A 60948-nucleotide genomic window follows, 5' to 3' on the forward strand; every position below is an offset into this window, starting at 1 on the left:
TAACAGACAGACAGACAGAGTTACTTTCGCATTTATAATATTAGTATGGATATGAGAAAGTAATGGCACTAGACGATCCCTTACCAACCTTTTCCAAAGGCGGACCCCTAGCGCCATCTTATCATGATCCGCGGACCCCCAAAAAACGTATTCGCGTAAGTCGATCTATATTATTTAAAAAAATTATTGATTTCTTTTAGTGTTTTTGTATGATATTTCAGATTTTCAGGCTTTCGTAAGTTTCTTGATTTGTCTGCGGTCCTCAGCCCCCCTAGACAAGTGGGTTTCTATTAGCGTAAAGTTGAATAGAATAGATTATGAACGTATGAGATTGACGTTTGATTACGACGACGACGACGATTGATTACGTCAATCTCATACATTCATAATCTATTCTATTGAACTTTACGCTAATAGAAAGCCACTTGTCTAGGGGGGCTGGTTGGGAAACGCTGCACTAGACGATCTATATAGCGCTGTCATGTTTCCATACTGGAAACAATGCTGCAGTAATGACTAATGACTACATGGTTACGGGTTACCCCAAGTTTTAAAAGTAAATATTATGTATTTTACTTCAAACATTGTGTGATTTTCTTATCAGCGATACATTTTATATGTAGGTATATTGGTATCTCATAGAAACAATTGAACATCTAGGTAATGAAAAAAAATGAAAAATGTTTGCTTATAAAAGGTCCATAGAATAAAAATTACTAGATACGCTAACCTTCAGTTATGTTTCATCGCACTAAGCGATGCTAAAATGATGATTAGGAATTCACGATTTTTCTTAGATTAGATACCTACTAAGCTTTTAATTAATGTGGATAACAAAATTAATCAAAAAATGCTATGTCAAAGCCTAAACTTAAATTGTAGTGGTTTTTATGTAATGTGTGGGTACCAGAAAATATATAGAGTGTGGGAAAGTGTTTCATCCAGATTATGAAGCTGAAAAGTTTGTATGTTTGTTTGGTTAAACGCTCTAATCTGAGGAACTGGACCGATATCAAAAAGTCTTTTCCGTTCGAAATGTTAGTACGTGATTCTTAATATTATATTCCACTAGTGGTCCGCCCCGGCTTCGCCCGTGGTACATATTTCGCAATAAAAGGTAGCCTATGTACTTTCTCGGGTATCAAAATATCTCCATACCAAATTTCATGCAAATTGGTTCAGTAGTTTAGGCGTGATTGAGTAACAGACAGACAGACAGAGTTACTTTCGCATTTATAATATTAGTATGGATTATATTCTAGATCTATATATCCGTGTGGTCGTTTAGCACCTATAAGAACGATAATAAATAAATAAAAGTAATTTTCCTTATATACTTGCTTATATTATTTACTTTCCATATATTATTTTATCAAAGATGAGGAAAAGAAACTATTTTGTATCTTCGGAGCGATTTGTATATTATTTTGTCTACCACAATCGATGTAGAACTTTTTGAGGATGTAAATTTGTAATTATGTTATGATTTTAATAATAATTTTCCTGTTTTAATGCGCATTTCTTAAGAAAGCTACTATGTATTTCACATTACTACTGGATTATTTTTATATTTTAGTTTACCTTAAAAATTACACATTTAAACTGAGAGGGATACAGTCAAGAAAAGTAAATAGTAAATACATAGGTAGGTATTAGTAATTATATGAATTATTATACAAGTGTTTATTTAATTTTAATGCTACCTTATCTAAACATTCTACAAGGTGTTTACACTGGCCTATGTTTTCGCTATTTTGCGAAAAATATTTGTTTTTTCAATGTAAACATTTATGTATATCTCATAAGCCGTTGAACTGATTTTAACAAAACCTTCGCTTTACTGCGTCTTTTTATCATTAAAAAAATAGAATGTTACTTTTTTAAATCGTTCTAAAATCATTACAAAAAACTATTCATAAAATAAATAGTGTATAGTAATTTAGAAATCCATGTTAAATTAAAAATTGAATACTCGTACAAGAAAGTGATACGCTTTCCAAATAATGGCAAATTTTAAAAACGCATATTCGGCCGCCAGTGTTGCTAGCTCATACGTCATTTTGTCACCGAACAAGTCAATTTTAAAAGTGGTATACTATTTTTAAACGAGAACAAATCCTATTAATCTTGAAATGGTCATATCCTTACCGTTTTATACATATAACATAAGTCATTATGGTTTTGAATTAAATCACACGCAAAAGTAGTATACTATTTTTTGAACGCAGCTTCAAAACGTCGTAAAAGCCGTCAGTTCAATACAACTAACGTCGTTTTTGAAGTGAGTTGCTTTTTGTTATTGTAATTACGAATTCAAAGCGAGTGTTTGTATATAGGTGAACATGGTTTTAATACGTGATATGAGATTATTAGTGTTTAAGTGAGATGCTCTACCTTAAAAAAAATTGTAGCATTTCGACCTAAGACATCTTCTATCCCTGCAATGGGAACTAAATATTATCATAATTAACAACGGAAATAATGTTAATTATTTTGTATCATATTATAGAATAATTGTTTTCGATGACATGTGACATCCGCCAACCCGCACTTGACCTGCGTGGTGGATTATAGCCTGCAGTCTGCACCTTCCTAAAAGAAGTCTAATTGAAAAAAAATTGATTGTCTAATGTCTGTATTGGTTTACTGATGATAGTTGAACGAGACAACGTCCGATTGTGCTTCTTTTAGCTCGTTCCGCGCTCTCGCTCGCACTTCAAGCCTTAACGTGGAACGGCTCAGATGAGTCAGAGCGAGGTAACGCCGCATGAGTCATGTTTTTTCGTGCGTGCAGCCGGCTTCATCGAATTATAAGACGTTGTCACGTCAAAGATACATGTTTGAGTTTGAGTTTGACTGAACTTTATTTCCATCTAGACAATACTATTATTTTCAATGTTCTTTATAAATATTAAGTACTTACCTATGTATTAATTCAATATAGATAATATTCAAATGAATAAATAAGATTCGAAGTTATGAATTCTACAATTGAAAGTAAGTCGGAGCCAGCAGTCGTATTCACAAACGATTAACTGAGCTATGGGATTTCCGATATTATCGATATTTCCATCATCTATACTAATATTATAAAGCTGAAGAGTTTGTTTGTTTGAACCAAAGGTACCGATTTGAAAAATTCTTTCGATGTTAGATAGCCCATTCATCGAGGAAGGCTATAATACTTATATCATCAGTCATCACGCTAGGACCAACAGGAGTGGAGTTGAGATATCAGTTTGTACCTATCTAGGTCGATTGACATTAATTTAATTAATGGTTAGGGAGCCAGGTGCAAATTTGGTTAACTATTTCCTCTCAAGAGATAATTCGTCAGACGCATGAGAGTATAGTATTATAAAGCCTCGTGAACGTCAGCTGGCGCTCGGTTGGGGGGGTGAGCGGTTGTAGCCTTCCACGCACGTAGGAAAAAAAATACATTCATTCATTCATTTCCTCTCAGCTAAAAATTTGTCAAATTGTAGCTAACCCAATATCTCAACGAAAAAAAATAGTCAGCTGGTTACAACATGGTGTATTATACGTCAGCTGGTGTCTCGAAAATGAAAGTTAAATTTAAAGAAAAATTTATTTTCCGTTATTTCCTCTCAAACAAAAATTTACCTGATGATAGCTTATATGTAACTGTGGATAAATATATATGTCAGCTGGCTGTATCTTGGTGGAAAAACCGTCAGCTGATACGGGAGGCTACAACCGCTCTTCCCCCCAACCGAGCTCCAGCTGACGTTCACGAGGCTTCATAATACTATACTTTGATGCATTTTACTAATTACCGCTTGAGAGGAACTTGGTCATAAAATCTGCTGCTGGCTCCCGGACCATAATAATCGTACAATTTCCTTATGATTACATTAGCGTAGTTACTATTAAGTAGGTATTCTGTTATTACACTATATTTTTATACATTGTTTATGTACCTAGAAATGCAAATCAAATTACTGAAATACCCTGTGGGAAGGATATTATAATGACAAAACACGTTCTAGTATTTTTTCGTTACAACAAAATCCCAATAAGAGTAAGTGAACTTACGACCTTAAAAGGTCAAAACCTAAAATATGTACTGATAAAAAACAACGATCGGGAAAATCTTTCTATCAAAGTAATGTTATTCAAGATTGTACTAAATTGCCTTTATATTGCATTATTAATTTTATTATAATTATTATCTATAATAATTATTATTGTTCACAAATTAAATTGTAGGTATATAATTTAAAAAAATGTGTGCGTGTACTAGTGTACACACGTAAGAAGTAAAACTTCTATAAGACCTTATTTTTCAAAAAATAATTAACTTTATACAACTTTCATCGATCACGCGTGTAAAGGATAAAAACAAGATGGCGCGTAACGGAAAAATTTCACGCTTAACGAAAAAATGTTACACTAAATTTTTTTCCAACCCCGATAAAGAAGTTTCACTTCAAAAACAAAAACGAGGAAGTTCTACGATCTACATAGAATAAGCATAGGTCTTGCATGTGTATTTTTGTGGGTATTTTTTACTTATGAATATAATTTATACGAATAATTATATTATAAAGTTATAATATTATCTTCTTGCCATAACAAAAAAAAAATTGAGGGTCCTTGACACATGACAATAATTGACATTTGACAACTTTGAAATTTTGAACTAACCTCAAAATTGAAAGTCAAAACAAAAGTGACGTAAAAACGTAAACTTAAACAAATGCCTGAATAACAATCAAATATAGTAATTTTATTTATATTTAACCTAATACCATATATTCAAGTATATTTAAGTGGTAATAATAATAAATCCTCACCATTACATACTAAAATGTCAGACGTAGAAGTTGAAGTGCCTTCTACATTTAAAAAAAGGAATTTAAAAAATAGAGGCGGCAGGAAGAGGAAACCGTCTAGTTCTGAAGGTAATTAAACAATTAACATAACTTAGAACCTTTAATATCACTGTAAACTCCATAGTATAAAAACGCGGGAAAACGGAAGAAACTATTTCTTATGTTATTTACATATAAATAACAAACTTGGTTTCCATTCAATTATCCGTGTTTGTCGCGTTTTATTCTGATATATTTATAACTATAAGTATGTATTTATTGGTATTACGGAATCTGTGTGAAAAATTACTTATAAATAAATATTCTTGCACATTTTACATACAAATACAACCTCAATTGGTTTATGCTTCAGAAACTAAAGAGAAACCTTCAAATCATAAATCTCTTCTAGAATACTTACATTCAATTATGTTATGATTTCAAAACTCAAAACAACTGTTTTGAGATTTTGATGGGGGTTTTTTTTAATAGATAGAGAGATTCCAGAAACAGTTAGCTAGCAAGAGCAAGAAGCTAGTTAATATACATATTATAATATTATATATTTACTAGCTTTCCGCCCTGCGGCTTCACCCGCATTTTCAAAGAAAAACCCGTATAGTATTATTGTGGAATTTCCGGGATAAAACCTATCCTATGTGTTAATCCAAGTCTCTTTATGTGTGCTAAATTTCATTGTTATCGATTCAGTAGTTGCATGAAAGAGTAACAGACATACACATCCATCCTCACAAACTTTCGCATTTATAATATTTTATTTTTATTTTATTTTATTAAGGCTCATTAGCAGCAGTACATCGATTGTTTTACATAAAAAGTACACAAAAAATATAGGACATGATGTACAACTAATAAAAAATGAGCACTGCATGCACTACAAAAATTAATTACATTAAAAAAAAATAATAATAATATACACATTAAATACATTTTAACTAAATAAAATACATTTTAAAATAATCACTAGATAAAATTAAAATAACAGTATAATAATCAAAATGGAATAAAATTAATTGAAATTTAAACAAATAAAATTAAAAAGTTACTTTAAAAATGACTACATATATAACATTCAAATTAAATTAATATAAAATGCAGAATTAATTCATTTTCCAACATAAATAAACAAAAAAATCATGTATAAAAGAGAGGTACCTAGTATAATAATTAAACACTGACATGGTTGATCGCTTGCAACATCTGTTTAAATTTACCAATATTATCGAAATGTATATCTAGTGTATGATTTACTATTCGATTGTAATTTCTACATATTCGTGGTATGGGAGAGAAAGAACCCAAAGTGGTCCTCATGACAGGCACCGATAATAGTGGGATCGGTTTACGTGGGAATTTACTAGGCGTCCGGAATCCAATCAGAGAAAGCAATTGAGGGCAGTCAATATGATTTCTAATTAATTTGTATAAAAATAAAATATCAAAATTGTCGCGCCTTTTCTCTAAAGAAACCATTCTAAAATATTCCAAACGCTTAGAGTACGAAATCAGACTTTTACTAATGTTTTGACTATAAGCAAGGTGCCATATAAACCTTTTTTGCACGCGCTCTAATCGAAGTGAATGTGTAGCAAAGTGAGGGCGCCACACTACAGAGCAGTATTCTAAGACATTACGTACAAAGGTATTATAAAGGATAATTTTAGTCTTAGGACATTTGAATAATCTTGCGTTTCTGATTACGAACCCGAGCATCTGGTTGGCCTTCTTTACAACGTTTTCAATGTGGTCTAGAAAAGTAAATTTTGTATCAAAAGTAACGCCCAAATCTTTGATACTATCCACTCTCCCTAATTCTTGATTATTGGCATAATATTTTGAGTTAATGTTAACATGTTTACGTGAAAAACTTATATAAGAGCATTTTCCTATATTAAGCTTCATGCCATTTGATTTACACCAATTTACTAGGTTATTAAAGTCCTCTTGAAGAAGAAAATTGTCCTCAATACGAGTTATTACACGCATAAATTTCAGATCGTCCGCAAACAGGTATGGTGTGGAGTTACGGAAACAGCTAACAATGTCATTAATAAATATATTAAATAACACGGGGCCTAAGTGCGAGCCTTGTGGTACGCCAGATTTGATGCTATAATACGGAGAATCGAACCCATTTACTACCACGTAGAACGCACGTGAGTGCAAATAACTACCTAACCATTTCAAAAGCGACCCAGAAAAACCAATTGTAGCTAGTTTATGAATTAAAATATTATGAGGAACCATGTCAAACGCCTTTTTAAAATCGGTGTATATGACGTCGACTTGCTGTTTGCGGTCTATGGCAGAAATAATATTTTGAGAAAAATGAACTAGGTTAGTTACTGTGGAACGAGCTTTAGTGAATCCATGCTGACTGTCCGTTAAATATTTTTTAAAATGGTGTTGGATGAAAGGTAATGTGCAAATTTCAAAGACCTTGGAAAACGTCGATATAATTGAAATTGGTCTATAGTTACGAACTGAGCCACTATCCCCATTTTTAAAGATCGGAACAACCTTGGCAGATTTCCATTGAATAGGAAATTCTCCGGAAGTAAGGGATTCATTAAAAATTAACCACAGAGGCAATGAAAGGAGATCTGCACATTCAACTAAAAATATAGGAGGAATTCCATCAGGCCCAGCACCTTTTGACCTGTCTAACGATTTAAGAGCTTCCCTAATTCTTTTACGTTCAATAAACAAAGAACCAAGGTTGTCACAGGCATTTGTAGGGATTTGTTGTGTAAAAGAAATCGAGGTCTCTGCTTCATAAACTGAATGAAAATATTTTGCAAAAAGGTCGCAGATATCTGCACCGTTATCAGCTGTTTGAGCTTCATCGTGCATAACAGCCGGGTACGTTAATACATTTTTGCGTTTATTTTTAATGTAGCCCCAAAAAGCCTTACAGTTAGTTTTGATATTCTTTTCAACGCCAGCAATGTAATTCATGTAGTCAATTCTTGCAAGCCGATTACACCTACTGTTTAATAACTGCAATTCAATTCTATCCATGGGGTTTTTGTATTTATTATAGCGATGTTTGATTTTATATTTTTCTTTAAGTCCTTTCAGAAACGTCTGGCTTATCCAGGGATGACGCTGTTTAGATCTTCTTTTTAAAAGTGGGATGAAAAGTTGAATGGATCTTTCAAGAATTTCGTTAAAAATATCAACCATGTCAGTAACATCACCGCAGTCCTCAAATTTTTCTTGCCAGTTTATATTTGCCAGATAATCTCGTAATTCAACATAATTGCCTTTGTGATAGTTATATATTTTTCTGTTACTATTGGGCATCAAATTTGAGGAGCTGTGAAAATTAGTAGTGATTAAAAGTGGTGGGTGTAATGGATCAATTTTAGTTAAACAATTAAAACATTCAGTTACATTACAAGTATTAAAATCAGCTAAAACAAGATCTAGAAGTCTATTGTGAACATTTGGAACATTATTATACTGCATTAAATTATTAACGTTGCAAAAATCTCTTAACATGGAATCTAGAGGGTATACAGATGTTACATTAAATTGATGAGAATTAAAACACCAAAACGAATTCAAATTAAAATCTCCAACGATAAGAGTCGGGTACTCATGTAGTTCTGAAACTCTATTACAATTGTTTATAAATTTAGCTAAACAATTTTTATTTACAGGCGGTGGGAGGTAGGCTGCACATAATACTAGTTTTGAGATGGTACTTCCGAGGCTTATGTTAATAGATATCCACAGGTCTTCACCATCACTATCCCATTCAACTAAGCGAGTAGAGATAATATTTTTGTTGACTGCTACAAGAACACCACCACCATCTTTCTTAGCTGTCGCTCCAGATATGAATCGATCCTTCCTGTATACATTATAATTATTCCCAAAAAGCTCACCACTCAGCACAGTGTCATTTAACCATGTCTCAGTGAAGATGATTATGTCGTAATTGTAAATGCAAATATTCCTGTATACTTCATGTGTTTTGGTGCGAAGACCACGCGTATTTTGGTAGTAGATGTTAAGCATTTTTGCATTTAGGCTATATGATCATGCTATTAAGATAATAAATTTAAGATAGTTTATCAAGATAGGCTAAGTTCTTAATAATTTTTAAGTCAGCACCATCATTTTTTCTCATGAGAACTTTGCCATTTCTGACCCAAACATATTTGTATCCAATTTCTTTGGCCTTTATTCTAGACGCTGCATGAATGATTTTAGTTTGAGGAGATAGATGTTCAGCAATGTATATAGGTTTACGGTCATTACCTAGGCCAATGTGACTAGTATTAAGCTTATCTTCAATGTTTTTATTTCTATTAAAATTAATAGCTGCAGCTAGAAAACTATCACGCACTTTGGCGGTGGAAAACTGGGCTATAATCGACCGTGGCCGTGGATTAGAACGGTCTTGCTTTGCAGTTCGGGTACATCGAGATATCTTCTCATCCTGTATCTTACAACCAATAGCGTCTCCAATTCTTGACACAATATCAAATACATTTTCACTTCGTGACTCTGGAATGCATTGAAGTTCCAAATTACAAGCCCTTGTTTGATGTTCCAGTTGTTCAATTCGTTCGTTTAAATTTAGTACAGTCTTTTGTAATTTCGAGTTTTCAAGAATTAAGTTCGACACTGAATCTTTTTCAGCTTCCTTTATTTTTTGAAATGCTTCGTATTGGGCATTCATGAAGGTTATTGAATCTTTTATATCCTGAACTTCAGCCTTAAGTGACTTTACTTCAGCGTTAAAGGCAGAGGATAACGAAGACTTAAGCTGTTGAAGCATTTCACTGTTTTCCGCAAATATTAGTAGGATACTCTACAAATCTTATACAGGGAGACGTCAGACGCATTTTGACGGTAGCTTCTTCTTATGAAACTGATCAACTTTTGTTCTACAACTTTGCTGAATTCATAGAAAAAAATTTGGACTTTGTATGGAAATCGGTCAGCTGATTAGCGAAGTTTCCTTACAAAGTCCAATTTTTTTTTACGAATTCAGCAAAATTGTAGAACAAAAATTGTTCAGTTTCATGAGTAGAAGCTCCTGTCTAAATTCGTCTGACGTCTTACCTTTCACCTGGTATAATTACAGAGAAGAACAGTTCAGACTCAGAACCAGCAGTAGTGATACCATCAAAACGTCCACAGAAACTAAATCCCAACATACAGTCCACAGGCGGTGAAAGGAAACGAGTGGTGATTGAAAAGAGTGATGAGAGCAGTGATGATGATACAGTAAGTATTATTTGAATTGGGTGTTAATCCATACTAATATTATAAATGCCAAAGTAACTCTGTCTGTCTGTCTGTTACTCAATCATGCCTTAACTACTGAACCAATTTGCATGAAATTTGGTATAGAGATATTTTGATGCCCGAGAAAGGACATAGGATAGGTTTTATCCCGGAAATCCTACGGGAACGGGAACTATTCGGGTTTTTCTTTGACTGCGCGGGAGATGCCGCGGGTGGAAAGCTAGTTATCTATATAAGTATAAATTATATATATGTATGATAGCGCGTTTAATTTAACAATAAAATTATATGTTAAAAGTAAATCAAGTGATGAACTTATTAATTATTTTAATAATAATCAAATTGATAAAAGTCTTAATAATCATTTAATTATCAAATAATAATAATATTTCATGTCATATTCAAAATAACGATCAAAACAACACATATTTGCCCTGGGTAGGAACGACATCTGGCTTGGAAGGCAGGACCACTACCAAGTACCAACCTCTCTCAAATCATCTAAAAATCTCATCCCGAACATATTGATCCAAAATCCTTAAAAAAAGTTTTTATATATACATTTTTTATATAATTTTACTCGACGCGGTTGGTAAAGTAATTGCCTACTGAGCCGATCCCGGGTTCGATCCCCGGTCAGGGCAAATATTTGTGTGATGAACTCAATTATTTGTTCTTTGGTCTGGGTGTTATCTATATGTTATATGTATTTATTAAATATTATATTTATCGTCGCCTAGTACCCACAACACAAGCCTTAATTGAGCTTACTGTGGGACTAGGTCGATTTGTGTAATAATGTCCTATAATATTTATTATTTATTTATTTATTTATTTTTCCACAGCCAAAAACAACAACACTATCTGTTCAACAACAGAGAGAAAATGCGACAGCAACATACGAACTCGATACAGAGAGAGATAAAGATGCACAAGCTATTTTCGAGAAAGCGCAGAAAATTAATGAGGAATTAGAAGGACAGGCTGATGATAAGGTAATTATTTGTTTCATATATCCTAATAATATTAGTTATATAATATGTGAATTATTAGTTTGATTTTTTTTGATTTAGAGAGATTTGTTTGATAGAGTTGATAATATCTAGTGATCTAATTTATAATGGTATTTTTGTTTAATTTCATAATATAGTTCATATAAAAATACATATAAAACAACCACAATAAAAAAGCGATGTATTTTAAAATATAAATATTACAATACTAGCTGTGCCCCGCGGTTTCAACCGCATTACTCCGCACCTGTTGGTCTTAGGGTGATGATATATAGCATACTAGCGACCCGCCCCGGCTTCGCACGGGTGCAATGCTGATACTAAATACACTACAGAAAAACTGTGAACGTTGTAAATAAAAACATAGCGGCCCGGCCGGCCGGTACCGCCGCAAACGCTACGTCCCGCAATTTTTAAATCTGTATTATATCTTCGAAAATATTCACTTAAATCATACGGTGTAAAGGGCAAAATATTAAATGAACAATGTATTCAAGGTATTTAGTATTGGTTAAAATCGCTTCGAAAATTAGCCATTAACTATTTGTCGTTAAAATTAAAGGACAAAAAAAAGTTATTGTGGGTTATCCATAAGAGATAGACATATACCACCGCGGACTTTTCTGTAGACCTTTTCAATGTGTATAATACTTAGTACATTATTTTGATAAAACTTGTAGGGTTCAGCCTTCGTTTGCAATGTAAGCGGAAAAAATTTAATTTTTTACGACATCACATTAGAAACCTCAAAAATAACAGTACTTCTCCACTATTTAATGGATGTTATTAATACATATAAACCTTCCTCTTGAATCACTCTATCTATTAAAAAAAACCGCATCAAAATCCGTTGCGTAGTTTCAAAGATTTAAGCGTACAAAGGGACATAGGGACAGGGAAAGCGACTTTGTTTTATACTATGTAGTGATTACCTTCCTCGATAAATAGGGTATCTAACGCCGAAAGAATTTTTCAAATCGGACCAGTAGTTCCCGAGATTTGTGCGTTCAAACAAACAAACAAACAAACTCTTCAGCTTTATAATATTAGTATAGTATACAGATTTCGATAAAAAAAAATCTTATTTGTCCGGAAAATCGTGTTGCGACTTGCGAGTACGACTCGCACTTAACCAATTTTTTTTTCAAATATGATTGCAGATTGCACTAAACATTTCACTACTATTGTTGTTATATTTTTTATTTTAATTTATGATCGCTTTTATTTATTTTAATTTTGACTTATAATTTTTGTTTATACAATCTTCCTTAAAAATAAACATCTTTTAATTCCCTTACAGCTATACCGCGGTATAAATAACTACGCTCAATACTACAAAAAGAGGGACACAGCCGCGGGAAACGCTAGTTCAGGGTTCGTTAGAAAGGGCCCTATACGAGCTCCTGCTAATTTAAGAGCTACAGTACGGTAAGTTTCATTATTTTATATTTTTTTTCATCAAGGGTTATCAACGTCAACTGTCAACTGTCAACACGCGCAATTGTGCTGTTGGAGATTTATTTAATTCTATGTGTTTAAACTTTGATATTTTATGTGTGAACATTATTAAAAGTGACTCTTACCAGTGATAATCCTGTGACATTATTAGTAGTGCATAGTGTTCAGTGTTTATCGGCATTGAAGATCTTAATGAGCTCACAAAACTTATAAGTACAACTGTAAGTCGATCTGAGTTTAACTACAGAATAGTAAACAAAAACATCATTAGAGTAATGATGAATACTATAGAAAGCTACAAGAAAGTTATTTCGGTTATACGAGAAAACGGTTTAATCGGCCATACATTCACACCTAAAGATTCCAAATGTTACCGTTTTATCATCAAAAATCTTCACCACAGCACACCGCACGAAGCTATTCGAGAAGCAGTTGAAGGTTCCAACAACAAAATTGTAGGTGAAATTATTAATGCTCGCTATGGCCCAGAGAAATTACCAACGTCTACTTTCTTTGTGTGTGTTGAACAAAGTATAAATAATCGCGAAATCAAGAATATTCAATATATCTACAACCAAAAAGTTAAGATAGAAGATCCACGTAAATCTAATTCCATTGTGCAATGCCAGAGATGCCAACAATATGGACACTCCAAAAACAATTGTATGCGTCCGTACAGATGCGTCAAATGTGGTGAAGGACACAAAACCTCAGAATGTATGAAGAAAGATAGATCAACACCGGCTAAGTGCGCTTTATGTTCTTGTAATCACCCGGCCAACTACAAAGGATGTGAAGTATATAAAGAGATTTTAGCACGCCGTAATAAACCTCGGACTACAAGGACCAACCATAACAATATTACAGCTCCGCCCACTGCTAACCCCAATTATGAGCCAACCCCAAACGAAATGCATCAGAGAACTTATGCCTCAGTTGTTTCTGGAGAAAGATATAATAGTAATCAAGAGCTAAGGCAGGACACCCAGGAACAAAACAACAAGTTAGAACATATCCTAATAAAACAAAGTGAAAAGCTAGATATTCTCATTCAACAAATAGGCTCCCTGGTGAGTCTTATCTCTACCCTCATTTCAAAAATTACAAAATGACTTCTCTTACTATAGCTGCCTGGAACATCAACGGCATTACTCCCAACACAAATGAACTAGAAATATTTCTTAAAGAAAACAGGATTGACGTCTGTCTTATCTCTGAGTCACATACAACAGAAAGAAGTCAAATATGCATACCTGGTTTTTGTGTTTATTTTACTTCTCACCCCGATGGCGTTGCACATGGTGGTTCTGCAGTTGTCGTAAAAAATAGTGTAAAACATTGTCTATTGGAACCTTTTCCTGCAAAATACCTGCAGGCTACAACTGTAAGAGTAGAAGACCGTCTCGGTGCTATTAATATCTCTGCTGTCTACTGTCCGCCTAAACATAGGATTAGTGATGATATGTTCACCTCGTATTTTCGCACTCTTGGTAAAAGGTTTATATCAGGAGGAGACTGGAACGCGAAACACACACATTGGGGCTCTCGGCTTACGTTAACCAGGGGACGCGAACTTAAAAAATCTGTGGACATTAATCATCTAACAACATTGTCAACAGGAGAACCCACGTACTGGCCCACGGACAATAACAAAATTCCGGATCTTCTCGACTTCTTCATCATAAAAAATATCTGTCCAAAATACACTCAAATCGAATCCAGTCTTGACGGATCTTCAGACCACACTCCAATTATATTAAGACTTAGTATAGGTATTATAAATCGCATTCCAAATAACGACACACTTTTCAATCATAAAACAAATTGGTTGAACTTCAGACAATACCTTGAAGAAAATATCACACTAAAACTTCAAATGAAGTCGGCAGATGAAGTAGATAATGCTTGTCTTTATATTACAAACCTCATTCAAGTGGCTGCATGGATAAGTACTCCTGAACTAAAACACAAAGCATATAATACTCCTACTCCTATTGTAATTCGTGAAAAAATTGCTGAGAAGAGACGACTTCGGAGAGTCTGGCAGACATCCAGAAATAGAACAGATAAAAGTCGCTTAAATCGTGCTATTAAGGACCTTAAAAATCTCCTAAAAGAAGCCAGAGATAATTCTCTAAAAAGCAATCTCGAAAGGATGTCTCCTGAAGCTTATGGAGTCCACTCGCTCTGGAAAGCAACTAAAAATATTCCACAACCACAGAATTGTTCTCCACCCATTAGATCAAACGACTCATGGGCGCGCACTGATCAAGAGAAAGCTGATGTCTTCGCAAGCCACCTAGCTAACATCTTTAAACCAAATGAACCTAATACACCCGAGGATTCCGAAATAGACACCATCCTTAAGCAAGATGTTCAACTTTGTCCACCCCTGCGCCTAACAACGCCACGTGAGCTATCCAGACTTATCTCTACAATGGACTCCAAAAAAGCTCCAGGCTTCGATTTGATTAACGCTAAGATCCTAAAAGAACTCCCACGAAAAGCTATCGTCTTCCTCACTATTCTCATAAATAGCTCTCTTAAAATATCGTACGTTCCTGCTCTTTGGAAAATATCGCAAATTGTAATGGTTCCCAAACCTGGTAAACCAGCTAATGAAACACAATCTTATCGTCCTATCAGCCTTACTCCGATCTTATCCAAGCTATGGGAAAGAGTAGTCCTGCATAGATTGAAAACAGAACTACAGCAAGTTCAGTTGATTCCAGATCATCAATATGGATTCCGAGACCAGCACTCCACGGTAGAACAGGTTCATCGCGTTTACCAAATTATTAGGGAATGTCTTGAAAATAAGGAATACTGCTCGGCCGCCTTCCTCGATGTCCAGCAAGCTTTTGATCGAGTGTGGCACAGGGGTCTACTTTGCAAGATCAAACTGTTTTTACCTCACTCCTATTACTTACTTATTGAATCTTACCTCAGCGAAAGGATGTTCCAGGTAAAGGTTCATGATGCCAGATCATCTCTCTTCGCTTGCTTAGCTGGTGTCCCTCAAGGATCTGTACTAGGCCCGGTCTTATATAATATTTTCACTAGCGACCTTCCCCAACACCCAGGGGTATCTATAGCAACATTTGCCGATGACGCCGCATTTCTAGTATGCAATCCAGATCGAGAGAAAGCTAGCTATATTCTTCAAAATCAGCTAAATAAAACCCAAGATTGGCTAGATAAGTGGCGCATAAGAGCAAGTGCGCCTAAATCACATCACATCACATTTGCACTTAGACATGGTCTCTGCCCGCCTGTCCATTTGGGCCAAGATACTCTACCTCAGTCTAATTGCGTGAAGTACCTCGGCTTCTACTTGGATCGTAGGCTCACCTGGAAAGATCATATAAAGAAGAAGAAGACAGAAGTTAACTTCCGCTTCAAAAACTTACTTTGGCTCTTGGGTAGACAATCCACACTTTCTCTAAGCAATAAACTTAGAGTGTTCTGCGCAGTAATAAAACCTATTTGGACATATGGTATTCAACTCTGGGCCTCCGCTAGCGAATCCAACCTAATGTGCATGCAAAGGGTGCAAAACAAAATCCTAAGAGTGCTCACAGCAGCTCCATGGTTCACTCGCAACTCTGAAATTCATGAGTACTTAGAAATGCCTACAATTAAGGAGGAAGCTACAAAATACCTCAAGAAGCATAAGCAAAGACTTGTTATGCATCCTAATCCGCTCTCCCAGCAACTGCTGAAACTAAAGCCCAGGAAACGTCTGAAAAGAGCTAATGTTGATGTTGAGCTACGTTAGAAAGGGGAATTAGGGCACTGGTTCTGGTTCTCAAATCGCCAAATCATTCTGTCAAAATATCTGCTCATAGTCTGTTGACTGATCGCAGATGTCAATAATAATAAAAAAAAAAAAAAAAAAAAAAAAAAAAAATATTTTTTTTCCTCAAACTTCTCTAGTAAATATATGTACATAGGTACTTACTTTTATTTATTTATTAATACAAATAAAATTGCATTTAAAACGTTTTTATAACTATCGTTTTCCCTAAGAATTCGGTAAATCTAATACTTATTACTTAATATTATAAAGCTTAAGAGTTTGTTTGTTTGTTTGAAAGCACTAATCTCAGGAACTACTGGTCCGATTTGAAAAATTCTTTCGGTGTTAGATAGTCTTTTTATCGAGGAAGGTTATAAGCTATATAATATCATCATGCTAAGACCAATTGGAGCGGAGCAATGCGGGTAAAACGCGGAGCACAGCTAGTGTATAATAATATTTAGTATGCATTAATATTATTTCTTTCGCGTCCTCTTTCTGATCTACATTAATGATCTTCCGAAAATACTCGATCGAAATGAAACTATGCCCATACTTTTTGCGGACGATATGTCCGTATTAATAAAATGCAAAAGTCCCGATAATCCGAATCCAGTAATCGAATCTACACTCCATACAATAACAAATTGGCTAAAAGACCACAACTTAGAAATAAACCTTAATAAAACTAAAATAATTCAATTCAAAACGTATAAAAGTCCATCTCTTGCCATACATATAAAATATCAAAATACACCATTAGAAGAAGTAGACACGATTAGCTTGCTTGGCATAAACATAGTCATAGATACACATATAAATTGGAAAACACATATTGAATATTTAAAATCTAAGTTGTCGAAATTTACCTATGCCCTATTCCAGATAAAACATAGCACAAATATACACACCGCTTTATCTGCATATTACGGGTACGCTTACTCATGGCTAAGATATGGTGTGATGTTATGGGGAAACAGCGTACGGTCGATGCTAATGATGTAGAAGTGCGTGAGAATCTTAGCTCAAATAAAAAACACAGAAAGTTGTAAACCACATTTTAGAAAATATAACATATTAACATTACCATCGATATATATATGTCACGGCTAAAGGTAGGTGAGAACATAAACTTAAGATTAGCCGGCTAAACTTAGGTTTATTTTCGACGAGGTGTTAATGTTAGTTTGTTCTATCTTTAGCCGGCTAAACTTAAGTGTAACCGCAGGCCCGTGGCTAAAAATGTCGGGGTGGGTAGATTTGGTTAGCGCCGGGCCGGTGGAGGGCTTGAGGGGCCCGCACAGTGCCAGAAAACACTCGCCCTGTTCCTTACATGTATTATAGTAACCAAATCTACCCACCCCGACTCAGGGCAGAAAGCTGGTGGCTAGGTTAGGTTAGGTTAGAACTCTTAAGACCCGCACGAGCCGAGCGAGCGCAGCGAGCGTGCTGCGGCAGCAGCCGGCGAAGTGCCAGAAAACACTCGCCCTGTTCCTTACATGTATTATAGTAACCAAATCTACCCACCCCGACATTTTTAGCCACGGGCCTGCGGTTACACTTAAGTTTAGCCGGCTAAAGATAGAACAAACTAACATTAACACCTCGTCGAAAATAAACCTAAGTTTAGCCGGCTAATCTTAAGTTTATGTTCTCACCTACCTTTAGCCGTAACATATACATGAAATTTGCACATTTGTCTATAAAAATATTAATACATTTTCACGAGTCGAGGAACACCACGAAGTAAATACGCGCTTTAAAAATAGATTACACCTACCATTCTCAAGAATCAAAATGTTAAATCAAAGCCCCTATCACATGGCTATAAAAATTTATAACAAACTTCCTGACCAAATTAAAAACCAAAAAACTATTTATTCTTTTAACAAACAACTAAAGCTCCTTTTAATCCAAAAATGCTTTTATTCAATAAATGAATATTTCGAAGCTAAACTACGCCAAACTTGAATTTTCGTGTTGTTAAGTTCTTCCTATCTCAAATTATTATATGTAACTGAAACTAACAAAAATAAATTATACTTACCTAACTATCTAAACCTACTGAATCAATCACTCTATCTATTAAGAAATCGCATCGAGGTCCGTTGCGTGGCTCTAAAGAATTAAGCATACATAGGTACATAGAAGGCGACTTTGTTTTATACTAAAAGTGAAGTAGTGAAGCTTCATTCCTAGAGTTTTTAAAAATAATAGAATAAATATGTAATATTGTTTTGTCGTCTTACAGTATGCGCATGTCTTAAGATTTTAATTTCGTTCTTTTTATATTGTCTAATTATTAAGTGCGCGTAGGTTCAAACTGCAAATCTTTATATTATGTATTATGTATTAGTATTATTAATTAATGACAAATTTTAATATATTTTCAGATGGGACTACCAACCGGATATTTGCAAAGACTACAAAGAAACAGGATTCTGCGGTTTTGGAGGTAAGTAATTAGTAAAAACAGACAAAAAACATGAAATAAATGTAAAAAGAATATTTAAGATCATAAAGACAGAATAGTGATGACTGATGAGCGACTTAGTACATAATAAGTGTTGTGCCAATCAATAATTTATAAGTTTTTTTTTTGTCTTGATATTTTTTACTAGCTGTAGCACGCGGTTTTATTCGCATTGCTCCGCTCCTGTTGGTCTTAGCGTGATGATATATAGCCTATAGCCTTCCTCGGTGCGTATTTCCAAACTATACATTACTAAGGCCAGCACGCAACGGTGTGAAACTAATCTTAATCTTAATCTTAATTCTTAATACTATTATAAAGGCGAAAGTTTGTAAGGATGTATGGATGTATGGATGTATGGATGTTTGTTACTCTTTCACGTAAAAGCTACTGAACCGATTACAATGAAATTTAGCACACATATAGAGGGTAACTTGGATTAACACATAGGATAGGTTTTATCCTAACTATGCGGGTTTTCCTTTGAAAACGCGGGCGAAGCCGCGGGCGGAAATCTAGTCACATATAGTTTTGAAATAACTTTTTATTGGCGATAGCCTTCCTCGATAAATGGGCTATCTAACACCGAAAGAATTTTTCAAATCGGACCAGTAGTTCCTGAGATTAGCGCGTTCAAACAAAAAAACTTTTTAGCTTTATAATATTAGTATAAATTAATTGTTTCTTTTTTCCACAGACTCATGCAAGTTCCTCCACGACCGTTCAGACTACAAGCACGGTTGGCAGCTCGAGAGGGAGGAGGTACAGACAGACAAACACGGAGACTCCGACTATGAAATACACAGTGACGATGAGCTGCCCTTCAAGTGTTTTATATGTAGGAACAGTTTTAGAGACCCCGTTGTTACTAGGTGAGATTTTTGTAATACTAGCGGTCCGCCCCGGCTTCGCCCGTGGTACCTACATGTTTAAACTATCCTATCTCTCAAGTTGGATCGAACTGCACATGGTGTGCGAATTTTATTATAATCGGTTAAGTGGTTTAGGAGTCCATTGAGGACAAACATTGTGACACGAGATTTATATATATAATCAAACTAGTGGTCCGCCCCGGCTTCGCCCGTGGTACATATTTACGTTTTCTCTACATAAAAACCATCCTCTTACTTCAAAGAATATTATAAAAAAAGAATTATCGAAATCGGTCCACCCGTTCACGCGTGATGCCGTGACCAAGGAAAACGGGTTTCATTTTTGTTTATATAGAACTACTGGTCCGATTTGAAAAATTCTTTCGGTGTTAGATAGCCCATTTATCGAGGAAGGCTATAGGCTATATATCATCACGCTAAGACCAACAGGAGCGGAGCAATGCGGGTGAAACCACGCGGGAGCAGCTAGTAATATAAAAAAAATGTGTGCGTGTACTAGTGTACACACGTAAGAAGTGAAACTTCTTTATGACCTTATTTTTCAAAAAATAATTTACTATATGCAATTTTACAGAAATACGTCGAACCAAGATGGCGCGTAACGTGAAAATGTCACGCGTTACGATAAAATGTTACTCTAAATTTTTTTCCAACCCCGATAAAGAAGTTTCACTTCAATAAATATTTCAGGACAATTTTCACACACGGCACGATCTGATCCCATACTAAGCTTTCGCTTGTGTTATGGAAACCAGATGGCTGATAAACATACAACGTGACGTGAAAGACTAGAGCTACTTATGCATTTATAAGATTAATATCTATTATAAATGTGCAAGTTTGTGGATAGATGGATGGATTTTAGTAAAAATATATAATACTAGCGGTCCGCCCCGGCTTCGCCCGTGGTACATATTTTGCAATAAAAGGTAGCCTATGTTCTTCCTCAGGGTCTAAAGATTATCTGTGCCAAATTTCATCAAAATCGGTGCAGTAGCTTATGCGTGAAAACCATACATACATACATACATGCATACACACAAACCTTTCCTCTTTATAATATTAGTATAGATAGGGTCTTTCATTGAGCACGGGTAGCTGTTTCCGGCCTGTGATAGCCTCCTGTGAGTGACATCTATCAAATATATATTTTGACTAGCTTTCCGCCCGCGGCTTCGCCCGCGCAGTCAAAGAAAAACCCGCATAATTCCCGTTCCCGTGGTATTTCCGGGATAAAACCTATCCTATTTCCCGGGGTAAAAAGTAGCCTATGTCCTTTCTCGGGTATCAAAATATCTCTATACCAAATTTCACGCAAATTGGTTCAATAGTTAAGGCGTGATTGAGTAATAGACAGACAGACAGAGTTACTTTCGCATTTATAATATTAATATCCTGTATACAGAGAAATGAAAATTCCCGGTCACAATTTTCCGTTTCGAAAACTCCCAATAGATGACGCTACGGTGTCCTTAAAACCCGCTATTATTATTTTTTCCCTGACACGTATAAGATTCTGTTGAAAAGCCATTTTCAACGAAAGCTTTAAATTTTGTGATAAACAAAATAATATCTATTAATATCACAGTTAAACGTTTTAAATCAGTTTTTGGATAGTCACACTGTAACGTCAAACGTAACAGTGGGCTGTGTTTAACTAGCTTTCCGCCCGCGGCTTCGTCCGCTTTGTAGAACTTAATCCTATTAATATTAAATGCGAAAGTTTGTAAGTATGGATGTATGGATGTTTGTTACTCTTTCACGTAAAAACTACTGAATGGATTTGAATGAAACTTTACCACAATATAGCTTATACATCAGAATAACACATAGGATAGGTTTTATCCCGGAAATCCCACGGGAACGGGAACTATGCGGGTTTTCCTATGAAAACGCGGGCGAAGCCGCGGGCGGAAATCTAGTAGATCTATTTAAGTTTAGATTTATTAGGTTTAAGGAAAAATCGCACTAGCTGCTCTCCGTGGTTTCACCCGCATTGCTCCGCTCCTGTTGGTCTTAGCGTGATGATAGCCTATAGCCTTCCTCGATAAATGGGCTATCAAACACCGAAAGAATTTTTCAAATCGGACCAGTAGTTCCTGAGATTGGCGCGTTCAAACAAACTAACTCTTCAGGTTTATAATATTAAGTATAGATACTACAAATAGACAATGCCATGCCAAAAATAGATGAGAATAATCAAAGGGGACCATGGAAAGGGTTGCAACCCTCTATTTTATACCCTTCTCGCATAATTAGTTGAACCCGCACGAGTTTTTTGAGATTCTAAAATAATATATATAATGCTGAAGAATTTGTTTGTTTGAACGCGCTAATCTCAGGAACTACTGGTCCGATTTGAAAAATTCTTCCAGTGTTAGATAGCCCATTTATCGAGGCTATATAATTACGCTAAGACCAACAGGAGTGGAGCCACGCGGGTGAAACCACAGGGCACAGCTAGTTATTGTAATATTTAATACTAGCTGCTCCGCGCGGTTTCACCCCCGTGGCTCCATTCCTGTTGGTGGTAGCGTGATGATATGTAGCCTATAGCCTTCCTTGATAAACGGGCTATCTAACACCGAAAGAATTTTTCAAATCGGACCAGTAGTTCCCGTGATTAGCGCGTTCAAACAAACAAACTCTTCAGCTTTATAATATTAGTATAGATAGGTATTTTCCTCCAAGACTCATACAAACTTTCTACCCTCTATATAGTTAAAAAAAACTGCTAATACAATATGATACTAAATAAATAATTTTTGTTTCAGATGCAAACATTATTTCTGTGAAAAATGTGCTCTAGAGAATTATAAGAAAACAACAAGATGTTTTATATGCAATGCACAAACGAGCGGCGTGTTTAACCCGGCGAAGGAAATTGAAGCTAAAATAAAAGCTGCGTCTGGTAGTGATGATGATGATGATGATGATGATGAATAAATATATCTAATTGTATTTGTTGTTTTATTTTCGAAGTGAAAACTTCTTTAGCGGCGTTGAACACTTTTTCTGTAATGGGTATAAAATCTTAAACTCGCGTCAGGACACGTGACCTGATCGAAAAAGCGTAAGACGGATACCATTACAAAATATCAAACATGCTCAACGTTAATAATCAAGTTTTCACTTCTGCCGGCACTCCCCCAGTGCAACCCGTCTTTTTTTAATTTTAAATATAAGTATTTGTTAAAAAATTGGGGAATATGTAACTAAAATGAAAGCTGCGTCTGGTAATGATGATGATGAATTAATATATTTTATTTTATTCAGCTAGTATCTCTAGTAGCATTATTATTCAGTTAAGAGCCGATTTTTCAATCGTTGGTTAAAATTTATCCATCAAATAAAGTATTACACGAACATATTAAAATGTCACCTGTAAACTGTCAAATACAGACAATTACAATACATTTTTGAAATGGTAGTTTAATACGTTATTCGATGAATAAGTTTTAACCAAGGATTGAAAAATTAGCCCTAAGTAATACAATATAACCACAGTCTGATAATAATATATATAACTGTAGACTGTTGACGGGTATCACAACTTGAACACAAAAAACTACGGGGTAATTTTGATTAAATCTTTTTGTTAATTAATTTTAGTCCTCGGCAACATAATATTTAATTAGAATATAAGCAAACGAATTCGAAGACACAGCTAGTATTAGTTGTATACGTAGTATATTATTATTAGTCTGTGGTATTAGATACATAAAAGCCCGCTGTCGCAAACGAAACCGCGGGAAAAATCTAAGCGCCTGTAGCATGTAATTCTGATACTAAACTACATACTAAGTTTCATATAATTATTGAAACAAACATAAGTAGGTATAATCGTATTAAATACAATTTTTGGTAACTGCATCAAAGATCATTCAAAAGTAACATAACTATTTGGGTGGGTTAATTTCGAAAAATTGTGAATTCAGAGTCACTTCAGACTTCAGACCATTGTTTTCTTGAAACTAACGAGAAGGTATTGTTATAAGTTTAGTATATTTTATATGTTTTATAATAAGTGCATTCATATTTCTCAATTACTATAGTTACTACTTACTACCTATGCCTAATACCTATAACTTCTTAAATTCCAAAACATTTATTTTGTGTGACAGTCAGACAAACAGACAAAAGTTATTATCTACAATAATTATCTCGATGATTTAGAGAAATATTTTCTAATTATATGCACATAATATAGTTAATTATTTACCAATGACATGGAATTTTTAAAATAAAAATATTTAAAAAGAAAATGTAATACTTAATCCTAATTATAAATAAACTTTTACTTAACCGTAAAATCGATTTCTGTTAATAATGTGTATCAAATATGTAATTATATGAGTTATAATAAACTAATTTGCCTTTTCCTTTGAAGTAATTGTGTAGAGAATACATAATCATGGGTAAGTATTTTATATATTTTATTTATTACATCACCATTATATTTTTATTAACTACCTAAGTTCGTAGTACAAAATGCCCTGTAAGTTTTGAATCAATAATATGCTAAAATGAATATTTTATTTGTTTCAAAATTAACATTCTTATTATTGCTGTAACTAACTACCTACTACTGTAACTATAGTTTCATCAAAATTAGTTGAGTGAAAAATTTATAATGTAAAAGCCTGGCCTTGAGACATGGGGTTTGTAGGTATACGTAATTATCTAATTATGATAAGCAATTACTTTTTTACAATTAGCAAAAAGTGCTTTGTGAGGGCTCGTTCTTTGAAAATTTTATTTAATATATTTTCTTTGGTCTTTAACACGTCTTTAGATGAATAAAAACGTAAATCCTACTAAATGTAAAAGTTTGTATGTTTGTTACTCTTTCACGCAAAAACTGCAGAACCGATTTTAATGAGATTTGGCACACACCTAGAGGGAACATTTATAACTTGCATTAACACATATGATTGTTTATATCCCGAAAATCCCACGGGAACGGGAACTATATACAATATACGAGGTTTCCTTTGCGTGGGCGAAGCTGCGGGCGAAAAGCTAGCAGATAAATTTATTCAGTTTACAACTTTTATTTGAATTTCAAAAACCAAAGATATCAAATTGAAATAATGTTTTACAGCTTCATTGCGCCTCCTTTTCTTACTTACTATAGTGGTACAAATAGTATTGGCTCGTCGAATAAACCTCTGCCGTGGTGCGACTCACAATGCCATCTCACATCCTACAGACTGCAGGAGATACATAATGTGCTATAAGTTCAGACCCTATGTGTATATTTGCCCTTTTAAATTGTACTTCGATCCCGATACCAATGTAAGTAAATAAAAACTAAGGTCGTAAGTATGATTATCACTACATAGTATTTAATAAAGTATATGATGCCTTAAGTGTGTCTGTAGGCTTACTCTTAGATATATAAAATTACGTAACAGATTTTGATAGTTACTTTTTTATAGAAATAGAGATAGAAGAGAATATAGTTTTAGTGTACCTAGGTATAATTTGTTAGGTTTTCTAGAAAGCGAGCGAAGCCGCGCGCGAAATCTAGTATATAGTTATTATAAAGTTCATTTGTAATGAGTTAGGTATAATCGATTATATTATATGTTTTTAAGTTATTGTGAGTTTGTGGCGATTTTTCCATTTATTTCTTTGATAATTTATACAAAATAAGCTTGATAGAGTTTCTGTCCATTATATTTACCTATTCTGTAATAAAATAAAACCTATATCATTTAAGCATCTCCGATTATTGTAATTTTCTTTTTTTTTCCAGAATTGTCAACCATGGAAATCACCCAAATGCCACAAACCGAAACCGCCAATAAAACCCATACCTTCACCACTTCCCTGTCAACAAACAACACCTGCTCCAACGACAACAACAACATTACCAACAACAACTACAACTGACTCAACAACAACAACAAAGCCACAAAACGAATTCAGAATCGCTGCAGAAGAATCTTCATTAGAATCTACACAACATATATTTTCCTCTACACATCCTTCAAAATCAACATTACAACGCGTAGCTCCAACACCTAAAACAACAACAAAACAACATTCTGCATCAACAACAAAAAACATACCCTTAAAATTTGTACAACATGACGCATTAAAACAATCAACATCATCTATGAAAACAGAAAATCTACCAGGGCTATCAAAATCTGAATCAAAATCTTCATTATCATCAAAGATACCAGTCGTTTCAAAACATCCAAATAATTTACTTTCAACCGCTTCACCGCGATCACATAATAGTAACCATCTTCATATGATACCAGTATCAGAAGAAACTAATTTACCATCACAAGAAACATTAAGAACAGGCTCTGAATCTAAACAACTTACTAAAGATACATCGGAAGAAGAAATTGATGATTTACCGCTGGAAAATAGTCCATCATTACGCTTTGCGTTGCCGAGAAAAAGAAATAAGTCTGTTATAAAACATATGCCAATAACAACAACAACACCACCGCATACAACAACACCGCCACCAAAAACAACACCACCACCAACAACAACAACCACAGCAACACAACAGCCCACAACAACAGAACCGCCAACAACAACAACAACAGAACCGCCAACAACAACAACAACAACAGAACCGCCAACAACAACAACAACACCACCTACGACAACAACAACACAATCTCCTATATTTGTCCACGATATACCAAAATGTTTCGAAAACGATCACTTCCGAACGATCAATCGACCATATTGCAACATTTATTACTATTGTAACCACGGAAGAATGTCTCGGTACAAATGCCCAGAGGGTTATAAGTTCCATCAAGGAAATCAGGTAAGCATATTTATTTAAATTAAAAAACACGCCTTTGAACCCGCGGGTAAAATCTAGTATTTCTATATATTATTATTCTGCTTAATGCCTCACTATATTATGTTAATGTAAAATTTCACACAAATCCGTCCAGTAGTTTTTACGCAGTAGTTTTTACTCACAAACTTTCGCATTTATAATATTATTAGAAAATCGTATATGAGGACTGTGTCTGTGTACACGGCGGCGGTTTGAAACTACATATATCAGTGAATGGCTTTTAGTGTTGAAGGTGGAATGAAAAGTAGATTTTCTTCGTCCTGAATAATTTAATAGCAGTGGGCTGACTGAGTTAATTAATAATGACACTAATTGCATGTTTTGAATAATAGTTTCTAGTTATTAGCGTCAGACGATATAGACGGTCTGATTTTATGACGTGATGCGATGTGACATGTGTGTATTGATTTTAAATACGTTTCACAAAAATATGATTACGATTTTTGTAGAAATATCTACATTTTTTTAGTGTTTGGTTGGTACAATATAAAGTCTTTGAATTAATTGCTATACTTTTAACTACAGACTAAGTCAATTCTATGTCCTTTTAACACTTTAAAATATGCATACAAAACTATAAACATCACAGGTTAAAGGTAAATATTTTACTACTGATTTAATTTTATGTTTCAGGCTTGTCAACACGCTAATACTGTCGACTGCGTTTGACTTATTGCATCGAATGAACCATTATATTCCAACTTATTGAAAATTGCATAAATTATGGGATGTTAGTAATAAATAAAAAACAAATTTAAAACCAATCTTTTATTTCGATAAACACTTCGATTATTCGTTCGTAAACAAGTGAAATAAATTATTTATAAACAGTAATAACAGCCTTTTAACCCTGTAACAATCTTAGTACAAATAGCACCTTTTTTTGGGTTTTAAATTTTATTTTTGGCGCCATTTTGTATTTGACAGCTGTCAAACTTGACAGAAGGCCGTTCGATCGTTCCATTTTCGAAATCGCAGTCGTATCTTCAAGGATCTATGAGGTAGCGTCAAATATTATTTTTTCGTCTTCATAGCCGTGCATCCATTGTCTGATATTCGGGTACATTGCTGAAAAATAAAATTGGATTAAAATTATGTATTCGAATAATGCATAAAAATAGAGTAAAGGTGGACTGAGAGGTCTTGAAAAATTAATTAGTTATATGTATAAAAGAATTACATTTGTCATTAAGAGTTGGTCCGATCAATAATTTTTATAACTATTTTAATGTAGAACAAACTATTTAAGTCAGATTTTTTATCATTATCTAGCTAACATTAGACACTTTTAAGTACCTACGATATAAAAAATACATTTGTCAAAGCTTTTTTAAGTAGTTAATATCGTATTTTTATTATAGAATAAATAAAAACAATCCTTACCATTAACACAGCGTCATATTCAAAACCAGAACTACAGAACAGTTCTATCGCATTACCGGCCGCACACAAATAGAACGCATCACATCGTTCTGGGTGTGGAATGTTGCCGAAAGCGTCTGGCGCACAGATAGCGTCTGGTTGTGCGTCTGGCTGTATGATTGTGTCTGTTGATGTTTTTCGGTCTGGTAAAAAATAAGGTACAGGTTATTACTTATTACTTAGATTAAAAAAAATGTTGTGTGGTTTTATGAAACCACGGTAAAAGTGAAACTTAGGCACATAATTATCGTATTTGTACGATAATTATCGTACGGTTCCGAACACTGCTTTATACCAACTCGGCAGCCGACCGTCACGCGACATGCGCTACACAGACCAAAAAGTTTGAGACGATGTAATAAAAGTTTCACTTTAATATAATTTAACTATGATAGAGTCGAATCAAATAAAATAATAAATAATAAGTAAGTATTTATAAATAACTTGGAATATCATATTATTATTAGGTAGCTTACCTTTCATGGCTGTACAGCCGCTGTCTGATATGGCCACGCACGTCTGAAAAAAAAAGTGATTTTGATTATAAAAATTGCATGGACCTCCTGCGTTTTACGTTTTTTTTGGAAGTGAAGTGATTAGGCGCGTTGAAAGTAAAATTTCGGGGTCATATCATGGCAATAATGTCACGTCATGGAGTAAGGTGACGATTTCGGTATCTTTGAATCTTGCCAAAGAAGTTTTACTTCTGACACACGTGTAAGCACACGCTCACACGCTCTTTTTTATATTAAAACTTACCCGAGCGATTTGATCATACTCGAACCCAGCACTACAGTACAGTTGCATAGCCGTACCGGCTGCGCACAAATAGAACGAATCGCACAATTCTGGATGAGCTATATTCCCGAAATATCCCGGTTGGCACAATGGAGTTGTCGCTTCTACTTTAGGAGTGGTCACTTCAGCTTTAGGAGTCGTCAATTCGTCTTTAGGAGTGGTCACTTCATCTTTAGGAGTTGATTGTCGTTCAGAAGTTGGAACTACGGGAAGGAGTCCTTTTCTGGCAAAACAACCATTGTTTGATATTGGTGCGCAGAACTGAAAAAATACAGATAATATTATCTATACTAATATTATAAAGAGGAAAGGTTTGTAATTATGTATGTATATATGGTTTTCACGCATAAACTACTGGACCGATTTCAATGAAATTTAGCACACATATAGAAGGTAACTTGGATTAACAAATAGGCTAGGTTTTATCCCGGAAATCCCACGGGAACGGTAGATACGCAGGTTTTTCTTTGAAAACGCGGGCGAAGCCGTGGGCGGAAAGCTAGTTTTAAATATTTCCAGTTTTATAAGATGTAGATAGTTATTCATAAAAATAATTCGTTACATTTAAATTTATTTTATTCAAAATAATGTTATTTCAGTTCCCTTTTTTATCAATGATTATTAAGATCATACATCTTTAATATGCTAATTGAAAAAACTATTAAGTATTTCTCTAAATATAATTCTTGTTTAAAGAAAAATATAACCATACAATTTCGAATTTATTACTCCTAAACATCAATCTATACTAATATGACAAAGCTGAAGAGTTTGTTTGTTTGAACGCGCTAATCTCAGGAACTACTGGTCCGATTTGAAAAATTTTTTCGGTGTTGGATAGCCCATACATCGAGGAAGGCTATAGGTCATATCGTCACGCTAAGACCAACGGGAGCGGAGCCACGCGGGTGAAACCACGGAGCACAGCTAGTTTTAAATAAACTTACCTGAATATCAGGATCGTATTCGTGTCCCTCCTGACAGTTGAGCAATATGGCAACACCGGCGATACAGTTGTAGAACTGGTCACACCGGCTCGGGTGGGCAACATTACCGCCGCCGAAGGGGGGACAGATTGCTGCAAATATTTGTGCTAAAATGTGTCTGTTTGTCGGTCTTTCACTTCGAAATGATGATTTTGATTTTGTTTATGTCTAGAGATAGTAAGGTTACAAAAAGCTTGTAGAAATAAAAAAAAACTTAACTTTTTACTTATTTGCTTGTCTACCTGGTTAAATGGAACAGCTGAACCGATTTTAATGGGACTTTGATTATGAATAAAGTTAATGGAATTAAAAATGCAAGAAATAGCATATGTTAGACGAAGCAAAAACAACTAAGTACATACATATTCTAAAGTATAATATACATTTTTGATTTTTACAATTTCTTTGGTAATAGGTAGGTACATAATACTATGACTACATAATATGATATCTCACCTGTTTTCTCTGTTGTAGTTGTAGTTGTTGATTTATCAGTTGGTACAACCGCATCAACTTTTGTGCTGCTTTTCGCGAAACATCCATTTTCAGATATTTCCACACATTGCTAAAAGAAAAACAAAGAATATGAATATATTAAAAACTAGCGGTCCGCCCCGGCTTCGCCCGTGGTACATGTTTACGTTTTCTATACATAAGAACCATCCTCGTACTTCAAGGAATATAATAAAAAAAGAATTATCGAAATCGGTTCAGCCGTTCTCGAGTTATGCGCTTACCAACACATTTTGCGATTCATTTTTATATATAAGAAGATTACTGAGTCAATTTTAATAACATTTCGTAATTAAAGTTGAAATTTGAGGTAATTTTGTGATACGCGGGCAAAGCCGCGGGTGGAAAGGTAGCAATTAATAAATCTATTTCGAGAATCTATTTTCATTTAATATAAGCTACTTACCCCAACAGCCTGGTCATATTCGAAACCATTCGAACAATTCATGAACATAGAAACACCGCCCATACAAATGTAGAACGAATCACATTTGGTCGGATGCGGCATGTTCCCAAAAACGTGTGGAGGACATGCCTCCTCCATGTGCGTTGTTGTTTCTACATCCTTGGCATTTTGTGTTGTTTCGTCCTTGGTGTTTTGTGTTGTTTCTGTGTTTTGTGTTGGCAAGTCTATAAAACAATGTACATTGTACAAACTCAGACATTTATTTATTATTATTAATTAAATATAGACTTCTAGGAACACTTTTGAATCGTGATAAAATATTTTTACCATTTATTTTTAGAAAAATAAACTTATCTAAATATTTTCATGCATGACCACAAGTATCTAACTTGTTCTCCTAAAGTGAAATTGACTGTACATTTCTACTCAAAGTATACTTCTAATAACGGTTTGTTAACCAAAATTTTATTTTACAAAATTATAAAGAATAGAGCGGGTTCAAATACCTTTGATTGAAGCGTCTGCTATAAAACTAAATATCAAATTTTATTTTATCCATGGTTTTCCTGTATTTTACTTACCAACAATTTTAGGAGTGGAAAATGGCTTTTCCGTCATCACAACGGGTACAGATGTAGCGGCTGAGCTGTTCCTAGCGAAGCATCCAGTATCGGATATGGCTACGCATTTCTGAAAATATACAAAATATTTATAATATTAAGGTGGCTTCCAGAGGCTTAAAAAAGGAAAATAATAATAAATTTATTAGCCCAATGTTTTAGACGACGTAAAATCTTGAACGTGCTAAATAAACTACTAAAACTTTTTATCTGTTAACAATTTGGCAGGAATTTATCAAAGTAATTGAATTGATTAACGAAACAAGCTTTTCTCAATCTAATATATTATTATAACGTTTTTTCCTAATAAAATAATATCGATTATCCATACGAACATCCGTACGAACCGTATTATACGGAACAACAATTATTAGACCTCTTATTCTGTTACTTTTAATTTACCTGTACACTCTCATCATATTCGAATCCAGAGGAACAGTTGACATACAGAGGGAAACCAGAAACGCAGATATAGAAGGAATCACAACGAGTTGGATGTGGTATATTCCCAGAGAATAATGGCGGACATATTGTTTCTTCGTTCTTATGTGTTGTTACATCAGCATCTTTATCATTATGTGTTGTTACTTCGGCGTCTTTTACATTGTGTGTTGTTATTTCGTCATCTTTGAGTTTATATGTTGTTAGTTCGGCATCTTTGACGTTGTGTGTTGTTGTTGTGTTCTGTTGTTTTGCGTAACAACCGCTATCGCTTATTGTTACGCATGTCTGAAAGCGGGAAATAATTATGAAAATATATTAATAACATTGTTAAATTTACATTTGTGTGAAGCTATCTTTTTTTTCTCTCATTAATGTCCTACAACTTAAAACTCACTGAAAATGCAAGTTTTTTTAGTATTAATGGCTGCAGATTAAATCAAAAGAGTTTTTATCGCCAAATACCAGAATGTAACTGGTATTTCTGACCACACTAAAATTCAATCCTTATCAAAATCAAGACATTTTAATAAAATTGGCAAAACTATCAGCAAAAATCACTCACCTGACGATCATGGTCGTATTCAAAACCTTCCGAACATGTCAACAGAAAATGACTTCCAGCTATGCAATTATAGTACTTATTGCAATATACCGGATGGGGTATATTCCCGTAAATTTCAGGAGGACATATTGGTGCTGTCGTTGTAACTTTAGGAGTAAGAACAGTACTAGATTGAATCGTCGTTAGTTCTATATTAGCATTGCCTGACGTAGATGGTTCTTCTGTTACTTTAAATCTGGTTGCGAAACAACCATTTTCTGTTATTGTTACGCATTCCTAGAATGGGAAATTTGGTCATTTATTCAAGTAATAGGGGGCGACCTTTATGTTTTACAGAAGTATTAATTCCGTCAAAAAAAGTATGTAATAAAATAAGCAAAAAATTTCTAAGCTCATAAAAAACATTTCACTTACCTGAAGAACGTGATCGTATTCAAATCCCTCCGAACATGTTCGCAGAAAATGATTTCCAGCTATGCAATTGTAGTACTTATTGCAATCTACCGGATGGGGGATATTCCCTACCACTTCAATAGGACATATTGGTGGTGTTGTTTCTTCATTTTTATGTGTTGTTACGTCGGCGTCTTTGTCGTTTTGTGTTGTTAATTCATCGTCTTTGACATTATGTGTTGTTATTTCGGCATCTTTGACGTTTTGTGTTGTTGTTGTGTTCTGTCGTTTTGCGTAACAACCGCTATCGCTTATTGTAACACAAGCCTGGAATTATAAGTTTATAGTATATTTTTAAGTATGGCCTTAACGAGTGGATAATATTCAAATATATTTGGGATAATATTGGGGATTGTTTATTTCCATCTTTAAATGATGGAAAATATTAGTAAAATTTCGGGCGGGTTCGAAACCCACCTTGTGATCGATTTTTCCTAATATCTTAAAAATTATAAAACTATACAATTTTGAAGTTAAAAAAATATTTCACTAACCCGAACATCTTGATCGTATTCGAAACCTTCCGGACATGTCAACAGAAAATGACTTCCAGCTATGCAATTATAGTACTTATTGCAATATACCGGATGGGGGACATTCCCTATCACATTAATAGGACATATTGGTGGTGTTGTTTCTTCATTTTTATGTGTTGTTACATCGGCGTCTTTGTCGTTGTGTGTTGTTATTTCATCTTCTTTAACTTTATGTGTTGTAACGTCATCGTCTTTGACGTTATATGTTGTTACTTCAACGTCTTTGACGTTTTGTGTTGTTATTGTGTTGTTTCGTTTAGCGTAACAACCGCTATCGCTTATTATAACACAAGTCTGTAATTATAAGTTTATAATATAACTTTAGTATGACGTAAACAAACGGCAATTTTAAAATAATAATAATTGTAAAAATATTGCAATATGTGATTTCAACCTTCAAATCATAAAAAAGGTAAAATTTTACCGTTTTATTTAGTTACTTTTCCTTATCGATAATGTTTTAAACCAAATTCGAATGAGCCACTCCCTATATTTACTACATGTCTTTACAAAATTATCCAATATATATGATTTCATCAAAAATTAACAGAAAAAGTATCCAAGTAAAAAAAATGACCATTTCAAAAGTCAAGTCAATTATTAATACCAAGAAAATAAAAAAATAAGCAAAACTACGACATTATCAAGCGCAAAATAGCATTTTACTAACCTGAAGATCGTGGTCATATTCAAACCCATCTGAACATGTTCGCAGAAAATGATTTCCAGCTATGCAATTATAGTACATATTGCAATATACCGGATGGGGGATATTCCCTACAACTTCCAGACCACAGATTGGTGCTGTGGTCGATTCATCATTTTTATGTGTCGTTACATCGGCGTCTTTGTCGTTGTGTGTTGTTATGTCGTCATCTTTGACTTTATGTGTTGTTATTTCATCATCTTTGACTTTATGTGTTGTTATTTCATCGTCTTTGATGTTGAGTGTTGTTACTTCGACGTCTATGGCGTTTTGTGTTGTTATTGTGCTGTTTCGTTTAGCGTAACAACCGCTATCGCTTATTGTGACACAAGTCTGTAATTATAAGTTTATAATCTAGTTTTAGTATGACATAAATGAACGGCATAGTGTAAGGACAAAAAATAGTGCAATTTAAAAATAATTATTATGAAAATATTGCAATTTGATTTCTCAAATTATAACAAAGGTTAATAAAATTATGGTTCCATCTAATCTATTAATTAAATAAGACAGCAATGAAATTTCCACTTCAAAAATAGTTCACTAACCTGAATATCGTGATCGTATTCAAAGCCCTCCGAACATGTTCGCAGAAAATGATTTCCAGCTATGCAATTATAGTACATATTACAATATACCGGATGGGGGACATTCCCAACTACTTCAATTGGACATATTGGTGCTGTAGTTGATAATTCAGGAGTTAGAATAGTACTAGATTGACTTGTTGTTAATTCGATATTATCATTACCTGATGTTGTTGGTACCTCTGTTATATTATACCTGGTTGCGAAACAACCATTTTCTGATATTGCTACGCATTCCTGGAAGTGGAAATTTAATTTAGAAAGTTTCCTAGGTATTTAAGAATCTAGTATTCCTAATTGTAATACACGTAATAAGCTAACGAAAAGGGTATGTATTGTACATATCAATAGAGACTACTTTTTTTTCCCTTTATATTTTGTAAGTTAAAATTATAAAAAGAGTAGCTAAATTTGATAGTGATATATTAAAAATTTAAAGTAGAGCCTGTTTTCGAAATTTCAGAGCTTGATATGTTGAACTGCAGCTAAAGAAAGAAACCACCTATTACAAATACTGATAACATCGTAGAAACATACGTATCGTAATCGAAAAACACGTTATAATTTAAGAATTATCTTACCTTAGTAACGTTGTCAAATTCGAAGCCTTGTGAACAATTCAAGAGAAAAGCGATTCCAGCTATACAAGATATGTATTTATCACAATAATGTGGGTGTGGAAGAACTGCTATAGAATTTGGTGGACAAACAACAGATACAGTTGTAACTTCAGGCGATGAGCCTGTAGTAGTTTCTATTGGATTATTTGTTGTATCTATATGTGTTGTTTTTTCACCCTCTGTTGTTCCATCTATATCATCAAGTGTTGTCTGTTTGATTGTCTTAACCTCCAAATCGGGTACGTCTGTCGGTTCTTTGGTTTCAGTTTGTGTTGTTATCTCTACATCGTTTGTTACAGTTGATGTTGTTACGTTGTTGTATCGTGTTGCGAAACAACCATTTTCGGATATGACAACACAACGCTGAAATAATTCGTAAATAGTTGTTTTAAAATCAATGGTTTTTTTAATTTTGTTTTTAAATATTCTTTGTAGAAAAAATGTTTGTGATGTTGTTGAAATTGTTTAAAATTTAGAAATTAAAGTATTTTAATGTATTTTAATCGTGATTTAGTTTATGATTTAGACGAATACAAGCAAGAATGTTTTAACCGACTTATTGTGTATTGTAAATATAAAACGTACATTATTGTCAACAATATAGAGGTGGGCAAAAAAATATCAATATTAAAAGCTTAAATAAAGACATTAATACAATCAAAAAGAACTCACCGCAGTGACTTCATCAAATTCGAAGCCGCTAGAACAATTCAACAAGAAAGCCACACCAGCGATGCATGAATAATATTTATCACAATAATATGGATGCGGTAGTGAAGCTATCGAATTTGGTGGACAAATAACGGATGCGGTAGTTGCTTCAGGTGCTACTGACATTGTAGTAGTTTCTACTGATATGGGTGGATAGTTAGTTATAGTATCATCTGTACTACTGTCTGTTGTTGGAACAATTGTTGACATATCAACAGTATCTGTTGTTACTGTTGTGTCGTCACCGATTGTTGTTTGTCGTATTGTCTTCACTTCCAAATCTGGTACTTCTGTCGTTGTGTGTTCCGTTTTTGTTGTTTGTTCCACGTCTGATTTGGTTGTACTGAATCGTGTTGCGAAACAACCGTCTTCTGATATTGGTACACAAGTCTGTAATAAAAGTTTTGTATGCAGTTAAAGAGTCTCATTTTCAGAAATATTTGTAACGCTCGTATAGTTCTCGAAGGACCTCGAAAGGTACAAATTTGAATTTCAACTAATGTGCATTAAAAAAAGTAATAAATTCTACGCAATTATAATAACAACATCTTTTTAGCTGTTAAATTTACGGGCGTTAATACTAAATGGAATTAAGCTTACTTCAACACACTAACCAACTTTGTTTTACACTTTCATAACTGTTGCAAATTTCTGAACAAAAAAAATAAAAAATCTTACCAGCGTAACTTCATTGAACTCAAAACCGCTCGAGCAATTTAGCAGAAACTCTACACCCGCGAAACAGGAGATATATTTATCGCAATAATTTGGATGCGGTAAAATTGCTATCGAATTCGGCGGACAGAGAGCGGGCGCTGGCGTACTCTGCGTTGTAGATATTGTTGTACTATAGTGTTGCGTTGTTGTATACACTTCGGTTGTTGTGTAAACATCTGTTGTTGTTGCATCCGTAGTTGTTGCATCCGTTGCGGTTGCATCAGTTGTTGTTGCATCTGTTGTTGTATAACTATCCGTTGTTGTTGCATCAGTTGTAGTTGCATCTGTGGTTGTTGCGTCGGTTTTTGTTGCATCTGTTGTTGTTGCATCTGTTGTTGTTGCATCTGTTGTTGTTGCATCTGTTGTTGTTGCATCTGTTGTTGTTGCATCTGTTGTTGCTGCATCTGTTGTTGTTGCATCAGTTGATGTTGCATCTGTTGTTGTTGCATCGGTTGTTGTTGCATCAGTTGTTGTTGCATCGATTGTTGTTGCATCAGTTGTTGTATAGCTGTCCGTTGTCATTGCCTCAGTTGTTGTTGCATCTGTTGTTGTATAACTATCCATAGTTGTTGCATCAGTTGTAGTTGCATCTGTGGTTGTTGCATCTGTGGTTGTTGCATCTGTGGTTGTTGCATCTGTGGTTGTTGCATCTGTTGTAGTTGCATCGGTTGTTGTATAACTGTCCGTTGTTGTTGCATCAGTTGTTGTATAGCTATCCGTTGTTGTTGCATCTGTTGTTGTTGCATCGGTTGTTATTGCATCGGTTGTTGTTGCATCTGTTGTAGTTGCATCGGTTGTTGTATAACTGTCCATTGTTGTTCCATCAGAAGTTGTATAACTATCTGTTGTTGTAGCATCAGTTGTTGTTGCATCAGTTGTGGTTGCATCAGTTGTGGTTGCATCCGTTGTTGTTGCATCAGTTGTTGTTCCATCAGTTGTTGTTCCATCAGTTGTTGTTGCATCTGTTGTTGTATAACTGTCCGTCGTTGTTGCGTCAGTTGTTGTATAGCTATCCGTTGTTGTTGCATCTGTTGTTGATGCATCGGTTATTATTGCATTGGTTGTTGTTGTTGCATCTGTTGTAGTTGCATCGGTTGTTGTTGCATCTGTTGTAGTTGCATTAGTTGTTGTATAACTATCTGTTGTTGTAGCATCAGTTGTTGTTGCATCAGTTGTGGTTGCATCCGTTGTTGTTGCATCAGTTGTTGTTCCATCAGTTGTTGTTGCATCTGTTGTTGTGGCATCAGTTGTTGTTGCATCTGTCGTTGTGGCATCAGTTGTTGTATATCCATCGGTCGTTGTTGGAACGCGTGTTGTTGGGTCTCCACCACCCACTGTTGTTGTAATATAAACAGTTGTTGTTGGAACGCGAGTTGTTGATGCTTCATCATTGACTGTTGTTGTAACGAACTCAGTAGTTATTGGAACACGTGTTGTTGATGCTCCACCGTCATCTGTAATAATAATAATTCATTTACTTGAAGAAATAGTTTACTGAATTTCAGATTTTATAATTTTATATTACAGAAATCTACAGGGTGTCCCACCGTTGGTATACTAAGCTCAAAGAGGTTATAGTTTTGCATACACTGAGTACGTAAAAAATACTTGAAAAATTCCAGACGCATTTTTTTTTTAAATAGATGAATTCTTAAAACTCTATGTGTACACCCCTAACAAGCAACCCGCCCAACTTTGGCACCCGCACGTGAGCTATCTTTTAAAATTATGTTTTCATAGACAAAATGCACACAATAGCGAAGCGGTATATGCTGGCTGCGCGAAGTAAGAGAAGAAAACATGGATTTTAAGGAAAAATTTTGCAAAAATTTTTGTCGTAATTTTGTTGTTTAAGTATTTTTTACGAGATCAGTATATGCAGAACTACAAATCCCTTCGTGCTTAGTATACCCATAGTGGGAAAGCCTGTATACCTACACCCTGTATGATTCATAATCATATTAAAGGATTTAATTCATTTTTATACGTGTAACCGTTTCTTATTTAATTTTTGCATTCATCTTATAACGACTTAAGAATATTTCGTTACTTATAAAAGAATTCTTGTTTTTCCTAATTCTTATTTTCTAGTTTTCTACTGCACCGTTAGCATTTGTTTAAATTATAAATATTGAACTCATGACAGGATCACAATTCAGCGCATCTCTAGTTATATTTATTTGAACATTAATTTACTAAACTGTACCTAAGGAATTTATTAGAGAAAATACTGTCTGCTTACCATCTTCTGTTGTTGTTGGATAACGTATTGTTGATGCAATATCATCGATAGTTGTTGTAATGTATTCAGTTGTTGTTGGAGCCCGAGTTGTAGATGCTCCATCATCAACTGTTGTTGTTGGAACACGTGTTGTAGAAGCAATATCATCTACTGTTGTTGAAAAGTAGTCAGTTGTTGTTGGAATGCGTGTGGTTGAAGCAACATCATCTACTGTTGTTGAAACGTAGTCAGTTGTTGTTGAACGGCGTGTGGTTGAAGCAATATCATTTTCTGTTGTTGTTACGTATTCAGTTGTTGTTGGAATGCGTGTTGTTGAAGCCACATCATCTACTGTTGTTGTAACGTATTCAGTTGTTGTTGGAAGGCGTGTTGTTGCTTCTTCACCATCCACTGTTGTTGTTACGTAGTCTGTTGTTGTTGGAATGCGTGTGGTTGAAGCCACATCGTCTACTGTTGTTGAAACATATTCAGTTGTTGTTGGAACGCGTGTGGTTGAAGCAACATAATCTACTGTTGTTAAAACGTAGTCAGTTGTTGTTGGAATGCGTGTTGTTGAAGCCACATCGTCTACTGTTGTTGAAATGTATTCAGTTGTTGTTGGAACGTGTGTTGTTGCTTCTCCACCATCCACTGTTGTTGTAACATAGTCTGTTGTTGTTGGAATGCGTGTTGTTGAAACCACATCGTCTACTGTTGTTGAAATGTATTCAGTTGTTGTTGGAACGTGTGTTGTTGCTTCTCCACCATCCACTGTTGTTGTAACGTAGTCTGTTGTTGTTGGAATGCGTGTTGTTGAAACCACATCGTCTACTGTTGTTGAAATGTATTCAGTTGTTGTTGGAACGTGTGTTGTTGCTTCTCCACCATCCACTGTTGTTGAGACGTAGTCTGTTGTTGTTGGAATGCGTGTTGTTGAAACCACATCGTCTACTGTTGTTGAAATGTATTCAGTTGTTGTTGGAACGTGTGTTGTTGCTTCTCCACCATCCACTGTTGTTGTAACGTAGTCTGTTGTTGTTGGAATGCGTGTTGTTGAAACCACATCGTCTACTGTTGTTGAAATGTATTCAGTTGTTGTTGGAACACGTGTGGTTGAAGCAATATCATTTTCTGTTGTTGTAACGTAGTCTGTTGTTGTTGGAATGCGTGTTGTTGAAACCACATCGTCTACTGTTGTTGAAATATATTCAGTTGTTGTTGGAACGTGTGTTGTTGCTTCTCCACCATCCACTGTTGTTGTAACGTAGTCTGTTGTTGTTGGAATGCGTGTTGTTGAAACCACATCGTCTACTGTTGTTGAAATGTATTCAGTTGTTGTTGGAACACGTGTGGTTGAAGCAATATCATTTTCTGTTGTTGGTACGTATTCAGTTGTTGTTGGAATGCGTGTTGTTGAAACCACATCGTCTACTGTTGTTGAAATGTATTCAGTTGTTGTTGGAACGTGTGTTGTTGCTTCTCCACCATCCACTGTTGTTGTAACATAGTCTGTTGTTGTTGGAATGCGTGTTGTTGAAACCACATCGTCTACTGTTGTTGAAATGTATTCAGTTGTTGTTGGAACGTGTGTTGTTGCTTCTCCACCATCCACTGTTGTTGTAACGTAGTCTGTTGTTGTTGGAATGCGTGTTGTTGAAACCACATCGTCTACTGTTGTTGAAATGTATTCAGTTGTTGTTGGAACACGTGTGGTTGAAGCAATATCATTTTCTGTTGTTGGTACGTATTCAGTTGTTGTTGGAATGCGTGTTGTTGAAGCCACATCATCTACTGTTGTTGAAATGTATTCAGTTGTTGTTGGAACGTGTGTTGTTGCTTCTCCACCATCCACTGTTGTTGAGACGTAGTCTGTTGTTGTTGGAATGCGTGTTGTTGAAGCCACATCGTCTACTGTTGTTGAAATGTATTCAGTTGTTGTTGGAACGTGTGTTGTTGCTTCTCCACCATCCACTGTTGTTGTAACGTAGTCTGTTGTTGTTGGAATGCGTGTTGTTGAAACCACATCGTCTACTGTTGTTGAAATGTATTCAGTTGTTGTTGGAACACGTGTGGTTGAAGCAATATCATTTTCTGTTGTTGGTACGTATTCAGTTGTTGTTGGAATGCGTGTTGTTGAAACCACATCGTCTACTGTTGTTGAAATGTATTCAGTTGTTGTTGGAACGTGTGTTGTTGCTTCTCCACCATCCACTGTTGTTGTAACGTAGTCTGTTGTTGTTGGAATGCGTGTTGTTGAAACCACATCGTCTACTGTTGTTGAAATGTATTCAGTTGTTGTTGGAACACGTGTGGTTGAAGCAATATCATTTTCTGTTGTTGGTACGTATTCAGTTGTTGTTGGAATGCGTGTTGTTGAAGCCACATCATCTACTGTTGTTGAAATGTATTCAGTTGTTGTTGGAACGTGTGTTGTTGCTTCTCCACCATCCACTGTTGTTGAGACGTAGTCTGTTGTTGTTGGAATGCGTGTTGTTGAAGCCACATCGTCTACTGTTGTTGAAATGTATTCAGTTGTTGTTGGAACGTGTGTTGTTGCTTCTCCACCATCCACTGTTGTTGAGACGTAGTCTGTTGTTGTTGGAATACGTGTTGTTGAAACCACATCGTCTACTGTTGTTGAAATGTATTCAGTTGTTGTTGGAACGTGTGTTGTTGCTTCTCCACCATCCACTGTTGTTGTAACGTAGTCTGTTGTTGTTGGAATGCGTGTTGTTGAAACCACATCGTCTACTGTTGTTGAAATGTATTCAGTTGTTGTTGGAACACGTGTGGTTGAAGCAATATCATTTTCTGTTGTTGGTACGTATTCAGTTGTTGTTGGAATGCGTGTTGTTGAAGCCACATCATCTACTGTTGTTGAAATGTATTCAGTTGTTGTTGAAACGTGTGTTGTTGCTTCTCCACCATCCACTGTTGTTGAGACGTAGTCTGTTGTTGTTGGAATGCGTGTTGTTGAAGCCACATCGTCTACTGTTGTTGAAATGTATTCAGTTGTTGTTGGAACGTGTGTTGTTGCTTCTCCACCATCCACTGTTGTTGAGACGTAGTCTGTTGTTGTTGGAATGCGTGTTGTTGAAACCACATCGTCTACTGTTGTTGAAATGTATTCAGTTGTTGTTGGAACGTGTGTTGTTGCTTCTCCACCATCCACTGTTGTTGTAACGTAGTCTGTTGTTGTTGGAATGCGTGTTGTTGAAACCACATCGTCTACTGTTGTTGAAATGTATTCAGTTGTTGTTGGAACGTGTGTTGTTGCTTCTCCACCATCCACTGTTGTTGTAACATAGTCTGTTGTTGTTGGAATGCGTGTTGTTGAAACCACATCGTCTACTGTTGTTGAAATGTATTCAGTTGTTGTTGGAACGTGTGTTGTTGCTTCTCCACCATCCACTGTTGTTGTAACATAGTCTGTTGTTGTTGGAATGCGTGTTGTTGAAACCACATCGTCTACTGTTGTTGAAATGTATTCAGTTGTTGTTGGAACGTGTGTTGTTGCTTCTCCACCATCCACTGTTGTTGTAACGTAGTCTGTTGTTGTTGGAATGCGTGTTGTTGAAACCACATCGTCTACTGTTGTTGAAATGTATTCAGTTGTTGTTGGAACGTGTGTTGTTGCTTCTCCACCATCCACTGTTGTTGAGACGTAGTCTGTTGTTGTTGGAATGCGTGTTGTTGAAGCCACATCGTCTACTGTTGTTGAAATGTATTCAGTTGTTGTTGGAACGTGTGTTGTTGCTTCTCCACCATCCACTGTTGTTGAGACGTAGTCTGTTGTTGTTGGAATACGTGTTGTTGAAACCACATCGTCTACTGTTGTTGAAATGTATTCAGTTGTTGTTGGAACGTGTGTTGTTGCTTCTCCACTATCCACTGTTGTTGTAACGTAGTCTGTTGTTGTTGGAATGCGTGTTGTTGAAACCACATCGTCTACTGTTGTTGAAATGTATTCAGTTGTTGTTGGAACGTGTGTTGTTGCTTCTCCACCATCCACTGTTGTTGTAACGTAGTCTGTTGTTGTTGGAATGCGTGTTGTTGAAACCACATCGTCTACTGTTGTTGAAATGTATTCAGTTGTTGTTGGAACACGTGTGGTTGAAGCAATATCATTTTCTGTTGTTGGTACGTATTCAGTTGTTGTTGGAATGCGTGTTGTTGAAGCCACATCATCTACTGTTGTTGAAATGTATTCAGTTGTTGTTGGAACGTGTGTTGTTGCTTCTCCACCATCCACTGTTGTTGAGACGTAGTCTGTTGTTGTTGGAATGCGTGTTGTTGAAACCACATCGTCTACTGTTGTTGAAATGTATTCAGTTGTTGTTGGAACGTGTGTTGTTGCTTCTCCACCATCCACTGTTGTTGTAACGTAGTCTGTTGTTGTTGGAATGCGTGTTGTTGAAGCAATATCATTTTCTGTTGTTGGTACGTATTCAGTTGTTGTTGGAATGCGTGTTGTTGAAACCACATCGTTTACTGTTGTTGAAATGTATTCAGTTGTTGTTGGAACGTGTGTTGTTGCTTCTCCACCATCCACTGTTGTTGTAACATAGTCTGTTGTTGTTGGAATGCGTGTTGTTGAAACCACATCGTCTACTGTTGTTGAAACGTAGTCAGTTGTTGTTGAACGGCGTGTGGTTGAAGCAATATCATTTTCTGTTGTTGGTACGTATTCAGTTGTTGTTGGAATGCGTGTTGTTGAAACCACATCGTTTACTGTTGTTGAAATGTATTCAGTTGTTGTTGGAACGTGTGTTGTTGCTTCTCCACCATCCACTGTTGTTGTAACATAGTCTGTTGTTGTTGGAATGCGTGTTGTTGAAACCACATTGTCTACTGTTGTTGAAATGTATTCAGTTGTTGTTGGAACGTGTGTTGTTGCTTCTCCACCATCCACTGTTGTTGTAACGTAGTCTGTTGTTGTTGGAATGCGTGTTGTTGAAACCACATCGTCTACTGTTGTTGAAATGTATTCAGTTGTTGTTGGAACGTGTGTTGTTGCTTCTCCACCATCCACTGTTGTTGTAACGTAGTCTGTTGTTGTTGGAATGCGTGTTGTTGAAACCACATCGTCTACTGTTGTTGAAATGTATTCAGTTGTTGTTGGAACACGTGTGGTTGAAGCAACATCATTTTCTGTTGTTGGTACGTATTCAGTTGTTGTTGGAATGCGTGTTGTTGAAGCCACATCATCTACTGTTGTTGAAATGTATTCAGTTGTTGTTGGAACGTGTGTTGTTGCTTCTCCACCATCCACTGTTGTTGTAACGTAGTCTGTTGTTGTTGGAATGCGTGTTGTTGAAACCACATCGTCTACTGTTGTTGAAATGTATTCAGTTGTTGTTGGAACACGTGTGGTTGAAGCAATATCATTTTCTGTTGTTGGTACGTATTCAGTTGTTGTTGGAATGCGTGTGGTTGAAGCAATATCATTTTCTGTTGTTGGTACGTATTCAGTTGTTGTTGGAATGCGTGTTGTTGAAGCCACATCATCTACTGTTGTTGTTACGTAGTCAGTCGTTGTTGGAACGCGTGTTGTTGCTCCTCCACCATCCACTGTTGTTGAAACGTAGTCAGTTGTTGTTGGAATTCTTGTTGTTGAAGCAACATCATCTACTGTTGTTGAAACGTAGTCAGTTGTTGTTGGAATGCGTGTTGTTGAAGCAACATCATCTACTGTCGTTGAAACGTATTCAGTTGTTGTTGGAATGCGTGTTGTTGAAACAATATCATCAACTGTTGTGGCAGTGTATTCTGTAGTAGTGGGAATGCGTGTTGTTGATGCTTCTCCGTCAGTTATTGTTGTAATGTAGTCTGTTGTTGTAGGAACACGTGTTGTTGATTGCTCACCGTCCACTGTTGTTGTAATGTAGTCTGTTGTTGTAGGGACTCGAGTTGTCGACTGCTCATCATCAATTATTGTTGTTGTAATGGGGTCAGTTGTTGTCGGAGCGCTTGTTGTAGATGAGCTAATATCAACTGAAACAATAAAAATTTACATGTTTAAACATGAATAGTAATTACATAAGTATAAGTACATAAAATAAGATGTTTAAGCGGTGTTAAAATTCACAATAGAACGGAATTTAATTATAATTTTATATTCCGCTAACATTTAATATTGTGTACAATTATCAATATGTTACTGCCTCGAGACAAATGGTAGAATCACTAATAAAAAAGGATCAAATATCGATCGAATTGACGTTTTGCTACTAGACGCAGTTCATTGGTCACACAACAAGAAAAATACAACTGAAAATTTGCAACTTTTTCCAAAACACAATCAAAAAACCTCATTCGAGGTCAGAGGTTAAAAGATATTTGTTGCGCTATTCACTATCTTAGGCTTAAATTATTTATCTTAAAATCCATACTAATATTATAAATGCGAAAGTAACTCTGTCTGTCTGTCTGTCTGTTACTCAATCACGCCTAAACTACTGAACCAATTTGCATAAAATTTGGTATAGAGATATTTTGATACGCGAGAAAGGACATAGGCTACCTTTTTTTGTAAAATATATACCACGGGCGAAGCCGGGGCGGACCTAACCTAACCTAACCTAATCTAACCTAACCTAACCTAACCTAACCTAACCTAACCTAACCTAACCTAACCTAACCTAACCTAACCTAACCTAACCTAACCTAACCTAACCTAACCTCTATAAATGTGTATCTATACATTATTTCTATGAGTCAGCATTTCTGAGATACAACGATTGAAAGTCACCGTCATAATGTTTTGCGCACGTTTTTAAATCACTTATTACCTGAACGCGTCTGAAGTGATAAAACCTGCCACCTCCACGCAAAACAAAGAGAATAAAATTTATTACTTGACCTACAATGACTTGCACCGATCTTAACGAACATCCTGCATGTCAGTTATACTTGCGGAAAGAAAATGGAGAGATTCATCAATCAGCTACCAGCACGTAGATTACATGTCATTCATTACAATAAATTAAAGATCTAAACGATCATTCATGCATGACGGCACGTAACGCATATGCAGCATTTGCGTCTAGAAACAATATCGTAGTGCCTGCTATTGAAGTATGCATTTACAGTTGTTATATCCTCTCGAAAAATAAAATCTGCATTTCAACTATAACCATGTTTATCTTATCTGGGGGCACGGCAGTGCCCCCGCCAATTCGAGCAAAAAAAAATCGGCACGGCCGTACCATCCTTTTCTCGAAGCAATTCGGGCCTTTTTCGACCCCCTATAATTCGGTTGTGGATAAAGCAAGAAACCTGAATCTTCAGTAACTAATCCGGCATTGTATAAACACGGAATATTTAAAATTTCAGTCAATTTGAACCAGTAGTTTAAGAATGACAACTTGTTAAAGTTTCTAAATTTTGTCACTCACTGACTCACCGATCATCAAAAGTCCAAGGCACTTCTAGCAGACTTAGAAGCTTCATATTTGGAATACATATAGAGTTTAGTGTCTTAATCATGGGAAAACTTAAATATTTTGTAATTTCGGTCCAGTTTTCCAAATACACCAACTGCATCAATAACTTTGTAATCCCATATAAATATATGGGATTACAAAGTTATTTATGCAGTTGGTGGTTGGTGGTGGTATCAAAAAGAAAGGCTCTATAAAAAGAAGTGAGATCCCATCAAAAATATCCTGTAAAAAACACAAGTCTCGCAGCTCAGTCTTTCTACCGTCAAAAGTTGTGAGATCCATGTAATACCAAGTCGGTTAATCTATTTAGTGTCTACTTGAAGGACCTTCTGTCTTAAGTTATTACATAAGTTATTATCATGCCAATATTAAAAATATTTAACGTTTTAAACAAATAGATCGACTTGGACATCGCATGAAAACAAAATGAATATTACAATATTATATTAGATTCTTTAGTCTCTCGCGCCTCACGCGATTGAAACTCTCGTTCCTGTTGGTCGCTGGCCCGTCGTGCTGTGTAGTGTGATACATACTAATAATCAAATCAAGCGATGTCCAAGTCGATCTATTTGTTTAAAACGTTAAATATTTTTAATATTGGCATGATAATAACTTATGTAATAACTTAAGACAGAAGGTCCTTCAAGTAGACACTAAATAGATTAACCGACTTGGTATTACATGGATCTCACAACTTTTGACGGTAGAAAGACTGAGCTGCGAGACTTGGGTTTTTTACAGGATGTTTTTGATGGGATTTATTTTGACACCTTGATAAATAATTAATCTTATCGTTTTTTAAATAATATTTTAGTAGTATAATAAGGATTTTTAGTGTGTTCATCCTGTTAAGGGTTTTTTTTTATATTAATTAAATATTAAACAACGACTTTGATTGCATAATACTCCAACAACAGCACTTATGGAATTAATTAACAAATTACTGTTTGGCTTACCGTCATCTGTGGTTGTTACGTATTCAGTTGTTGTTGGAACCCGTGTTGTTGCTTCTCCACCATCCACTGTTGTTGAATCGTAGTCAGTTGTTGTTGGAATGCGTGTGGTTGAAGCAACATTATCTTCTGTTGTTGAAACGTAATCAGTTGTTGGAATGCGTGTTGTTGAAGCCACATCATCTTCTGTTGTTGAAACGTAATCAGTTGTTGGAATGCGTGTTGTTGCTTCTCCACCATCCACTGTTGTTGAAACGTAGTCAGTTGTTGTTGGAATGCGTGTTGTTGAAGCCACATCGTCTACTGTTGTTGAAACGTAGTCAGTTGTTGATGGAACGCGTGTGGTTGAAGCAACATCATCTTCTGTTGTTGAAACGTAATCAGTTGTTGGAATGCGTGTTGTTGAAGCCACATCGTCTACTGTTGTTGTTACGTATTCAGTTGTTGTTGGAACGCGTGTTGTTGCATCTCCACGATCCTCTGTTGTTGAATCGTAGTCAGTTGTTGTTGGAATGCGTGTGGTTGAAGCAACATTATCTTCTGTTGTTGAAACGTAATCAGTTGTTGGAATGCGTGTTGTTGAAGCCACATCATCTTCTGTTGTTGGAATGCGTGTTGTTGAAGCCACATCGTCTACTGTTGTTGAAACGTAGTCAGTTGTTGATGGAACGCGTGTGGTTGAAGCAACATCATCTTCTGTTGTTGAAACGTAATCAGTTGTTGGAATGCGTGTTGTTGAAGCCACATCGTCTACTGTTGTTGTTACGTATTCAGTTGTTGTTGGAACGCGTGTTGTTGCATCTCCACCATCCTCTGTTGTTGAAACGTAGTCAGTTGTTGTTGGAATGCGTGTTGTTGAATCCACATCGTCTACTGTTGTCGTAACATATTCAGTTGTTGTTGGAACACGTGTGGTTGAAGCAACATCATCTTCTGTTGTTGAAACGTAATCAGTTGTTGGAATGCGTATTGTTGAAGCCACATCGTCTACTGTTGTTGTTACGGATTCAGTTGTTGTTGGAACGCGTGTTGTTGCATCTCCACCATCCTCTATTGTTGAAACGTAGTCAGTTGTTGTTGGAATGCGTGTTGTTGAATCCACATCGTCTACTGTTGTCGTAACATATTCAGTTGTTGTTGGAACACGTGTGGTTGAAGCAACATCATCCACTGTTGTTGAAACGTAGTCAGTTGTTGTTGGAATGCGTGTTGTTGAATCCACATCGTCTACTGTTGTCGTAACATATTCAGTTGTTGTTGGAACACGTGTGGTTGAAGCAACATCATCTTCTGTTGTAGAAACGTAGTCAGTTGTTGTTGGAATGCGTGTCGTTGAAGCCACATCATCCACTGTTGTTGTTACGTATTCAGTTGTTGTTGGAACGCGTGTGGTTGAAGCAACATCATCTTTTGTTGTTGTAACGTAGTCAGTTGTTGTTGGAATGCGTGTTGTTGAAGCAACATCATCTTCTGTTGTAGTTACGTATTCAGTTGTTGTTGGAACGCGTGTTGTTGCTTCTCCACCATCCACTGTTGTTGAAACGTAGACAGTTGTTGTTGGAATGCGTGTTGTTGAAGCCACATCGTGTACTGTTGTCGTAACATATTCAGTTGTTGCTGGAATGCGTGTTGTTGAAGCTACATCGTCTACTGTTGTCGTAACATATTCAGTTGTTGTTGGAATGCGTGTTGTTGAAGCCACATCGTCAACTGTTGTCGTAACATATTCAGTTGTTGTTGGAACGCGTGTGGTTGAAGCAACATCATCTTCTGTTGTTGTAACGTAGTCAGTTGTTGTTGGAATGCGTGTGGTTGAAGCAACATCATCCACTGTTGTTGAAACGTAGTCAGTTGTTGTTGGAATGCGTGTTGTTGAATCCACATCGTGTACTGTTGTCGTAACATATTCAGTTGTTGCTGGAATGCGTGTTGTTGAAGCTACATCGTCTACTGTTGTCGTAACATATTCAGTTGTTGTTGGAATGCGTGTTGTTGAAGCCACATCGTCAACTGTTGTCGTAACATATTCAGTTGTTGTTGGAACGCGTGTGGTTGAAGCAACATCATCTTCTGTTGTTGTAACGTAGTCAGTTGTTGTTGGAATGCGTGTTGTTGAAGCAACATCATCTTCTGTTGTAGTTACGTATTCAGTTGTTGTTGGAACGCGTGTTGTTGCTTCTCCACCATCCACTGTTGTTGAAACGTAGTCAGTTGTTGTTGGAATGCGTGTTGTTGAAGCCACATCGTGTACTGTTGTCGTAACATATTCAGTTGTTGCTGGAATGCGTGTTGTTGAAGCCACATCGTCTACTGTTGTCGTAACATATTCAGTTGTTGTTGGAATGCGTGTTGTTGAAGCCACATCGTCAACTGTTGTCGTAACATATTCAGTTGTTGTTGGAATGCGTGTTGTTGAAGCCACATCGTCTACTGTTGTTGTTACGTATTCAGTTGTTGTTGGAATGCGCGTCGTTGAAGCCACATCGTCTACTGTTGTCGTAACATATTCAGTTGTTGTTGGAACGCGTGTGGTTGAAGCAACATCATCTACTGTTGTTGAAACGTAGTCAGTTGTTGTTGGAATGCGTGTGGTTGAAGCAACATCATCTATTGTTGTTGAAACGTAGTCAGTTGTTGTTGGAATGCGTGTTGTTGAAGCAACATCATCTTCTGTTGTTGAAACGTAGTCAGTTGTTGTTGGAATGCGTGTTGTTGGAGTCACATCATCTACTGTTGTTGATACGTAGTCAGTCGTTGTTGGAATGCGTGTTGTTGAAGCCACATCGTCTACTGTTGTTGTTACGTATTCAGTTGTTGTTGGAACGCGTGTTGTTGCTTCTCCACCATCCACTGTTGTTGAAACGTAGTCAGTTGTTGTTGGAATGCGTGTTGTTGAAGCCACATCGTCTACTGTTGTTGTTACGTATTCATTTGTTGTTGGAACGCGTGTGGTTGAAGCAACATCATCTTCTGTTGTTGAAACGTAGTCAGTTGTTGTTGGAATGCGTGTTGTTGAAGCCACATCGTGTACTGTTGTCGTAACATATTCAGTTGTTGCTGGAATGCGTGTTGTTGAAGCCACATCGTCTACTGTTGTCGTAACATATTCAGTTGTTGTTGGAATGCGTGTTGTTGAAGCCACATCGTCAACTGTTGTCGTAACATATTCAGTTGTTGTTGGAACGCGTGTGGTTGAAGCAACATCATCTTCTGTTGTTGTAACGTAGTCAGTTGTTGTTGGAATGCGTGTTGTTGAAGCAACATCATCTTCTGTTGTAGTTACGTATTCAGTTGTTGTTGGAACGCGTGTTGTTGCTTCTCCACCATCCACTGTTGTTGAAACGTATTCAGTTGTTGTTGGAACACGTGTGGTTGAAGCAACATCATCTTCTGTTGTTGAAACGTAGTCAGTTGTTGTTGGAATGCGTGTTGTTGAAGCCACATCGTCTACTGTTGTTGTTACGTATTCAGTTGTTGTTGGAATGCGCGTCGTTGAAGCCACATCGTCTACTGTTGTCGTAACATATTCAGTTGTTGTTGGAACGCGTGTGGTTGAAGCAACATCATCTACTGTTGTTGAAACGTAGTCAGTTGTTGTTGGAATGCGTGTGGTTGAAGCAACATCATCTATTGTTGTTGAAACGTAGTCAGTTGTTGTTGGAATGCGTGTTGTTGAAGCAACATCATCTTCTGTTGTTGAAACGTAGTCAGTTGTTGTTGGAATGCGTGTTGTTGGAGTCACATCATCTACTGTTGTTGATACGTAGTCAGTCGTTGTTGGAATGCGTGTTGTTGAAGCCACATCGTCTACTGTTGTTGTTACGTATTCAGTTGTTGTTGGAACGCGTGTTGTTGCTTCTCCACCATCCACTGTTGTTGAAACGTAGTCAGTTGTTGTTGGAATGTGTGTTGTTGAAGCCACATCGTCTACTGTTGTTGTTACGTATTCATTTGTTGTTGGAACGCGTGTGGTTGAAGCAACATCATCTTCTGTTGTTGAAACGTAGTCAGTTGTTGTTGTTGGAATGCGTGTTGTTGAAGCCACATCGTCTACTGTTGTTGTAATGTATTCAGTTGTTGTTGGAACGCGTGTTGTTGCTTCTCCACCATCCACTGTTGTTGAAACGTAGTCAGTTGTTGTTGGAATGCGTGTTGTTGAAGCCACATCGTCTACCGTTGTTGAAACGTAGTCAGTTGTAGTTGTAACTCGTGTTGTTGTTATTGGTTTTTGCGTACTGGTTTCACCATCACTTTCAGTAGTTGATTTGGTTGTTATTGTTGTTTGTGCAACAGTAGTCGACGTTGTTGTTGTTCCACCACCGGGAACACATTCTGATATGTGTGGCCAATCACAACGCTGAAATAGAAATTATAATCCTTTATCTAATATGATTTAGATTATCGTACCTATAAGTTATAACTTTTTTACTTTAGCAAAGACTTCATTAATAATATGATGCACATTCAATTCAAATAATTATCTTTAATCAGAATATTTTAAAATAAAATTAATTTTTAAGCTCTGTAATTCTGACTAAAAATAAAAAATAATGTCTTGCAATGAGTAAAATTAACTTTTAAATAAAATAATTGTTGTATTAAAATTCGTACAAAAACTCATATCAGTGGATAAATATAAAGATGCGACATAAAGTGAGTTTACAAATGCGATTATAGTGATATAAAAATGCAATTATAGTGATATATTACCTGTAACTTGTAACTGAAGTACGTTCCCGGAACACACGGCATCAATACTTTGTTTCCGTGAACGCATTGATAGTATCTATCACACTCTGTTTCGTGCGGTAACAGTTTATCAATTGTGAAATCTTTTGGACACCCATTTGGTAATGTTTCTATGTCACCGTCGCCGTCTTTTTGTGTTGTTGTTGTGATTGGTGTTGTTTCAGGACGTGAAGTTGTTGTTGTATCTGGCCGCGTTGTTGTTGAAGATGTAGTTATTGGCACTGTTGTTGTTTCAGGGTGAGCTGTTGTTGATGAACTAGTTGATGTTTCAGGATGCGCTGTTGTTGTTGAACTAGTTGTTGTATCTGGACGCGCTGTTGTTGTTGTTTCTGGATGGGCTGTTGTTGTTGATGAACTAGTTGATGTTTCAGGATACGCTGTTGTTGTTGAACTTGTTGTTGTTTCAGGATGCGCTGTTGTTGTTGAACTTGTTGTTGTTTCAGGATGCGCTGTTGTTGTTGAACTAGTAGTTGTATCTGGACGCGCTGTTGTTGTTGTTTCTGGATGCGCTGTTGTTGGTGTTTCTGGATGCGCTGTTGTTGTTGAACTTGGTGTTGTTTCAGGATGCGCTGTTGTTGAACTTGTTGTTGTTTCAGGATGCGCTGTTGTTGTTGAACTAGTAGTTGTATCTGGACGCGCTGTTATTGTTGTTTCTGGATGCGCTGTTGTTTGTGTTTCTGGATGCGCTGTTGTTGTTGAACTTGTTGTTGTTGAACTTGTTGTTGTTGAACTTGTTGTTGTTGAACTTGTTGTTGTTTCAGGATGCGCTGTTGTTGTTGAACTAGTAGTTGTATCTGGACGCGCTGTTATTGTTGTTTCTGGATGCGCTGTTGTAGTTGTTTCTGGATGCGCTGTTGTTGTTGAACTAGTTGTTGTATCCGGACGCGCTGTTGTTGTTGTATCTGGATGCGCTGTTGTTGTTGAACTTGTTGTTGTTTCAGGATGTGCTGTTGTTGTTGACTTTATTGTTGTTTCAGGATACGCTGTTGTTGAACTTATTGTTGTTTCAGGATGCGCTGTTGTTGTATCGGGACGCGATGTTGTTGTTGAACTTGTTGTTGTTTCAGGATGCGCTGTTGTTGTTGAACGTGTTGTTGTTTCAGGATACGATGTTGTTGTTGAACTTGTTGTTGTATCTGGACGTGCTGTTGTTGTTGATCCACCGTCAGGAACACATTCGGAAATGTGTGGCCAATCACATTTCTGAAAAGTGGTATATGAAAATTTATAATCAACATAATTGAAAATTAAAAAAAAATTAAACTATCCCAATTATTTTTTATAATTGCTTGTACTGTGTTTATCTAAACGATTAAAAAAGAAATAATTGATGTTACCACAAGGTAGAAATTAGAATACATTATGAATATTTGTTATCATTTTTAGGGATCAAAAATAATACATTATGCTTTATTACAATATTAATAAAAATAGAAATTAAAATTGATAATATTATAAATAAATTATGTATTTAATGATTTTACCTGTAACCTGTAACTAAAGTGCGTTCCCGGAGCACACGGCATCAACACTTTGTTCCCGTGAACACATTGATAGAATCTATCACATTGTGTTTCATGAGGTAGAAGTTTTTCTATTCTATAATCTTTGGGACAACCGTTCGGGAACGTTTCTATCTCATCTTTCTCAGTTGTTGTAATGGGACGGGATGTTGTTGTTGTATCGGGACGGGATGTTGTTGTTGTTGTTGTATCGGGTCGGGATGTTGTTGTTGTTGTGCTCGTTGTACTGGGGCGTGTTGTTGTTGATCCACCGGGCACACATTCTGATAAGTGTGGCCAATCACACCTCTGTAATATAAAATAATTTGGAAAATCCAAAAGTGCACGCCTCATAATTTTTTTTAATAAATATTTATTAATTATTATTTTTGTTTATTTAATAACAATTAAACCACATCGAATCAGACCCTGAAAAATGAAAGGGTTCTATTCCTGAGCATACTCAAGCGTAAGAGAAAAAAAAAGACTCGATTAGTAAAGTATTTCGGTCGCTATCGTGTTAACAAGAAAAAGGATCCGCACATACAGACACACGGACGTCCAAGACAGAACTTTTTTAAACTGTTTTTTAACTAGTTTAAATAACAAAAATGACATCAAAAATATCATGAACGTTAAAAATAGTGTTTTTTCTTAATATGTGTGTGTATGTATTATCTTACAAGTGCAATGTATGATACATAAAGACATTTCAAGTTTGAAAAATCAGATGTTTTGCGCGAAGTGACAGTAGTACCCACCTCAACGCTTCGCTTATGAGGCGTGCAATATATTAAAAGTGGTGACAAATTCTTATTCAAATTTATTTATTTGCTAGAATATACAGTGCCCCAAATGTAGTAAACATTGTTCAATGAAACTTATTTCATATGCTAATTTCGTAAAAAAAAATACCCATAAAATATACAACACATTTTTTCTGTTGGATATTAAAACTCTGTATACACGCATGTACGTAAAAGATTATGTATTCAAATATCTTTGAATTTCAAAGACACAATACCCACATTGTTTAATCTTCTTCTTATATATAAAAATGAATCGCAAAATGTGTTGGTAAGCGCATAACTCGAGAACGGCTGAACCGATTTCGATAATTCTTTTTTTATTATATTCCTTGAAGTACGAGGATGGTTCGAGGTGGTGGAGAAAACGTAAACATGTACCACGGGCGAAGCCGGGGCGGACCGCTAGTTGTAAAAAAAAATGTTATCAAAATATTAACTTTACCTGTAACTTGTAACTAAAGTGTGTTCCCGGAGCACACGGCATCAACACCTTGTTCCCGTGAACACATTGATAGTATCTATCACATTGTGTTTCATGAGGTAGAAGTTTTTCTATCCTATAATCTTTGGGACAACCGTTCGGGAACGTTTCAATATTATTACTATCTGTGGTTGTTGTTGTTGAACTTGTTGTTGTAGGGCGAGGTGTTGTTGTTGTTGTGGTTGTTGTTGATGATTGCACACATTCCGATAAATGTGGCCAGTCACACCTCTACAAATTTAAGGCAGTGTTAATATCACGTTTTGTAGAATATATATCTATACTAATATTATAAAGCTAGAGACTTTGTTTGTTTGTTTGAACGCGCTAATCTCAGGAACTGCTGGTCCGATTTGAAAAATCATTTCGGTGTTTGATAGTCCTTTTATCGAGGAAGGCTTATAAGCTATATCTCATCACCTACAGAAGCGGAGACACGCGAGTGAAGTTTACAAATCGAAGAAAACTATAAAAAAGTTTCAATAAAATGATAACTAATGACAAAATCTATCATTATGTTTCAAATTTATAATTCTGTGTTAACCCTAAAAGAAAATATAATTAGTAAATTATAATTAGACAATATTTCATTAAAATTTCATCAAAAAAATCTATATTTACCTGTAACTTGTAACTAAAGTGTGTTCCCGGAGCACACGGCATCAACACTTTATTCCCGTGAACGCATTGGTAGAATCTATCACATTGTGTTTCATGAGGTAAAAGTCTTTCTATCCTATAATCTTTGGGACAACCGTTCGGAAACGTTTCAACACTACTATCTTGAGTTGTTGTTGTTGTACTGGGTGTTGTAACTGGTCGTGTTGTTGTTGTTGAACCACCAGGCACACATTCTGATGCGTGTGGCCAATCACACCCCTACAAAATATTTAATTTTAAGTTTTTGGTATCATATTTATGTCGTAGAAAAAATAGATGAATTGAAGAGGAATTTGTATTATGTTACGTTTTTATCAAACAAAAACACAGAAAAAAATATTTAAAAAAATTTTAGCTTTCGTTACAGATAATATTATGGCTTTAGTACATCTGGGGGCACGGTAGTGCCCCCGCCAAGACGAGCCAAGCGACTACGCGCACGGGCACTACCTACCTACCTTTTCTCGAAGCACATCGACGTTTTTTTGAACCCTCATAACTTGGGTTTAACTATATAAAATTTTATACTTCTATATTTTATGCAAAGTAAAATGAAACATTATATTCTATAGAGTAGGATCCGTCCGCCAGACGACAGACTTCACGTATTTTCTCATGGCTGATTTTCACATATGTTTTAGAATATATACGTTTAAAAATAAGATGTCACTCCCAGACACTCCCAGACTCCCAGACACTTGCTGTGGGTCATATTGCTTAACAGACGCCCTAAAGCTCTCAAAATAATTAAAAAGTCATCCAGATAAGTGAAATTCCATCAACATCCGTAAAAAATAAGTAATAGCTTTATCTTGTTGAAAAAATTATATAATTAGCAAATAGACACTACCAATTTACCTGTAACTTATAACTAAAGTGCGTTCCCGGAGCACAAGGCATCAACACTTTGTTGCCGTGAACGCATTGGTAGTATCTATCACATTCCGTTTCGTGTGGCAATAGTTTCGTTGCTGAACCGATTGGACAGCCGTTCGGAAACGTCTGGACGTTTCTCGATTTTCTCGATTTTATTAAACACCCAGCGTTTTGGATGGTGTCACAATCCTGAAAAATACATATAACATAAATTGACATGCCAAAAACCACACAGATTTGTCCGGCATGCAATGCAATCTATCCACGACAATTAGATGCACAGCGCGCTCATGTGCTCCCGACAAGTTAAAGACAATTGTACCACATAATGCAGGTTGTTTAAAAAATACAATTCACTACACACTTCAATAGTTTCTTACGAACAAAATAATGTTTCTTTACGTTTTACAATTTAAAAAACTAGATCTATCTACATATACAGCGAAAATTTTACTTTATAAGCTTCAATATAATTAAAAGCTTCGCTAAAAACGTATCCTTTAATTAAAAATTAATTAACAAAACTACCATGATTGCAAAGCATTCACACAGATTAGAAAGAGAGAAAAAAGAAAGAAGAAGAAAGCATTTATTCTTAAATTACAAGTTTTACTGTAAAAAAGTTTATACATTTATTTAAGTGAAAACAACATGTCTTATTACAAAATATTATATACTAAACTTTTGGTTATAAGTAAAACCCTTCTTACCCGTATATCCTCATTATAATGAGTACCAGGGGCACATGATTTCAAAACAATTTGACCACCTTCACATTGGTAATATTTATCACAGTCAGAGTGGGGATACGTCTCATTACCACTACAGTTTGTCCCTCCACTATCTATATAGTTGTGATCATTTTCTACACAATCTATTTTATCCTTGAAGACACATTCCTGAAACATAATAATATTATTTATTATACGGGGTGGTTTTAGGGTGTCCAAATTTGCATTAAAATCGGTGGAGACCGAATTTGGTCTTTTTCAAATGTAGGTACATAACCTACATTTGAAAATAAGACTAAAATTAACTAAAACAAGACCAAATTTAACTATTTTAAAGCATAGGTCAAGCTATGAAAATTGAAATGAAAACGAATGAATGATTTCATATTAGCCTAGAATTATTTTTTGAACTTCATAACATTTCGAGAGCTTTCGCACATAATATGTTTAAGTTTAAGGAAAGCTTTTTAGTTATATTTATAGTAGGGGAGATTATAATAATATATGTAGTTTTAATAAGAAGTGACCAATTAAATTTCGTAGAAGGGAAAAAATGGTTATGAACCGGTTAAACAGCTTCTGATAAGTCATGTTGAGCTTATCTGTCAGTTTAACATGATAAATAACATGTAATAAAACCTTGTGTAAAACACTTTCGTCAAAAAGCGTCAAATATGATTATTATATCAAATATAATATATTATTTTTAGAATTGGAAATGGCGTCTCTTAAATTGTTTTAACCATACGTGTGAGTATAGACAAAATATTCGTGAGCGAGTAATAAATAAAAAAGCCTTAAGCCGCCATTTTTTATTCTTTCCTTCTTTATCGTTGGTAAATGGTAAATTTATGCTATGACGATTTAAAAGAGCTTCTAGAAGAAGGCTAATTGAATAAATAAATGAGCTTGAGTTTGAAAAGTCCCAAACTTGACGCTTTTAAGACAATGTTGCAAACGTTTTAAACGTCAGAGCCTCTGGCGGCAAATTTGAAAGATTCAAAGCAATATCGTGGCAATATCGTTATCAGAACAGTCGGCATTTCAATTCTGCGGATTATTTTACGAAATATCTAATTTGCGAAAATACCTAATCAATTTTAGATTTCGATAAAGCGAAATGATTTGTATCACGGCCAATTTGCCGAAACGATAATGTATTTCGCATTTTTTGTGCAATCGCCATATTTGTTTCAGAACCACAGATTAAAAATTATGACTATAGAAATTCATATTAAAATAATTTGGGTCTGTTATTTAAATAATCTGATTCAATAAACAATAATATTTTGACAACTTTTATATTTTCTAGAAATTCAATTATTTATAAAACGGCAATACATATTATGTATTATAAAAAACTCTGTCTCTGTTTTAAATCTGTGGTATAAGTAATACATAATTGGTTAAAGTGACGAAATCTACGTAATAGAAAATTTCAACATTTATCGAAAACTGAAATATCTAAGTAGGTATATATTAGCTTTATCTGTGGTATTAGAACCGTATCAAGTTTCTAAGATTCTTTTTCTTTTCTTTTAAATAGTTAAATTAAACACAAAACATTTAAAATCTGAGGTCATATGGTCAATGAAAATATTTATGTTACGTTTTTAGTATGAAGGCATTACTTACTACAGATCTATATTTTCACTAGGCCTCATGCACTTTGTTATTTTTTTAAACAAAATGAAGTAAACTAAAGAAAATGTCTAATAAGTATTTAATTTAACGTTGTATAATCATTATATTTATGTTAATATGATAAAAAAAATATGATAGAATAAAATACTAAGTGTACATTCTTCTGAATATATTTTATTCATACAATAAATATACATATTTTATGCCTCATCAATATAATAATTGTGAATTCGTCGCATTTTTTCACGTTATTTCCTTTTTAATACGATTTTTTCTTGTCATGTTTTGTATTGCTATAATCAACATTCAGAGAGTAATTAAAATTATTGCTTTTTACAGGACAATTAAGTATTAATTTTATTTTATCCGTGCAGTGTTTGAATTTGTCACAGTCATTATCTTCTGAATGGTCTACATTGACATTATATGGACAAGACGAAGGAGATACTGTTGTTGGTGTTTCTGTTGTTGTTGTAGAACTCGAAGTGGTAGAGGGCGCAGAAGTTGTTGTTGTTGTAACTGGACTAGTTGTTGTAACTGGACTAGTTGTTGTAACTGGACTTGGTGTTGTTACAGGAGTAGTTGTAATTGGATCACTGGTTGTTGTTGTTGCTGGCGTCGTTGATATTGATGGTGGTGTCATTTTTGTTGTTGTTGAACAATCAACTTGATTTGCCCAATTACATCCCTATAATAAGCTTATTATTAGCTAATAATATATAACAAAAAAATCTGATTTACTATTTGATACATTAAATATTTAAATAATATATTACAACATACAGTCCTAGACGATATTGCCTTGAAATCTTTCCTAAGTTTTCATTAAAGAAAAGAATGATTACAATTTCTAAGAAACTAAAATGGTCTGTTGGTTCTCTGAATGGTAAACGATCACCAACTCCTATGAACATTTGCAGAGATCCTACATATGATCGTGATGGTACGAGTTGGCCCATCTTACCAAAGCTAGCTGAAGTCCTCCACACAAAATGTCTTAACATACAAAATATCTTAAGTCTATAATAAGTTTATACCTGTATCGTAGCATCGAAAGCGGTACCACTTCCACAGGACATCAAGATAGGTCTTCCATTACTGCACGAATAGAATTTAGTACAATCTGTTTCGTGTCTCAGTAACAAATGTACATTTGAGTCTCGAGGACAACCATTTGGCAGAACATCTGCCAAACTCGCGCCGAATAATAGAAGAAAAGCTGCTATACGCATGTCTGAAATAAATTATTAGTATAATCGATAGAACAATAGATGTAACAATTAAATGTCACCATGATATCTTAGAGCAGTATTATTTTGCTGTGTAGGAAAGTGAAAACGCTAGATGATTTGTATAGTGCTGTCCTTTGTCCACGCTGGAATTAATACTGCTTTAAGACATCATGATTACTGATAGCCGGAACGTAAATCTAAAAAAAATATCCAAAATCAAATGAATATAAAAGTATGTATTAAGATTAAACGAATTAACTGAACAGGAACTGATTTTATAACATTAGATGTTCACTCAATAGTAAATCACAATCCGTAGCACCATCAATATTATCAAATATTAAAATAATTAAAACCTCTGATTTTTGTCAGCTACTCGTATCAAAGACCATAGCCGACTAAATATTTCGGTAGGTGCTTTGTAGCGGTTTTATCAAAGGGAATTAATTGTTAATCATATGACACATTATCACTGATTACCAGCCTTAACTAATTATATTATTTTAGATTCGTATCTATGCGTTTTTAGATTTATATCAAATTGAATGGATTGCCGATTAATGACAAATGTTTTTTGTGTTCATGACGAAAAATCCAAATTTCCTTGTTCGTTGTCAATGATACAAATATTATATAGTAACAGACCCAGCACAGATCCTTGGGGGACTCATGATTATTTTTTGTGCTTTTTGATACGTAGGTGTCCTATTTCATATTTTTATTAGTAGAATATGGAATAAAGATATATAAATAAACTCCATATCAATAGTAATACAACGCCATCTAGTTTGAAGTCTATAAAAACTTTAATGTGTCATTTTCAACGCCGCGCCGCGTTAAATATATAGGTACTTTTTTATTTCAATTACATAATTATTACACATTTAATTGTTTAGTTCTATATTTGTTTATGTATTGTTAAAATATTTAAATTGAAATAATGTTCTCTAAAACCATAAG

General features: G+C 35.3%; 2 protein-coding genes across 2 annotated transcripts; one reads left to right on the forward strand and one right to left on the reverse strand.

Moving 5' to 3' along the window:
* The first annotated feature begins 4660 nt into the window (after nucleotides 1–4660).
* mdlc (RING finger protein mdlc) lies at nucleotides 4661–22703 on the forward strand. Its single transcript, XM_090117640.1, has 7 exons — nucleotides 4661–4925; nucleotides 9958–10100; nucleotides 10967–11116; nucleotides 12435–12562; nucleotides 18785–18846; nucleotides 19562–19736; nucleotides 22532–22703. The coding sequence occupies exons 1-7, from the start codon at nucleotides 4832–4834 to the stop codon at nucleotides 22701–22703; spliced, it is 924 nt and encodes a 307-aa protein (XP_089973766.1). The 5' UTR covers nucleotides 4661–4831.
* Nucleotides 22704–27615: 4912 nt separating this feature from the next.
* On the reverse strand, nucleotides 27616–59988 carry LOC149896444 (uncharacterized). The gene is made up of 26 exons (XM_090117421.1): nucleotides 59794–59988; nucleotides 57092–57280; nucleotides 56364–56570; nucleotides 55467–55724; nucleotides 54807–55076; nucleotides 53538–53864; nucleotides 52015–53256; nucleotides 47308–51661; nucleotides 44769–44897; nucleotides 36644–38136; nucleotides 35927–36355; nucleotides 35216–35617; nucleotides 34596–34871; nucleotides 34012–34380; nucleotides 33300–33635; nucleotides 32767–33072; nucleotides 32353–32628; nucleotides 31749–32075; nucleotides 31308–31416; nucleotides 30727–30950; nucleotides 30264–30372; nucleotides 29769–29899; nucleotides 28783–29082; nucleotides 28500–28542; nucleotides 27985–28166; nucleotides 27616–27669 (listed from the first exon to the last, which is right to left on the reverse strand). The coding sequence occupies exons 1-26, from the start codon at nucleotides 59986–59988 to the stop codon at nucleotides 27616–27618; spliced, it is 12537 nt and encodes a 4178-aa protein (XP_089973547.1).
* Nucleotides 59989–60948: the final 960 nt, after the last annotated feature.

This window comes from Colias eurytheme, chromosome 28 (assembly GCF_061535395.1).
Source record: "Colias eurytheme isolate Ceu_HAF_F1 chromosome 28, ilColEury1 Martin Lab GWU primary, whole genome shotgun sequence".
NCBI classification, from domain to species: Eukaryota; Metazoa; Arthropoda; class Insecta; order Lepidoptera; family Pieridae; genus Colias; species Colias eurytheme.

Coding starts and splice junctions, on each gene's coding strand:
- mdlc (XM_090117640.1), top strand. CDS start 4,832: ATGTCAGACGTAGAAGTTGAAGTGCCTTCTACATTTAAAAAAAGGAAT. Junction 4,926..9,957: donor GAAACCGTCTAGTTCTGAAG/GTAATTAAACAA, acceptor GTATAATTACAG/AGAAGAACAGTTCAGACTCA. Junction 11,117..12,434: donor AAGGACAGGCTGATGATAAG/GTAATTATTTGT, acceptor ATTCCCTTACAG/CTATACCGCGGTATAAATAA.
- LOC149896444 (XM_090117421.1), bottom strand. CDS start 59,988: ATGCGTATAGCAGCTTTTCTTCTATTATTCGGCGCGAGTTTGGCAGAT. Junction 30,373..30,726: donor AATATGACCAGGCTGTTGGG/GTAAGTAGCTTA, acceptor TTTTTCTTTTAG/CAATGTGTGGAAATATCTGA. Junction 27,670..27,984: donor AATATGACGCTGTGTTAATG/GTAAGGATTGTT, acceptor TTTATTTTTCAG/CAATGTACCCGAATATCAGA.